General features: G+C 45.8%; 3 protein-coding genes and 1 pseudogene across 3 annotated transcripts; all 4 read left to right on the top strand.

Annotated features, from left to right (window-relative positions):
- The first annotated feature begins 25,214 nt into the window (after window positions 1-25,214).
- Window positions 25,215-26,670, top strand: LOC109750377 (uncharacterized). Its single transcript, XM_020309341.3, has 2 exons — window positions 25,215-25,551; window positions 25,782-26,670. Exons 1-2 carry the CDS (start codon window positions 25,290-25,292, stop codon window positions 26,501-26,503), a joined length of 984 nt encoding a protein of 327 aa, XP_020164930.1. The 5' UTR covers window positions 25,215-25,289; the 3' UTR covers window positions 26,504-26,670.
- A 16,134-nt stretch (window positions 26,671-42,804) lies between these two features.
- Window positions 42,805-50,823, top strand: LOC109750381 (uncharacterized). The gene is made up of 2 exons (XM_020309346.4): window positions 42,805-49,693; window positions 49,892-50,823. Exons 1-2 carry the CDS (start codon window positions 49,240-49,242, stop codon window positions 50,611-50,613), a joined length of 1,176 nt encoding a protein of 391 aa, XP_020164935.1. The 5' UTR covers window positions 42,805-49,239; the 3' UTR covers window positions 50,614-50,823.
- LOC109750382 (uncharacterized) lies at window positions 47,450-48,266 on the top strand (annotated as a pseudogene).
- A 7,854-nt stretch (window positions 50,824-58,677) lies between the features above and the next one.
- LOC109750343 (uncharacterized) lies at window positions 58,678-61,119 on the top strand. Its single transcript, XM_020309310.3, has 3 exons — window positions 58,678-58,947; window positions 60,017-60,097; window positions 60,657-61,119. Exons 1-3 carry the CDS (start codon window positions 58,678-58,680, stop codon window positions 60,915-60,917), a joined length of 612 nt encoding a protein of 203 aa, XP_020164899.1. The 3' UTR covers window positions 60,918-61,119.
- The last annotated feature ends 10,970 nt before the right edge of the window (window positions 61,120-72,089 follow it).

The raw sequence follows: 72,089 nt of genomic DNA, 5'->3' as shown, positions 1-72,089 counted from the left end.
TTTGGGAGGGGCTATTTGAAAACATGTACATGTGTTGTCGAAAGGGATGAGGATCGCCGTTCGATCAAGGAGAATCCAACGGTGCAGACGTACGATCCGTGGGGTTTGGGTTCTGGCCAATCAGAACGCACGACTCAGATCGCGCGCGTGGTAGAGGGGTGGGGGTGCATCAGTCACGGTTTAGTGGACACACGGCTTTCGTGAGTGAACCGTGTGCTCTTTGAAAACATTTACATTACCTAACATCATATTTTTGTTCGAATGAAAACATGAGTTCATCATTTTGCCTCCAATTTTTTTCCATGGTAAGAAATCATGAGTATAGTGGAGAGTGTCATATACTAGTATCATGAATATACAGTACATATGATACTACCTTTAATTAATTATAGCACATAGTATAATACATAGAGTATAGTATCATATATAATATAGATCCTATTTATTGCCATGCATGACACAAATTAGCATCGCATTTAACATGATACGGTATCTACCTACTATATGTTACTCTAACCCTCTTTATATATATTTAATTCTTTGCCACATCAGCATATATACTTGCTATTTCTGAGTGCATGACATCGTCGGCTATGATACCACCACTATGGCCAGCCTTATATAGGGAGTATCATATAGTACTATATATATAGTATCATACATATGATACTAGTGTATGATACTACGCACGTACCTTCATAGTGCATATATAGTATCATAGAGTAGTACTAGCTCCCTTTGTAAACTAATATAAGAGCGTTTAGATTACTAAATAGTGACCTAAACGCTCTTATATTAGTTTACGGAGGGAGTATATATCATAGATGACCTTATTTATGGCCATGCATGACAGAAAGTAGTATAGCATTTATTATATATATATATATATATATATATATATATATATGTTACGGTATCTACCTATGTTACTGCTTCTTTGCCACATCATCATATTTTCTATTCCCGTGTGCATGATACCGGCTATCATAACCCCACTATGGCCACCCTAATAAGTCTGGTCGTAATATGGGAGTATCAAGCGGTATGATGCATGCCAACTATAATTTTTGCATGATGTGGCACACAGTTAAATGATGAAAGAGAGGGTGTGTGGTATCATATCATGATACCGTATCATATTAAATGTTGTACTACTTTGTGTCATGTATGGTAATTAATAAGGAACCTAAGATACTAACTCATGATACTATGCATGCGCGCATTACAGAGGTATTGCCGATCATATACTAGTATCATGCATATATACTCCCTCCTTTCCGGTTTATAGGCATATCTCAAAATTCTAGTTTTTCTATTTTATAAGGCTCAATTTGGTTGTTCCCCATCACATGTCCAGATTCCAAGGTGCATTAAATCATTGCATGCAAGTATTAAGAGAAAGTTGACCAATGCATGTACTTTATATATGCATGCATGTATTGCAATTAATACATTGGAAAACATAAATTTTTGAGGAAAACAAAAGCATTAATTGGGTGTTCTTGCAAACTACAAAAGGTATTCCACCACTCACCATCTACCTTGGTTGGTGAGATTTTTGAATTGAGCCCTATAAGGCTGGTTGTAATGGGGAGTATCATATATATACTGGTAGTATCATGCATATATATGATAGTGTCGCTAAGATACTAGCTACTTCCGTAATGCATAGTATCATAGGTAGTAACATCACACATATCTAGATAAAATAGATGATGTGGCAAGCAATAAATTAAGAAATGGAGGAAAGTGGATATGTGTGATGTTACTACCTATGTTACTCCCACTGTGGGTATAGTCTTACTATAGTATGAGACTACCCACAATGGGAGTAACATATGTAGTAACATCACACATATCTAGATAAAGTAGATGATGTGGCAAGCAATAAATGAAGAAAGAGAGGAAACTAGTAACATAGCTAGTTGCTAGTAGTATGAGTAACATCACATGTACATATCAATGCAAGATGTGTCTATAGCCTAATAAATGAAGTGTTGCATGTTAGCACACATATATGTTACTCCCCACTATAGAGGTAGTAACATTGACTAGTGTAACACATGGGCATGTTACTAGTCTATGTTACTACCTATTGTGGCTAGTCTGAGTAACATCACACACCTCAAGGCATGATGAGTCTATAGCCTAATAAATGAAGTGTTGCATGTTACTACACATATGTTACTCCCCACTATAGAGGTAGTAACATAGACTAGTAACATTCTATGTTACTACCCATTGTGGCTAGTCTTATGTCACTCTATTGTGTACTTACTTTCTCTATTAATGCATAGTATCATAGAGTAGCTAGTATCATATGTAGCACTTTATTTATATTGTCATGCATGACACATAGTAGCATAAAATTAATTATGATACGGTTTCATGATATGATACTTAACCCTCTCTTTCTTCATTTAATTAATTCTATGACAGCTCATCAAAATTCCTTAGTTGGCATACATGATACTAGCTATGATACCCCCTGTGACGCCGGATATTTAAGCTACAGTAATACCCTGCTAATGATGCCACGTCACCACGATCACTGTTGCTAATCTCGCGTTAGTTCAGAACCGATCCAAATTCAAATTTAAATAACGTCAAATTATTACTTTTTCAAATAGTAAAATAAAATGTTCGCTGGGTTGCAAACATTTGCTAATAATTTTTCATGAGAGAATCAACATTTGTGAAGATAATAAAATGCCCCTAAGCTATTTTTAACTGACCCATAAAGCTTTTAATTGAACCATCTAGATTTGAGTAAATATCTGAACTATTAAAAAAATATTTAAAACTTATTGTACTAATTCTAAATATTGCCTAATATTTATGTGCTCAATTGCACTTTTAACTATACTCATTTTTTGCTCAAATTAACATAAAATGGTAACTAAATATGAAAACAGAAAAAGAAAAGGACAAAAGAGAAATAAAACTAAACTAATGTACTGGGCTCTGTGGCCCTAGCCGAAAGAGCCTAGCCCACCTCCTGCCATCCCATTCCCCTCGCTACAGGAACAGGAGGGGGGCCGTGGCAGCCATCCACGGCGCCATGGCCGCGGTGGCAGCCATCGGCCGACTCCCCCTCACCTACATAGCCTCGGCGCCCTCCCGGAACCCTAGTCCCCTTCTCCCTCGCGCCCCCATCTTCCCCCACGCACCACTTCTTCCTCCCTGTGACATCCAAGGACAGCCACCGCCGCGCCATCATCGTTCCCGTGGCCACCATCATCCCCTCGCTGCATCGCCATGTCCAGGAGGCCGCGCCATCCTCTTCTTCGTCAACTACGGGCATGGGTTCGAGTTTCCTCGTGCCATAACGTCGCCATCTGGCCATCTTCTTCAACCTCGGGACGCCGGCTTCCATCACCGATTCTCCATCCCTGGTGCTTCCCCGAGCCCGGTGGCTTTCCCTACTGCATCGCTGTGAGATCCTCTCCGTCTCCTCTCTCTCCGCTACTCGCAATTGATCTTTATAAATGGATTCCATGATGCACGCATGCTGTGGCCGCACGAGGCCATCGCCGGCGTCACGTTGGTGACCATTTGGTCACACACGTGCGTCCACTAGCTTCACTAGCCCCCGTAGATCAGTTCTATTGCGTTAGTTCGCTCGAGCTTGTGCTCCTTCACAACGGCGGCACCTACCCGAGCACCAGCGGCCGCGAAGCTCGCCACCGTCGCTGCTGCGTACCACTCTGACCATTCCACGCCCGCCCGCACTCACGACGTGCCCCGCTAGCCCTGCCGCCCGCAGCGCCCGTCCGCGCGCGCGTCCCGCTGCACGCGGCCGCGCTCGCCGCTGCCCGCGCATGCTATTGATTGCTGCTGCTGCCTACAGCCGCGCTCCACCCGCGCCCACCTGCGGCTCTATGATGCTCGCTACTGCTATTGTTCTTGCGCTCCTGCTGCCTACCGTGTACTGTTGCTTCCTTGCCGCTGCTACTACCTTCTGCTGCCACTACTTAGCTGCTGCTTGGCTTCTTTGCACTGCTGCTGCTTCGTACTCCTGCTAGCTATTGCGTATTGCTGCTGCTACCGCTGGTTGGGCATGGCCGCCAAGTCCCCTTGTACATGCATGTGTGACTAGGTGCTGCCATATGCGTGTGTATGCATAGCCAAGTGCACTTTTGTGTTCTGGCACATGGAGCTAATCCAATTAACTAGTGCTAATAAGCAATGACACATGGGTCCCATCACTATACAAACCTGTTTAGCACTTTAGTTAAATTATCAGTCAATGACGGCCCCACCTTCACTATTAACACTTTGACCCAGGTCAACTTTGACTGTTGACTGTTGACCTATTGACTGCTGAGTCAGCATCTCCCTGCCCCACCTGTCAGCCTCTGCTGACTGGGTGCTGACTGGGCAGTTGACTTAGTCAACCGTCCCCACCTGTCAGCCTCAGGTGCACACTTCTGGGCACACTTCCTGTGTACCCATAGCATTTAAATACTAACTTAATTTCGAATTAAATTAAATCCAGAAATTGGAAAATCTTTTAAAAACTTTGAAAAATAATATAAAATAATCTGTAGCTCGGATGAAAATATACATGAAAGTTGCTCAGAACGACGAGACGAATCCGAATACGCAGCCCGTTCGCCCTCCACACATCCCTAGCTTAGCGAACACACAACTTTCCCCTCCGGTTCATCTGTCCGAAAACGTCAAACACCGGGAATACTTTCCCGGATGTTTCTCCCCTTCGCCGGTATCACCTCCTATCATTTTAGGGCACACCTAGCACCGCTCATTGTCATGTCATGCATCGTCATGCTTATGTTTGCATTATATTTATTGTTTCTTCCCTCTCTTCTCTCGTTAGACACTGAGACCGACGCCGCTGCTACCCAGTATGACTACGGTGTTGACGACCTCTCCTTGCCAAAGCAACCAGGCAAGCCCCCCCCATTGATCACCAGATATCGCCTATTCCTTCTCTCTATTGCTTGCATTAGAGTAGTGTAGCATGTTACTGCTTTCCGTTAATCCTATTCTGCTGCATAGCCTGTCATTGTTGCTACAGTTGTTACCCTTACCTGCAATCCTAAATGCTTAGTATAGGATGCTAGTATCCATTAGTGGCCCTACATTCTTGTCCGTCTGCCATGCTATACTATCGGGTCGTGATCACTCGGGAGGTGGTCACGGGTATATATATATATATATATATATATATATATATATATATATATATATATATATATATATGTATATATATATATACATACATACTATACAGGTGGTGACTAAAGTCGGGTCGGCTCGTTGAGTACCCGCATGTGATTCCGATGTGGGGGCTGAAAGGACAGGTGGCTCCATCCAGGTAGTGGTGGGCATGAGTTTTCGACGGCCCCCGACTACTACTTTGTGGCGGAGCGACAGGGCAGGTTGAGACCACCTAGGAGAGAGGTGGGCCTAGCCCTGGTCGGCGTCCGCGGTTACTTCATAATAACACGCTTAACGAGATCTTGGTATTTGATCTATGTTGGGTCGTTGACCTTATACGCACTAACCGCCACGTGGGACAAGATATGGGCAACCGGCGTCGTGGTATCAGCCGAAGCCTTCGTGACGTCAGCGACTGAGCGGCGCGCGCCGGATTGGACTGGAACGCCTGCTCTTGTATTAGAGAGGCTAGGTCTACTTCCGGCCGCCCACGCAACGTGCAGGTGTGCAATGGGCGATGGGCCCAGACCCTTGCGTGCATAGGATTTAGACCGGCGTGCTGACCTCTCTGTTGTGCCTAGGTGGAGCTGCGACGTGTTGATCTTTCGAGGTCGGGCATGACCCAGGAAAGTGTGTCCGGCCAAAGGGGATCGAGCGTGTCGGGTAATGTGGTTGACCCCTGCAGGGAAGTTTATCTATTCGAATAGCCGTGATCTTCGGTAACAGGACGACTTGGAGTTGTACCTTGACCTTATGACAACTAGAATCGGATACTTAATAAAACACACCCTTCCAAGTGCCAGATATAACCCGGTGATCGCTCTCGCACAGGGCGACGAGGGGAGGATCACCAGGTAGGTTTATGCTATGCGATGATACTTCGTGAACTTACCATCTACTCTCTTCTACCTGCTGCAAGATGGAGGCTGCCAGAAGCGTAGTCTTCGTTAGTAGCTATCCCCCTCTTATTATGGCATTCTGCAGTTCAGTCCATCGATATTGCCCCTTTACACTGATACCCATGCATATGTAGTGTAGATCCTTGCTTGCGAGTACTTTCGATGAGTACTCACGGTTGCTTTGCTCCCCTTTTCCCCCTTTCCTTTCTTCTCGGTTGTCGCAACCAGATGCTGGAGCCCAGGAGGTAGATGCCACCGTCGACGACGACTCCTACTACACCGGAGGTGCCTACTACTACATGCAGGCCGCTGACAATGACCAGGAGTAGTTTAGGAGGATCCCAGGCAGGAGGCCTGCGCCTTTTTCGATCTGTATCCCAGTTTGTGCTAGCTATCTTATGGCACCGTGTTTAACTTTATGTCTGTACTTAGATATTGTTGCTTTCGCTAACTCGTCGATGATCAAGCACTTGTATTCGAGCCCTCGAGGACCCTGGCTTGTATTATGATGCTTGTATGACTTATTTTATTTTTAGGTTGTGTTGTGATATCTTCCCGTTAGTCCCTGATCTTGATCGTACATGTTTGCATGTATGATTAGTGTACGATTGAATTGGGGGCGTCACAAGTTGGTATCAGAGCCGACTGCTTCTAGGAATCCCCCTTCCACACTCCTTGGCCGAAGTCGAGTCTAGTCATTACTAAACTGTTTTACTAACATGGCTGTGCAGCCCATGGGCCCACGTCGCCATTGGGTGGTATTAGGATCTTTTATTCCTCGTCTATACTCTGGGACTCTGATCTCTCTTGTATTCGGGTTAAATGTATTTTGCTAAATCTAACATTAGGATCTCGTGATCACTTTCACCCGGAGAGCATCTTATTACCGATGATCGTCTACTGCACCAGAAGATTCTAAAGATACTCTATGATGTTCTCTCGAGACTTTGTGCCATCGCTTTTGCAATTCCCTTCCATCGATAAACACCTATGGATAACTATGCACACTTGCCATTCTTACATTCATTCCCCGTTGATCTTGTTATTACAAGATACCCCGGAATTCTTTTTATTGTTCCAAGAATACTTTGTGCCTCCTGTTAGCTCTTTTCAGCGTGAATACACCTGCAAATAATTTCTCGCGCTTACCGAGTATCCGCTCACCCCCAGTTGATTCATGTATTTCACAAAAGTCTTCGAAATACCATTTGATTTCCAAAAATCCTCAGCAGCCTATTGCCCTTGAAATTCTTGCTTGCTTACATTATCAATAATCCCATAAGTCTAGTAATCTTGTTGACATCATTTGTCATTATCATTTTGACTCCGTTGATTCAATATGTTGCGATTGCTTACAATCCTCAGATGAATCCTAGGATTCATCCTTCCGTCTGAGATGTCATTTGAACATGAGCTGGTTCTCGACCAATCAAATTGCCGTCGCTTGTGCCCCTAAGTCTAGTCCACTTATCCATCCTTGATCAGAGTGTCTACTTCCGATCCTTCGATTTGGAATCATAATTCCTTTCCATTTAAGCTCCGAATTATTCAGATGATTCCATAACCTGTTGCATTTGCATTCTTTCCTCTTCTGGTTGAGTACCGATACTCACATCAGATCCTTTGTCGACCATCAAGTCCTTTGTTGGATTGTTATCCGACAGTGTCCTTCAGATTTAATCACCTTGTGAGTTATTTCCCTGATACATAATACCATTGGTAAATCCTATACTCTGATTTGGCCAACCATGCTTTGCTTTCGAGCTGGTGATATTTACTATTGAATCTTGTGTTATATGTTTCCATGATGCCCCGATGGGTTGACCTAGGCCTTCTTTAATATGTGTGAACGTGAATGTTTTCACTAGTCATACTCTTCTGGTATTTTGCCAGATAAAATTTCAAGACTACAACTTCATCGAACGCGAGAAGTGAATGAAAGGTTATGCATTGGAGAAGTGGGAGTCGACCTTGAACTTTGTGTTCATGCCCATGGACACGATGTAGATCTTATCATTAAAGCCTCTCGTAAATCATTTTTTTTCTTGGTATAAGTTTATCTTATATCTGGGATCTAGCCTTTTACAATTGTGGATCCGACCATATGTTCTTCTTTGATCCCATTTCTCGGGCAAGTTTAAGCACTTGTCTTCTATGGATCAATACTCCATTCAAACCTTTACTTTGATCTTTCGTTGAGTATTACACCCTGGTATCTCGAGATTATCACGGAACTGCATAACTTCTTATGAGTTCTCCACCAAGTACTACATTCTCACTGATTCCAATTTTTTCATGGGCTCTGAGTCATTAAACACTCAAGGACACCGATAAGTGAATCGAGTCCGCATCACGATTAAACAACTATTAATAATCTTCTTTACTTACGAGTTTGAACTCGATCACGTCATTTCTAGCCTGATCGGCTATATCAGTATCGTGCTGATTTTAACTGTGCTACCTGGTCCTTATTCCCGGAGCACCACTTTCGGCGATGTGCTAAGCTTACATCGATTTTCCTCGTCGTATTATTTCGCCTTGAACAGCAAGCTTGATTTCGACTTTGTGTCGTACCCCTGGTTCCAATAACCTTTCCCTTCATCATTCCTTTGACTTGATGTCATCGCCGATCGATTACATCTTCATGAAATCTCGCGACAAATGTGTCGTGAACATCATCAACATTCTGAGCTCTTCCAAGATATCTATCGAATTCTGGATGAGAAATACCATCCTTTGCCCTTGATGATTTGGGTTATCATCGACAACATTATTGCATTCCCTCCAACACAAAACATGTTCATGTTATGGATGCAACTTGCTATCCAGCTCGTATTATGATCTACCTTGAAGTATTACTGCTTTTTGTCAAGGATGTTGTGAGAATTTCACCACCTCTTAAGCATTCTTTATACAGGTGATACTTCTTGCCATATCCGTTCATTCCTTGGTCCCCGTGTTGTTTCTAACTGGAAAACCGACAATTGAACTATGTTGTGCGACTTCAAAACTTCTAACAACCCAATTGTTTTGAAGTTAATGGTCGATATTTCATTCTTAGACCATTGGTTATCGAATCACCATTCTAACATTGATCATTCTACCTAAGCCCATATTTCGGGTGCACCTTTCAACCAATGTTTAACTGTGTATGTTTTCCTTGAGCATACCTCATTATATCATTTGATCTGATAAATGTTATCTCTTTGTTCACATAAGTGTGGAAATCCATCTTTTGGAAATCTCAATGAATTGTCGCTGAGTCAATCAGCCACCTCCTCACCTCTCCTTGATTTAATGATGAACTCTTGTTCCGGAACTCGCTTCCATAGTTCAATCCCGAGAATCTTACAATGTCATCTCGACAATTTGTGTTGCACCTTTCTTCTTTGGCATCCTGAGTCTGAGTTATCCTGACACCAATCAGATCTGAATCTCGGTCAGATATGATGGTTGGAACATATTTCCAAGAGTTATAACATTGGTCTTTATGTGACCCAGTAAGGTGATGTCATGCCTAGCACACCTGGCCGAAGGCCCTATTGTTATAGATTCCTTTTCAGCAAGGTTATCCATTCTTCCATGAGGAAATTGTAACACTTATTCTATGGGTTGTTCCTGATGGATCCTTTGTGTATCCAAAGTCTGACCTTTGCTTAAAGACCATGTCAACGCTATCTCGAAGCATGTATGTGGTACTCCGATTTTCAATAAGAACATTTGAAGCACAATGCCCAAACACCGTTGTATGGGTAATGTCATGATATTTCTCTCCCCTTTCCTAAAGGGTTTTCTACGTTATATTCTATCATGGATATCATGCTCTGCTTGTCCTTGTGAAGGATATACGCCTGAAATATGTGTTTAAACACATTTGTCCTTTCCATTGTTCTGTTTAACCTGATGATCACATTTTCCTTTCCATTGGTTTGTTTGACCTTTCTTGTGATCTATATAAACTAAGCAGTAATAATTCACTGCTTATGTAAACACCTCGGTGTACAAATCTGTCAGTGAGACCCTGTTTCTACTGTTGAGGACATTCCGGTAACCGCCGATGGACGAGAACTTCGCCTATTGGCCCGCCTCGTTCAACGAGCAGGAAAATGGTTCTCTTCGTCCCTCGCCCTAGGTACCAACGTTGTTGCCAACAAAACTGGGAAGCTATCCTCTGACATGCCTTGCTATCGTGACCGTGCAAGATGTCAGCCCCCCTTATCTACTTTTGACCCACATGGTGGGCCCATAACCCACAGTTCCACAGGATCGAAACCTGACTCTCCTGTACACCCCTATTTACAAAGTTGTTCCTCACGCTTGACTTTGTATGAAGATAACGAGCCACCTTTCTAGAAATGATCTACTCTAGTATCAAACACAAGATTTATTTTCGTCGCTCTAAACCCCCTTTCACCTTCTGTTTTGGCATGGAACGGTTGCCTGCCCGCTCGAAACTTCTCATGTTACCCTCTTACCTTGCTCTCGATATTTTCTTAAGTTTCAATTCGAGAGATAATGTCTGCCACCTTCCCCGAGTTATCTCCGAGATAAGCAACTTCGTAGAGGTTCGTTCTCCCAAAGTTACCCTTTATTCTTTCGTAAGTACGATGGAGTTCCTGAAGAATGGATGCCGACTTCATCATGATGACCTGAAGCAGAGAAATGAAGACCTCAACGTAATGGATCGACCCCTTCGAGAAGAGCAACCAAGACCGAGAACACTCGCTAGAATTTCTTAACCCAAACCTTCCCCATTTACCCCGCCTCTTAAATCTCGGGACGAGATTTCTTGTAGTGGAGGAGAATTGTGACGTCCGGATATTTAAGCTACAGTAATACCCTGCTAATGATGCCATGTCACCACGATCACTATTGCTAATCTCGCGTTAGTTCAGAACCGATCCAAATTCAAATTTAAATAACGTCAAATTATTAATTTTTCAAGCAGTAAAACAATGTTCGCTGGGTTGCAAACATTCGCTAATAATTTGTCATGAAAGAATCAACATTTGTCAGGATAATAAAATGCCCCTAAGCTATTTTTAACTGACCCATAAAGCTTTTAATGGAACCATCTCAATTTGAGTAAATATCTAAACTATTAAAAAAATATTTGAAACTTATTGTACAAACTCTAAATATTGCCTAATATTTATGTGCTAAATTGCACTTTTAACTATACTCATTTTTTGCTCAAATTAACATAAAATGGTAACTAAATATGAAAACAGAAAAAGAAAAGGACAAAAGAAAAATAAAACTAAACTAATTTACTGGGCTCTGTGGCCCTAGCCGAAAGAGCCTAGCCCACCTCCTGCCATCCCATTCCCCACGCTACAGGAACAGGAGGGGGGCCGTGGCAGCCATCCACGGCGCCATGGCCGCGGTGGCAGCCATCGGCCGACTCCCCCTCACCTACACAGCCTCGGCGCCCACCCGGAACCCTAGTCCCTTATCCCTCGCGCCCCCATCTTTCCCCACGCACCACTTCTTCCTCCCTGCGACATCCAAGGACAGCCACCGCCGCGCCATCATCGTTCCCGTGGCCACCGGCATCCCCTCGCTGCATTGCCATGTCCAGGAGGCCGCGCCATCCTCTTCTTCGTCAACTACGGGCATGGGTTGGAGCTTCCTCATGCCACAATGTCGCCATCTGGCCATCTTCTTCTACCTCGGGATTCCATCATCGATTCGCCATCCCCGGCGCTTCCCCGAGCCCGGTGGCTTTCCCTACTGCGTCGATCTGAGATCCTCTCCGTCTCCTCTCTCTCCGCTACTCGCAATTGATCTCTATCCATCGATTCCATGATGCACGCACACTGTGGCTACACAAGGCCATCGTCGGCGTCACGTTGGTGACCATTTGGTCACACACGTGCGTCCACTAGCTTCGCTAGCCCCCGTAGATCAGTTCTATTGCTTTAGTTCGCTTCTACTACCTCCTTGCCGCTGCCACTACATCCTGCTGCTGCTACTTAGCTGCTGCTCTGCTGCTTGGCTTCTTTGCACTGCTGCTGCTTCATATTGCTGCTAGCTATTGCGTATTGCTGCTGCTACCGCTGCTTGGGCATGGCCGCCAAGCCCCCAGTACATGGCTGTGTGACTAGGTGTTGCCATATGCGTGTGTATGCATAGCCAAGTGCACGCATGTGTTCTGGCACATGGAGCTAATCCAATTAACTAGTGCTAATAAGCAATGACACATGGGTCCCATCACTATACAAACCTGTTTAGCACTTTAGTTAAATATCAATCAATGACAAGTGGGCCCCACCTTCACTATTCACACTTTGACCCAGGTCAACTTTGACTGTTGACGGTTGATGTATTGACTGCTCAGTCAGCATCCCCCTGCCCCACGTGTCAGCCTCTGCTGACTGGGTGCTGACTGGGCAGTTGACTTAGTCAACCGTCCCCACCTGTCATCCTCAGGTGCACACTTCTGGGCACACTTCCTGTGTACCCATAGCATTTAAATACTAACTTAATTTCGAATTAAATTAAATCCAGAAATTGGAAAATCATTTAAAAACTTTGAAAAATAATATATAATAATCCGTAAACTACTCCTGGTCGTCGTCAGCGGCCTGCACGTAGTAGTAGGCACCTCCGGTGTAGTAGGAGTCGTCGTCGACGGTGGCATCTAGCTCCTGGGCTCCAGCATCTGGTTGTGACAACCGAGAAGAAATGAAAGGGGGAAAAGGGGGAGCAAAGCAACCGTGAGTACTCATCCAAAGTACTCGCAAGCAAGGATCTACACTACATATGCATGGGTATCAGTGTAAAGGCGCAATATCGATGAACTGAACTGCAGAATGCCAGAATAAGAGGGGGATAGCTAGTCCTGACGAAGACTACGCTTCTGGCAACCTCCATCTTGTAGCAGGTAGAAGAGAGTAGATGGTAAGTTCACCAAGTATCATCGCATAGCATAAAGCTCCTCGGCGGCCCTCCCCTCGTCGCCCTGTGTGAGAGCGATCACCGGGTTATATCTGGCACTTGGAAGGGTGTGTTTTATTAAGTATCCAGTTCTAGTTGTCATAAGGTCAAGGTACAACTCCAAGTCGTCCTGTTACCGATGATCATGGCTATTCGAATAGATAAACTTCCCTGCAGGGGTGCACTACATTACCCGACACGCTCGACCCCCTTTGGCCGGACACATTTTCCTGGGTCATGCCCGGCTTCGAAAGATCAACACGTCGCAGCCGCACCTAGGCACAACAGAGATGTCAGCACACCGGTCTAAATCCTATGCATGCAGGGGTCCGCGCCCAGCGCCCATTGCACACCTGCACGTTGCGTGGGCGACCGGAAGCAGACCTAGCCTCCCTAATACAAGAGCAGGCGTTCCAGTCCAATCCGGCGCGCGCCGCTCAGTCGCTGACGTCACGAAGGCTTCGGCTGATACCACGACGCCGGTTGCCCATATCTTGTCCCACGTGGTGGTTAGTGCGTATAAGGTCAACGACCCAACTCAGATCAAATACCAAGATTTCGTTAAGCGTGTTATTATGAAGTAACCGCGGACGCCGACCAGCGCCAGGCCCACCTCTCTCCTAGGTAGTCTCAACCTGCCATGTCGCTCCGCCACAAAGTAATAGTCGGGGGCCGTCGGGAACTCAGGCCCACCACTACCTGGATGGAGCCACCTGTCCTTTCAGCCCCCACATTGGAATCACATGCGGGTACTCAACGAGCCGACCCGACTTTAGTCACCACATGTATAGTATGTATGTATATATGTATATACCCGTGATTACCTCCCGAGTGATCACGGCCCGATAGAATAGCATGGCAGACGGACAAGAATGTAGGGCCACTGATGGATACTAGCATCCTATACCAAGCATTTAGGATTGCACTGCTGCTGCTACTACCTCCTGCTGCTGCTGCTACACGTGTGTCCTTGCCGCTGCTAAATGCTTAGTATAGGATGCTAGTATCCATCAGTAGCCCTACATTCTTGTCCGTCTACCATGCTATACTATCGGGCCGTGATCACTCGGGAGGTAATCACGGGTATATACATATATACATACATACTATACAGGTGGTGACTAAAGTCGGGTCGGCTCGTTGAGTACCCGCATGTGATTCCGATGTGGGGGCTGAAAGGACAGGTGGCTCCATCCAGGTAGTGGTGGGCCTGAGTTCCCGACGGCCCCCGACTGTTACTTTTTGGCGGAGCGACATGGCAGGTTGAGACCACCTAGGAGAGAGGTGGGCCTGGCCCTGGTCGGTGTCCACGGTTACTTCATAATAACACGCTTAACGAGATCTTGGTATTTGATCTGAGTTGGGTCGTTGACCTTATACGCACTAACCGCCACGTGGGACAAGATATGGGCAACCGGCGTCGTGGTATCAGCCAAAGCCTTCGTGACGTCAGCGACTGAGCGGCGCACGCCGGATTGGACTGGAACGCCTGCTCTTGTATTAGGGAGGCTAGGTCTGCTTTCGGCCGCCCACGCAACGTGCAGGTGTGCAATGGGCGATGGGCGCAGACCCCTGCGCGCATAGGATTTAGACCGGTGTGCTGACATCTCTGTTGTGCCTAGGTGCGGTTGCGACGTGTTGATCTTTCGAAGCCGGGCATGACCCAGGAAAGTGTGTCCGGCCAAAGGGGATCGAGCGTGTCGGGTAATGTGGTGCACCCCTGCAGGGAAGTTTATCTATTCGAATAGCCATGATCTTCGGTAACAGGACGACTTGGAGTTGTACCTTGACCTTATGACAACTAGAACTGGATACTTAATAAAACACACCCTTCCAAGTGCCAGATATAACCCGGTGATCGCTCTCACACAGGGCGACGAGGGGAGGACCGCCGAGTAGGTTTATGCTATGCGATGATACTTGGTGAACTTACCATCTACTCTCTTCTACCTGCTGCAAGATGGAGGTTGCCAGAAGCGTAGTCTTCGTCAGGACTAGCTATCCCCCTCTTATTCTGGCATTCTACAGTTCAGTCCATCGATATTGCCCCTTTACACTGATACCCATGCATATGTAGTGTAGATCCTTGCTTGCGAGTACTTTGGATGAGTACTCACGGTTGCTTTGCTCCCCCTTCCCCCCTTTCCTTTCTTCTCGGTTGTCACAACCAGATGCTGGAGCCCAGGAGCTAGATGCCACCATCGACGACGACTCCTACTACACCGGAGGTGCCTACTACTACGTGCAGGCCACTGACGACGACCAGGAGTAGTTTACGGATTATTCTATATTATTTTTCAAAGTTTTTAAAAGATTTTCCAATTTCTGGATTTAATTTAATTCGAAATTAAGTTAGTATTTAAATGCTATGGGTACACAGGAAGTGTGCCCAGAAGTGTGCACCTGAGGATGACAGGTGGGGATGGTTGACTAAGTCAACTGCCCAGTCAGCACCCAGTCAGCAGAGGCTGACACGTGGGGCAGGGGGATGCTGACTGAGCAGTCAATACATCAACCGTCAACAGTCAAAGTTGACCTGGGTCAAAGTGTGAATAGTGAAGGTGGGGCCCACTTGTCATTGATTGATATTTAACTAAAGTGCTAAACATGTTTGTATAGTGATGGGACCCATGTGTCATTGCTTATTAGCACTAGTTAATTGGATTAGCTCCATGTGCCAGAACACATGCGTGCACTTGGCTATGCATACACACGCATATGGCAACACCTAGTCACACAGCCATGTACAGGGGGCTTGGCGGCCATGCCCAAGCAGCGGTAGCAGCAGCAATACGCAATAGCGAGCAGGAGTACGAAGCAGCAGCAGTGCAAGGAAGCCAAGCAGCAGAGCAGCAGCTAAGTAGCGGCAGCAGGAGGTAGTAGCAGCGGCAAGGAAGCAGTAGCAGCAGTACACGGTAGGCAGCAGGAGCGCAAGAACAACAGCAGTAGCGAGCAGCACAGAGCCGCAGGCGGGCACGGGTGGAGCGCAGCTGTAGGCAGCAGCAGCAAGCAGTAGCGTGCGCGGGCAGCGGCGAGCGCGGCCGAGTGCGACGGGACGCGCGCGCGGACGGGCGCCGGGGGCGGCAGGGCTAGCGGGCCGCGTCGTGAGCGCAGGCGGGCGTCGGACGGCCAGAGTGGTATGCAGCAGCGACGGCGGCGAGCTTCGCGGCCGCTGGTGCTCGGGTAGGTGCCGCCGTTGTGAAGGAGCACGAGCTCGAGCGAACTAACGCAATAGAACTGATCTACGGAGGCTAGCGAAGCTAGTGGACGCACGTGTGTGACCAAATGGTCACCGACGTGATGCCGGCGATGGCCCCGTGTGGGCACAGTGTGTGTGTATCAATCGATGGATAGAGATCAATTGCGAGTAGCGGAGAGAGAGGAGACACAGAGGATCTCACAGCGACGCAGTAGGGAAAGCCACCGGGCTCGCGGAAGCGCCGGGGATGGCAAATCGGTGATGGAAGCCGGCGTCCCGAGGTTGAAGAAGATGGCCAGATGGCGACGTTGTGGCATGAGGAAGCTCGAACCCATGCCCGTAGTTGACGAAGAAGAGGATGGCGCGGCCTCCTGGACATGGCGATTCAGCGAGGGGATGCCGGTGGCCACGGGAACGATGATGGTGCGGCGGTGGCTGTCCTTGGATGTCGCAGGGAGGAAGAAGTGGTGCTTGGGGGAAGATGGGGGCGCGAGGGAGAAGGGGACTAGGGTTCCGGGAGGGCGCCGAGGCTATGTAGGTGAGGGGGAGTCGGCCGATGGCTGCCACCGCGGCCATGGCGCCGTGGATGGCTGCCACGGCCCCCCTCCTGTTCCTGTAGCGAGGGGAATGGGATGGCAGGAGGTGGGCTAGGCTCTTTCGGCTAGGGCCACAGAGCCCAGTAAATTAGTTTAGATTTATTTCTCTTTTGTCCTTTTCTTTTTCTGTTTTCATATTTAGTTACCATTTTATGTTAATTTGGGCAAAAAATGAGTATAGTTAAAAGTGCAATTTAGCACATAAATATTAGGCAATATTTAGAGTTTGTACAATAAGTTTCAAATATTTTTTTAATAGTTTAGATATTTGCTCAAATTGCGATGGTTCAATTAAAAGCTTTATGGGTCAGTTAAAAATAGCTTAGTGGCATTTTATTATCCTAACAAATGTTGATTCTCTCACGAAAAATTATTAGCGAATGTTTGCAACCCAGTGAACATTTTGTTTTACTGTTTGAAAAATTAATAATTTGACGTTATTTAAATTTGAATGTGGATCGGTTCTGAACTAACGCGAGATTAGCAATAGTGATCGTGGTGACGTGGCATCATTAGCAGGGTATTAGTGTAGCTTAAATATCCGGGCGTCACACCCCCTTACTAGCAAAGGTGTACAGATCATTTGTGCGTCACTTTGTGAGTTTTCATCTGTTTGTTCGAGAAGCGGGGAGAAGTTTCAAACATTTCGGCCGCGAGGTGCGGCCACTTGCGTCGGCCTAGTTGGTATTTTAATTACAGAAAATTCAGATGGAGTTGAGACATGATCAAAATCGATGTGTGCCTGTGGCGTGCTCTCACGACCCCGTGGAAAAAAATTGGTAAAGTTTGGCACAAGTTTTGATGACCGCTCCTTCCAAACCGGAGCATCTCACATGAAGGATCATGGTTTTCCAAAAGGAGACGTGTCAATTCAAACTCCTGTGGCCGGTGACTTCATTGTTTGGCCTCATAAAAATTTCCACGGTACGCAATCACCATTATACCATGGGTTTGATTTTCTGGCGCATTTCAGGTATCGTTGGCTATATTTAAGACATTTTTTGATATTAACGTGCCATTTGTGCATAAAAATAAAATTACAACCGGAACTGCATGTGTTGTCGAAAGGGATGAGGATCGTCGTTCGATCTGGGAGCATCCAACGGTGCAGACGTATGATCCTTGGGGTTTGGGTTCTGGCCAATCAGAAAGCACGACTCAGATCGTGTGCGGGGTGGTCGGCACACGGCTTTCATCAACGAACCGTGTGCTATTCGCAAACCAGATTGCATATTTTTGTTCACACATACTGTAGTGTGATCGATTGAGTGTGCTACCTCTATGATATAATAATAATAATAACAAAAAACAGTTCATATTCATTGCCTGAGCTAACAGCATATCAAGGTCAACATATTAACGGTTCTTACATCAACAGAAAACCGAGCATAACTCACAAATTCAGTACACGCGACGGTTCTAAATTGAACGAATTAAGTTGCAGGGTAGGCATAAGGACTAGTCTTACAGCTTAATTCCCATTTACATGGGGGAACTGGGATCATTAAGTTGACCCCGAATAAACTTGGGGTTTTTGATGATTTTAAACTTCTTCTCTATTGCACGGGTGCGTGATCCCTTGGCTGGCAACTCATCAAATTCATCGTACTCGTCCTGATCGGCAACATCATCGACACCCAGTACCCTTGTCTTCCCATGCATCGCTAAATGGCCGTTCTTATGCAAAGGGTCTTTCACAAAGAAAATCTGGGTAGCATCGCTGGCAAGAATGAATGGGTCCGCGTGATATGCCATCGTTGTCCTGTTAACACAGGTCTTCCTGTACTCATCAATCCTTACCTGACCAAGAGGGAACCATGCGCACCAGAATAATGCCACCTTAACTTTCACATAGTCAAGCTCCCAAATCTCTTTGATGGTTCCATAGTATACCCTTTTATCAGCTTCATTTACAGTCATGCATTCTATTCGAACAGAGTTGTTTTGATACGAGGTCTTCTTATCACGTTCCTCAGTGTAGAACGTGTATCCATTTATGTCATATGCTTGGTACGTCAGCACCGTAGGTGATGGCTTTTGTTCCAACAACGTAGCAATGTCATCGATGGATCCTTGTGCCAAATGATTCTTCAGCCATTCGGCGTAGTTCTTAGTGTGCTCCTTCATCTCCACCTCTCATTAAGGCACCATTGGTAAGAATCTTTGGCGTATCTCCGCCAAGTGTTTTTCGGCATAAGCGATGAGAACTGGGTTGTTAAGCAGTACCGTTAAATGGGCTTTCTCTGCCAATTCTCCGGGTGCAGCCAATTGCGTGCCAGGAAGGACTGGCTTACCTTTCAGCCTTCCCTCGTGGCGAGAGAGGGGCAAACCTATAGGTCTTTATTTCATGTATTCGGTGCAAAACTCAACCACCTCCTCCGCGGTATAACCTTGTAAGATGCTTGCCTCTGGATGGTTTCGGTTCCGACAAAAGCGCTTCAGGATTCCCATGAACCGCTCGAAGGGATACATGTTGCGAAGAAACACAGGACCACAATACTTTATCTCGTCGACAAGGTGCACAGTGAGATGGACCATGATATCAAACAATGACGGTGGGAAAAACATCTCTAGGTTGGACAATATTCTTGCAATATCATCTTGCATATGATCCAACTCTTCAGGATCTACAACTTTCTGCCATAGTTGGTTGAAGAAATCACAGAGGTCAATGAGTGTGTTTCTTATATCTTTGTCCATCAGATTCCTGATGGCCAGCGGGAGGATTTGTGTCAACATTACGTGGCAATCATGTGACTTCATGTGTCCCAACTTCATTTTACCTGAGCTCACATCCACGAAACTTCTGATGTTTGCGGAGTGGGAAGAGGGTGTCTTAACTGACAACAAATAGGTGAAGAACTATGTTGCTTCTTTTGTACTGAAATTGTAACTCTGGCGAGCTTTGATGAATTTGTCATCATCTTCTGCTTCACTCTTGCGTTGTGATTGATCAGCAAGCATATCGAGCCGTGAACCGTCACCATCCTTTCTTTTACCATTAATATTGACCAGAGTACCAAGGATGCTTTCGCATACGTTCTTCTCTACGTGCATGACATCGATGCAGTGACGTACACGTAGAATCTCCCAGTAAGGTAATTTCCAGAACACCGATTTCTTCTTAAACACTTGATCCTTGGGTGTTAGTTTCACCATCAAAGGGTGGTTCTTGCCAAGCACAACATTAATTTTTTAGCCATGTTGTGGACCACCACCCCTTCATAGGGTCTTGGGGCTGCAGCTGCCTCTGCCGTACCATCAAATTCAGCGTTCATCTTTCGGTATGGGTGATTTTTCCGTAAGAACCTACGATGACGCAAATACACTGTTTTGTGCGAGTTGGGAAGTCTTCTGCTAGCTGTCCTATCCATGCATGTGACACACCCTACTTCTCCCCTTGTTTTCTGCCCGATGTGTTGCCTAATGCCGGCATATCTTGAATGGTGTGCACCAGCATGGCATGTAGATCGAAAATCTCCTTTCTGTAAGCATCATAACATTTTATAGCAGGCGCATCTATCCACACTGTCAGCAGTTCTTCTACCAGTAGCTGAAAGTAAATGTCGATGTCATTTCCAGGTTGCTTCGGGCCTTGGATAATCATTGACATCATAATGTATTTTTTCTTCGTACACAACCAAGGAGCTAGGTTATATATGCACAGAAGCACTGGCCATGTGCTGTGATTGGTGCTCATATCGCCAAAAGGATTCATCCCGTCAGTACACTCCCCGAGCCTTATACTTCTAGGATCCTTGGCAAAATTTTCAAACTTTTTGTCGATTAATTCCCACTGAGCCCCATCTTTCGGGTGCCTCATATACCTATCCGCAATTCGCTCATCATGATGCCACCGCAACCTCTTTGCCTCTCTAGGGTTTGCAAACAAACGCCTCAACCTTGAAATTAAAGGCAAGTACCAAACAACCTTGAACGGGACTCCTGTCTTGATCTCGTCATCCAATTTGTACTTGTCCTTTGCTCTCCTGCGCTTGTATCGTGCATGCTTGCATGTGGGACATGCACGAAAATCTTTGTACTCACCACGGTACAATATACAATCATTCACACAAGCGTGTATCTTCTGTACTTTGAGTTCCAATGGGCAAACAATTTTCTTCGCTTCATTCGTGCATCTAGGGAGCACATTATCTTCCAGAAGAATTTCTTTTAAAAGACCTAACATCTCTGTGAAGCCCTTGTTTGATAGACCGTTTGCTGCTTCAAATCTGAGAAGCGCCAGGGTGGCACTCAACCTGGAATATTTCTTTTTGCAACCTGGATACAATTCTTTCTTGGAGTCCGCATCAATGGTTGGCAGATCCTTGTACCCAATCATATGCTTATCTGGGCCCTCGAAATCTGCATTCATAGCAGCAAAATCTAGCATATCAAGATCGTCGTCATCTGCGTCGACGTCTTGGTTTTCCAATGGGCGTTTCGGCTTTCCGGTGTTCCATTGGTAGCTTGACGCCTCTGCCCCGATGTTAGATTCAACATCCATGTGACACTGATCGGGGTTTGGCATCTTGCTGCCCTGGGTATCTTCATCCATGACCTCCTCTTCACCATGTCTGGTCCAACGTGTATATCCATCCATGAATCCCCTAGAGACTAAGTGCATCTGGACATCTGCAACTTCATGTGACTCTGTATTGGCACAATCAGTACATGGACACAGGATGTAATCCGCATCACCAATTCTCCTCTTTGTACTTTCAGCCAAATTCATGAACTCTATCATGCCACTGATAAAATCTGCGGTATTTGATTTTTCATCCATCGAGATCGTTCCATCTGCAGCACATGAATGGTAATTAAAAACAAAACAACAACATTAATACACGGATTAACTGCTGCCCAAAGATGCGTGCATAAATCACAAGGTTTTATTTTAATAATTACTGAGGGCGCTCCATGTTGTTATCCAGACGTGCTATGACAGAAATTAATGGCCAGTCAATTTACACGCAGAGTACTAGTACAACACTACACTTAGGAATTGAATACCTAAATTTAGCCACTCACGAAAAGAATATCTTAATGAATTAGCCACGCGGCGACCTCCACCCAGCAGACAGACAAGCGCGATGTGGCGGCACGCCGAAACAGAAGGGTCGAGGAGCAAAGCTTAGTGTGGCTGCCGCCTGAAGTTCGACCTCCACTATCCCGCCATCGACCGCGATGGATGTGCTCGAAGCACGCCGCCGCCGACCTCGATGGTTGAGCTCCTCCTATCTCCCGCCGCAGAACGAGGATTGACCTCCTATGACGCCGCCACCGCCCATCGACCGAGGGTTGACCTCTTCTCCGGTAGCCGCTGCCTAGGCCGCCGCCGCCATCTCTATATGCAGAGCGGCTGTTTTTTTACGGATATCCGCGGAGCGGCTGTTTACACGGTATCTCACCGTAACTAAATTATATGGATAGGGTAGTACATCACGTACGGTTATGTAACGGCAACCGTGTCTAACCTACATTTTCTTCTCACACGGTTTGGTGCGGAAATCGTGTGTGACATTGTAATACCTAACACAAACGACATGTACAAACAGTGTGCCGTTTACAACATATATATAGTGCCATTAGTAGTTCCCGACCGTTAGCTTATCTCCACAGTTTCCCCATTTCCCCCAAATCCCTACATAGCCTCCAAATTCCCTCGCACGGTGCTGACATTGGGGGAATGCTGACGAGTGGTGCTGATGGTTTCGGTGCGGCTGCTCCTGCTCGTATCGCCGCCACGACGGCGGTCGCCGCCGAGCACTTGCCTCAGGTCATCAGAAGGCAGGTGTACTACGGATCCGAATCGTCATGTCAGGTTCCAATCTATCCCGATCTTTTTTACCATGTCCAAAGTATGGCTCCTTGCTGAGTCCGTCTTCAATGACCCCCCTAGGAAAGCGATCTGCCGCCGGATCCGGAGCTTGACTCCAGACTCCCGCAACACGAGTTCGACTCCGAGTTTTGCGCCACCGAGAAGTACCAAAAGCTGAGTTGTGTGCACGGGCACACTCCCGCTCGACGTGTATGCACGGAGGGATTCGACATTGGCAGGCGGTTTCGCAGTTGCCCCTTATAGGTTAGTGCTAATTAAGTTCATCATTTTACTTCAGTTAATGCCATCGCTCATCCAGAATACTATTTAACATTGGCAGGGACATGAGGCTTTTGCCTTTGTTAACTGGCTGGATGAAGAATGGCATGGCAGGGCTCCGAGTGTTATCACCAAGCTCGCGGAAGATAACGTAAATCTGAAGAAGAAACTGGCTGATCTAGAGTACGATGAAGCAAGAAAGAATCAATCACAGGCAACAGATGAAAGCAAGGGACAAGAAGGAACTAGCATGTGTAGTTGTGGTTGTCGCATTAGCCATGTTCTATGTGTTGTTTGTAATGATGATTAGGGGTTTTGTTTGACAGTATTGCTAAAGCACATCTAGATGTGCTCTAAGTAATGCACATCTAGGTCCTATATATGCCATTGATGTTACGCGAAGATTCGTGCAGATATTTTTCTTTGTCTTTTCTCTTTTCCTTTCTAGTTTGATTATTACTGGCTTTATCAATAAGAAGAGCTCAATGTATTGCTTGCCAACTGTCCTACTCCGTTCGTACCGGTACCGGTGCATAATCCCAAAACTCGTTCCTTGTTTTTGTCCTGAAAAAGGAAACCAGCCAAATAGCCAATAGGAGTCCTGTGCAACCCCGGGAATTTGGAGCGACTGGGTACAAATAATTACGGTTGATTATATCAGCGGTTAGATAATACGTCAACCCCCGCTTCAATTGGCAGTTCCTCTTCTCTGCATACCTCGCTTAAGTGTCCACCATCTTCATTGTCCCCGGCAGGCTGCGCTACACATTGGCACACACTCTGCAGCCATGTCGAGCGATAGCGAGGACGACAGTTCGGCCAGCAGTCTGGCGCCCGATGATAGGTCAACATCGGAATCATCCCGCTCGTCTTCCATGAGTCCGGCGTCGAGCCCAGACCTCGATTATATCCGGTTCATGGAAGGGACGCCGCCTCCGGAGTCGTCAGACGACAACCAGACGGACGAGGAGCCGTCGGAGGACGAAGAAGAGGAAAACGATGATGATGAGGAGGAATGGTCGAACGAGGAGGAGGAGGACGACGACATCAACAACGATGACGACAGCGGTGGCGATGAAAAGCCAACGGTCAGCGGCAAGAAGCGTCCTCGCAGGGAGGATGTCGCGGGGCCATCCAACAAGAACAACAAGAAGAAGAAGGACTAAATTAAGCAGACCGTATATATCTCTGTTTATCCTATCAATCTCATCGCAGACGGTTAGTAATATGTATTCGATAGAGATCTTCTATATTATCGCCAACAGGTTGGTTTGTTGAACTGTGTGCCCTGATGAGCACACAACTCACAAAAAAAAGACCGTATGGGCTGTCTATAATGATCGCACACAATTCTGATTACCGACCTGTTTGCTGGGTATCAGACACATCTTGTGACGCCGAATCGTTTGTGTTCACCTCACTCATCGCAAACGGTTCATCGGAGTGAACCGTATGCCGTATATCACACACACCTTGATCTGACTGCCCGTTTCTGTTGTTCTGTTTCATCGCAAACAGTTCGTACAGATCAACCGTATGCCCCTCATCGCACACGCAACTATAATCTAAACCGTGTTTGATGTATCATTCATCGCAAACGTTTTGCATCATTTCTGACTGTTTTCATACAGCACCGTTTGCGATTATTGCATCGCACACAGTTTCTTAAAGGGTCTGTGATCGTAATGTCGCGTTAGCAGCATCCTGCAGTAGTGTGTTTGTTATAATACATGAACATTTTTTTATTTGCGTGCACATTTTTTCAAATGCACTAGCAAAGCTATGGACTGAGTTTTAAAATGACAACTTCTGACATGGTAAAAGCATCATCTTGTTTCAATATTATTAAACCGTTCAATTTATTGTATGAAGACATGCATCTTGCATCGATGTTGCAAAAAAAAATCACCGTCTTTGAATCCAGGTTTTATGTATAGCTAGCACGGATGCACGGTAAGAGAAGGAAGCACGGTGCACCTGCGGAAATCATAAACTACTAAATTTGTGGACGTATCTACTTGTTAAATGAGTTTCATAAACTACCCTACGCGGTCGATCTTCATACTTAGTTAATTTGTGAGATGCTAAGCAATGCCAGTCGGCAGTCGCTTTACGTCCAGGGTCGATCTCCCAGACGTACATATGTTGCCAATCACATGCATGCATCATGGGTTGCCGCAACAATGAGTCAATGACCATCTTTCGCAGCTTCGATCGGTCACCTCTTCCCACGCATCCTATAAATTCCCATGCAACACAGCCATACATCTTACCAAACTGACAGCGAGCTGCCCACATACATACTCGCCACACATACTGAACACACAGATCAGCGAATTAAGCTAGCATAGGCAGGCCTCAGGTACGTAGCAATGGCCAGGCCGGCGTCGTGCTTGGGAGCGGTCGCCATCGTGCTGGTGTTGCTTGGCGCCGCCGTGTCCTCTGCGGCTGCGCAGCCGCGCCGCCCGCTGCCCCCGAACTCCCGCGTGATCCACCCTGGTCGGTTCGGCAAGAGGACGCAGACACTCACCTGCGACAACACCAAGGACAAGAGGAACCCCTGCGTGGCCACCTGCGACAAGCGCTGTCCCAACGAGTGCCTCGTCCTCTGCCCCAGCTGCAAGACATACTGCTGTAAGCATATATATATACATCTCCAATCTTTCTCCAGCCTGAAGCCATGCATTCCATTCTTTTATAAGTGATGGAACATGGAAAATCCACACTCGGAGGATAATTTGATCTTGATGGACCTCTCTATCTATCTAAATATGCACAATATTTAATATTAATGCAATGGTAATTCTCTAGACCATCAGCGACGACCTTTCTGGTGATACTAACATAAAATCTTCTTCTTGAAGTGTGCGACTTCTACCCTGGCATGTCCTGCGGTGACCCCCGCTTCACCGGTGCCGATGGCAACAACTTCTACTTCCACGGCAAGAAGGACCAGGACTTCTGTGTCATCTCAGACGCTGACCTCCATATCAACGCTCATTTCATCGGCAAACGTAACCCCTCCATGAGCCGAGACTTCACATGGATCCAGGCCTTGGGGATCCGCTTCGCGGACCACCGCCTCTATTTGGGTGCCCAGAAGACCTCCAAGTGGAATAATGACATTGATCGCCTCGAGTTGTCCTTCAACGGAGCACCGGTCGACATCGCTACTGACATTGGCGCACAGTGGCAATCCATCGCTGTGCCTGCCCTGACCGTCACAAGGACCTCCATGACCAATGGCGTGAGGGTCGAGCTTAAGGGTGTGTTCGACATCATGACTAAAGTTGTGCCCATAACCGAGGAGGACTCCCGCATCCACAACTATGATGTGACAGAGGATGACAGCCTCGCGCATTTGGATATTGGCTTCAAGTTCTACGGCCTCACTGACAATGTACATGGCATTCTCGGCCAAACCTACCGCTTTGACTACGTTAACAAGCTCAACGTGAGTGCTAGCATGCCTGTGATGGGTGGTGTAGCAAGCTATGTCTCCTCCGACATCTTCGCCACCGACTGCAAGGTTGCTAGGTTCGGCCACAACGGCGGCATCTCCATGGTCACAGCCAGGGCCAACTAAGCTATTGCTCAAGGCAACATCGGTTAATGTAATTAACCTACTGATTGGCCAGTAATAATATGTGAGAACTGTGTTGTTACAATTATTTTGAATAAAAATACTGGCCTTGTGGGAAAAATGGAATTGACTTTCCGTAGCAAATTGTAAGGGCATCTTCAACGCTGGCCCGCAAATGGACACTGCAAATGTTTATTTTTATGTCCGGACATGATCCGCTGACATGACGTTGGAGAGAGTCATTCAAAACTATTCATAAATTAATCTAGTTGGGAGGAGAGAGAGAGTAGAGAGGGATCATGCATGTGGTGGGATATTATGGTGTGGTGTCCAGTTGGGAGGAGAGAGGAGAGGGAAACCATGCATGTGAAGAGAGAAAAAGAGGATCGGAGGACCACGTGGAGGCTTTGTGTTGGTCAAGTACATATCCGGACTCTCGCAAAGCCCCATGTTTGTTGCTAGGATACCGGAATCTGTGGGCGTGTTTGGTTTCCTGGGCACATCCGGCCTGCATCATATGAGGGAGCTTGGCTAGGGCTGGCCTGGTTCAGCTGATGCAAAATGGAGTTGAGACGTGTGTTTGGTGTACTTGCATGATATGGGCCAGGCTCACCTCAGATGTTGTTCGGTAGGTTGCATGAGCCCAAATAATATGATAGATGTGGAATTTGTTTCTATGTGCTTGTACATATATGCAAAATAATTAGAAGATTGTTTTGGTGACATGCACTCCAACTCAGATATCTTTGATGATTGAAGTAAAATAATATTACCAAATACAGATAAGAGATCATAATATCTGAAATTTCATACGAAATCCTTGGAATCAAAGAGGCACCTAAACAGGGAAAGAAAACAAATGAAAACCCATGTACTTGTATGTGTATTTTGCATACATAAACACAACAGCTAGCTCTGAAGGCACTTTTTACTGTCTATATATCTGCTCTAGCATTACTAGGAAAAGGGCTATAGATGGAATGGCCACTAATGACGCACCAGACATGTGGTGCGCCATTGCTATATAGCAGTGGCGCACCATGTGCTGGTGCGCCATTAGTATGAAAGACACTAATGGCGCACCAGACACACGGTGCGCCATTAGTAACAAAAAAATTTACTTTTATTTTTCCTAACATACTAATGGCGCACCAGGGCACAGTGCGCCATTACTAGTTCTAACTAGTAATTGCGCACCAGCCACATAGTGCGCCACTACTATATTTTCTTACTTTTTATTTTTTTACAAAACTACTAATGGCGCACCAAGGAACAGTGCGCCATTACTAGTTTAAACTAGTTTAAACTAGTAATGGCGCACTGTTCCTTGGTGCGCCATTAGTGTATATTTCATGGACACTTGATCTCGATCCCCCTCCATCTCGATCGCTATCCCACCTCGCCAGATCCGGTCCCCCTCGCCGCCGAGCACCCCCCGCACCCTCTACCCCGCTCCACCGGGCGCCGCCGCCGACCCCCCGCACCCTCCCCCGCTCCACCGCCACCGACGACCCACCGCATCCTTCCCTGCTCCACGCCGCCGACGACCCACCGCACCCTCTCCCCCGATCCATCGCCGACGACGACCCACCGCACCCTCCCCGGCCCGCTCCACCGCCGCCGACGACCCCCCGCACCCTCCCCCGCTCCACCGCCGCCGACGACCCACCGCACCCTAGCTCCCCTGCTCCACAGCCGCCGACAACCCACCGCACCCTCCCCGGCCCACTCCACCGCCGCAGACGACCCCCCGCACCCTCCCCGGCCCGCTCCACCGCCGCCGACGACCCCCCGCACCCTAGCTCCCCTGCTCCACCGCCTCCGACGACCCACCGCACCCTCCCCGGCCCGCTCCACCGCCGCCGACGACCCCCCGCACCCTCCCCGGCCCGCTCCACCGTCACAAATTATTACTGTTTTTGTAAAAAATTGTTACTGTTTCATATTCATATTCATTTTCTAAAAAATTATTAGATGCAACAAAAAATAATAATAATAATTACTTATGGCGCACCTATGGCTGGTGCGCCATTGCTACATAAAAAAATTTACTAATGGCGCACCCGTCGTCGGTGCGCCATTGCTATGTAAAAAAAACATTCTAATGGCGCACCGCTTCGGGGTGCGCCATTAGTAAGTTTCCCCCCTTAGCTAATTCCTCCCTCTCCCTCGCCAGTCCACCCGCGCGCTCACCTGACCCACGACGCCGCCGCCCCGACCCCGCCGGACTCCACCCCCGTCGCCCCCGCGCCCCTGTGCCCCCCACCACTGCAGCTCCCCCGCGCCGCCGCCCCCGCGCCCTCCACCACTGCAGCTCCCCCGCGCCGCCCCGCGAAGCACGTGGCCGCCGACCTCCCCACGACCAACCGAGGCACCCAGGAGGACCGCCGCCGTCTTCCTCTTCGACTACGAGGACCCGGACGAGCTCGGACACCCTCGAGCCATCCCTTCGACGCCGCCGCCGCCGCCGACCCCGACCCCAACCCCGACCCCGACCCCTCCGGCGACCGGCCGCGCCCGCCCAGGTACCTCTCCTCCTTCCTCCTTCTTGTCCAGCGCCCGCAGCCCCGACAACATCTCCAGCAGCACCTCTGAGCAATTTGCTCCACTTGTTCATGCAAGCTAGTAAAACGGTTGTTCTTCTTCTTGCTCCTGTGATGGATTTTTTGAACCTTACATTCGTTCCTGCACTAGTACTTCTTCTGCTCTGTTTAAAACTGCTCTTCTCTTTTTGTATTAGTCTCAGATAAGCAAGCATGATGCAATTATGATCTGGGCAACCGCAGATAAGTAGTTGGAGTAACTATGTTTGTAAATCAAAATTGCTTCACTCCTCGTGATAATCTGCAGATTCAAGTTGTGGAAAAAAATGTTCTGTCTATTTACAGTGTGGAGTATACAGTTATTACAGTGTCAATGTTGATGATTTACAGTGTGGAGTAGTCATATTTTTCTTTGAAATCTAAGTGCAATTTCTCTGTCTTGTTGCTAACTGAATTTACAGTACTAAGTGGTCTCTAAATTCTGCAGTATTTATGTTCATGACTGTACTGAACTATGTTGTCTTTTCTAACAGTGCCTTGATTTAAATAGTTATATTTTAGCTTCATGGTTTTGTGTAATTTGTGCCTTGATTTTCTGTCATCTCTGAATTTTGTTGTTCCTGTGCTTGCTACTCCTTAATTCACACATGTACAGGAGGTACAAGAGGCTAAATTGAATCTAACCCTCCAATGTTATATGTTTTGAACTCCTTTCTGAAATCCCTTCTATTATTTTTATCCCAAACAAGTACCCAGGTTTATAAAGATCTAGTGAGCATTGCCAGTGTTGGGGAGGGAGTGATCTGAATTGGTTTATGTGACTCATCCTCATTAACTTTTCTCTCTAACCTTTTTTACAGTACAAACAATTTACAGATTGTGGTACTAGTTGAGAGGATTTAGCACTCCTCATATGAGATGAGAGGATTTTTTTAAAATGGCTTCTTGTAGTTTTGAAAATTCAGTTTATTCGGTTACTGAAAATTCAGTTAATTCAGTTAGGCACACAAATTCCAGAACTTTTGTGTACCCTAGTACTTGGTGTTTGTAGAAAACCAGGAGTGTCAATGTGACTAGAATTGATTTATTCTGTCATCAGGCTAGTGCAGGGTGTTGCTTTATTCTGTCATCATTTGTAACTATGTCACAAATAAATTGTTCCTTCTTCTGTATTTGACCACTGTTTATTGTGGTTTTGATTTTTTTACAGTGTTCTCAAGTATAACAACATAGTGGGATCATTTGTCAACATAGTGGGATCATTTTGCAGATTCCAGCAAACAACATAGTGGGATCATTTGTCAAGGCCAGCATCGGAGTGCTAATTTACAGGTATAAATAGATAAAAGATTCAGAGAGTAGCTCTTTTCTTACCAGCATCATGAAGGTTGGGAATATCTTTGTAGAAAACAAAAATATTAGGAAACTGAATCTAAGGACCAGGGATACTTACTGGATGGTTTATTTATAGTTCTTAAAATATGAAAATGCTAGATGGATACTGATGTTGACTCTATAATCATACTGATACTGATGTTAAAGGTATTTCTAGCAAAACCTGAAATGCTAGATGGATTGATTTTTCTGAGCTGTTTGTGCTCCCTGCATCTTTTAGCTCTCATTTTCAGTGGAGTTGTTGAATTATATGCTCTTATTGGACATGTTTTACGTGTTGATCCATCAATTGCTAGTTTGCTGGGTTTTGTCTCCGACCATCGTGTCGTGATGATTTTGCAGGTACCCCGAGAGGCCCTTGAGTTTGCCGGAATGTCGATTAACTTCCGTTCCGGCAAATTCGGGTACTCCATATGTCCTATTTTCAGCAAAGGTCATGCTGAAATTTTCCGTGAATTTTAGCATGACTTTGCTAAAAATAGGACATATGGGGCACTTCCGACTAATGCATGGGCCGGGGTTTCTTAGTACTTAATTAAGTAGGATCAACTGCCTCTTGTGTTATTCATATAGAAGTGTGATATCTACTCATAGTTATTACTAATGTCAGTTGCTCGTCATCGATAAACCCTAATCTGGTAGGATGACCTACTAAAAAAGCCCATACCACATATTCTATTTGGATGGGCGTGTTTTCACCACACTGTGGATTATCTTATTGGACCCAACAGAGATGATGTAGTTTTGAATTATGAACATAGGAAATGTCGTCATCGGACGACGAAAGTCTCCCGGGGGAGTGCGACTGGTGCCACGACGGCCGAGGTCTGTGCGACAGGCCTCACCTGGACGATGATCGGCGCTTCAGCATTAAGCTCGAGGAGACCTTCGAAGTTGAAACGGTACGCAACGACGACAAGTGTTTTTTTTCATAATTAAGCATGACTTCAACTATTTCAACGTGTAATTTCATCTTTTACAATTGGAGTATAGTTTATCCCATGCCATGCAAGACGCTATGTCTTGGAGAGGATGGATTTTGAAGATCATGAAAATTTTGAAACGAAGAAAATTCACCTAAGGACACATCATGATGTGGATTTTGAAGTAAATCTGTATAATGCTGAGAGCGTAACCCATTTTGGTTGCAAAAATTGGGAAGCATTTTGCAAGATGTATGGTTTTGATGAGGGTATGCTTGTCACCATGGATCTTGGTGATCCTGGCATCGACCAAGACAATATGGACATTTGGGTCCTTGTTGATACGCCTCCAGTTCTACCGCTATGTGAGTTTCTCAAACATAGTTAATTATTAACTAATCTATATTGTTTATTTCAAAATATTTGACAACTTATTTCCATTGACAGCTTATTTTGATTGTTCAAAAACTGTGCGGAACATGGTAGACAAAACCCACTACACCGATGGCTCCGAGTTAACTTATCAGGAGAAAAATCATCTGGTTGGATTTTGTACTGATCTTGAGAATTAGAATATCTACAATCAAACTCCTCAACATTATGGTCAATACGTGCCACTAGTGCACGTGTTGAACTACGGTAACTACCATGGAGATACCCTGGTAAGATTTTTTTACTATTACGACATCCGTGCATCTTTTGCATACTTCTAAAACTAGTACATCATTGCTAACTATGAAGTTATTACTATGTTTTTCAACAGAGAATCCCTGAGGATTGTGTGCCTCATTTGATGTATCAGAATGGCAGCCTTCGTGTTTTCAACTTATATCCAGGTCATCCTACGAATCTCAACTGTCCATACCGGATTTCTAGAAGAAGTGGAGACATGCTAATCAGAGAATGGAAAAAATGTATGGACAGTCGTAAGGAGGTTCTTGGAAGCAAAAGGAAGCGCCGCGCAAGAATTGGAGACAGGATGATCTCCATTCTCCATAATGGAGAGTCAGGGTCTATATTGTTTTATGCTATTTTACCTTAAATAGGGTATTTAGGTCCTGCCTAATATTGATGATCATGTGCTAAGAACAATTAAGTAGGGTTGGTTGGATGACTATCAGGATGATGATCGTATGACTTGTTATTAATAACGAGTAGAAGTTGTATGATGATGATTAGTAGGACTTGTTAGGATTAGTATTACTTTCGACAAACTCGCTACTCGCGGTCTCGAGACTTGTAATGTTCTATCTTTGTTCGGTCTTTTGAATTCGGAGACTAATATGATGAATTGTATTCCGAGACTAATCTTCTATTGTATTCGATGAATCTGTTGTTGCTGTGTGGTGCTGCTTATATTCTGTCCAATAATATATTTTATAATCTGTGCAAAAATCAGAAAAGAAAAAAATTATCCCTAATATACATACTAATGGCGCATCACACCGCAGTGCGCCATTAGTATGCCAAAGGATACTAATGGCGCATCTCCACGCGGTGCGCCATTAGTATGGCTAGGCACATGGGTAAATATGGCCCCCTGGGAGGCATACTAATGGCGCACCGTGGCCTATACTAATGGCGCACTGCCTGGTGCGCCATTAGTATACCAGATACTAATGGTGCACCAGTGGTGCGCCATTAGTACAAAATACTAGTGGCGTGGTGCTAGTGGCGCACCAGTAGTGCGCCATTAGTGGGCAAAACTGGTGCGCCACTAGTAAGCCTTTTTCTAGTAGTGTAGCTAGCTGATCTCTTAATCCCAATAGCACAGATACAAAACAAACTAGCTTGTCTCTCTTGTTCTTCTTCCTCTAGCTAGCTGATCTCTTGTTCTTCTTTCTCCTGATCAAATCAAAAGAAACATATACACAAATTATATGTGAAGTTAACAAATTATTCATGAAGTTAACAAATACACAAACATCTCTAATCCATAGGATCTCACAACCAGATCAGGCCTCTACAAGGCCAGCGGCCGAATCAAACAGGAGATAGAGCTGCTCAACCAGCAAGGGCACATCGAGCAGGTCCCGTGCTTGCTCACATGCGTGGATCTGGTTGGCAGCAGGCAGATCAGGCGGGCGGCCGCGAGTGCCCGGCCGGTGCGCGTGCGCCCGTGGTCTACGTGCCGCCAGAGTCCCGTGCTTGCTCTCACGACCGACTGGGCGGCCGCGAGCGACGGCGAGCAGGTCGCCAGAAGCTGGGGACGGGAGGGAGGGACTAGAGCTTGGGACAGGAGGGAGGGGAAAGAGAGAAGAGAGCTTTACCTTGGCACCGGTGAGGAGATGCGGCGGCCAACAGTAGATGCAGTGAGGTTGGCGAGATCCAAACGCGTCGCATCAGAGAAGAGAGGGGCGGGGAGATGAAACATCTGACACCAAATCGTGCAAGATGACGAGAAACCCTAACCTCACTGCCCTAATAAGATGGCAGGAATCTATGCCAGAGCTCCGTCTACTATGTCCAGACGAACGAACTCAAGGAGGATCGAAGCCCGAAAGACAAACTCGAAGAAGAAGTGCCACATTTGAGTGGTGTTTATAAGGTTGAAAAGGAAAGGCTCCTTAACCTTATTAGTACCTTAGATTTAAAAGTCGAGTCCTCCATTTTAGATACCAGAGAGCTGGAAACTAAAGTGGAAGCGGAACTGAGACTGAAAGAATTGCTTCGAGAGGAAGAATTGAAGTGGGCGCTAAGAGCTAAAGTACAAAAAGTCATCCAAGGGGACGATAACACATAATTCTTTCATATGATTGCGAGTGGCAAGCATAGGAAAAAGAATATCTTTCAGCTCGAGCAAGATGAAGGGACGATTGTGGGACAGGAGAACCTAAAATTATAGATCACCAATTATTACAAGCAGCTGTTTGGGGCTCCTGAGGATAGTTTTGTGTCCTTAAACGAGTCTGGGGTTGAGGATATCCCTCAACTTGCGACGGATGAGAATGAAATCTTGACCGCCCCGTTTTCGGAGAAAGAGGTGTTTGAGGCAATTTCACAGATGAAGAATAATAAAGCTCCTGGGCCAGATGGATTTTCGGTTGAGTTTTATAAAAGGTGCTGGCATATTATTAAGGTGATTTGCTTCCAAAGTTCCATGATTTGTTTTCTGGGCATTTGCAGTTATTTCACTTAAATTTCGGAACGATAAATCTACTCCCTAAGAAAACAGAGGCGGTGCAGATTGAACATTTCCGACCGATATGTCTTCTTAATGTCAGCTTTAAAATCTTCACCAAGGTGGGGACTAATAATAGGCTAATGCAGATTGCACACACTGTGGTGCAGCCATCTCAAACAGCATTCATGCCGGACCGAAACATCCTAGAAGGGGTTGTCGTCCTACATGAAATGCTCCATGAAATCCGCACGAAAAAACTAGATGGAGTGGTTTTTAAGGTGGATTTTGAGAAAGCGTACGATAAGGTTAAATGGCCATTACGACAGTAGGCCTTGCGGATGAAAGGATTCGATCAGTCCTGAAGAAAGCAGGTAGATTCTTTCACGCAAAAAGGCAGTGTCAGAATCAAAGTGAATGATGACATAGGTCATTATTTTCAGACACACAAGGGTCTAAGGCAGGGAGACCCGATGTCACCTATCTTATTCAACATAGTAGTGGACATGTTGACAATTCTAATAGGAAGAGCTAAAAAACTGGCCAAGTAGGTGGACTCGTCCTGCATCTAGTGGATGGAGGAGTGTTCATTCTACAGTACGCTGATGATACTATCATCTTCATGGAGCATGATCTGGCAAAAGCAAGAAACATGAAGCTTGTGTTATGCCTATTCGAGCAGTTATCGGGGTTAAAGATTAACTTCCATAAAAGTGAATTGTTTTGCCTCGGGAGAGCCAAAGACGAACAAGAAGCTTATAGACAACTGTTTGGATGTGAATTAGGGTCGTTGCCGTTTACATATTTGGGCATACCGATTCACCATCGCAAGCTTTCCAACTAAGAATGGAAGTGCATTGAGGATCGATTTGAAAAGAAACTAAGCTGCTGGAAGGGCAAACTTATGTCATATGGAGGCCGACTAATTCTCATTAATTCGGTGCTCACAAGTATGCCAATGTTTCTCTTGTCCTTCTTCGAGGTACCAGTTGGGGTTCGGAAAAGACTGGACTTCTATCGATCGCGTTTTTTCTGGCAGAGAGATGAGTTAAAACAAAAATACAGACTTGCTAAATGGGATATTATTTGTAGGCCAAAAGACCAAGGTGGTCTTGGCATTGAAAATTTAGAGGTGAAGAACAGATGTCTTCTAAGCAAGTGGCTGTACAAGCTATCTGTAGAGACCGATGCCACATGGGCCCAGATTCTGCGTAATAAGTACCTTCATTCTAGAACCTTATCTCAGGTGATGGTTAGACCAACCGGTTCGCCCTTTTGGAAAGGACTGATGAGAGTGGTATCAGCCTTCTTCCAAAGAACAAAATTTATTGTTGGTAATGGTACTTCCACGAGATTCTGGGAGGATATGTGGTTAGGGAAGACGCTTCTAGCTATCCAATATCCTTCTCTCTATAATATTGTTCAGCTTACAGATGCTTACGTTGCAACAGTATTACAGTCCAACCCTCTCAATATTCAATTCAGGAGGACTTTAACGGGAAACCGTTGGGAAGCTTGGCTCCATCTTGTGAGAAGATTGGTGGATGTTCACCTTTCTCAACAGCCAGACCAGTTACACTGGAAACTAACAAAGAATGGAGTGTTTTCGGTAAAATTCATGTATTTGGATATTATCAACTCTGGCTCTATCCCTCGATCTATGCATATTTGGAACGTCAAAGTGCCCTTAAAAATTAAAGTGTTTGGTTTATCCACAAACAAGTCATTCTAACTAAGGACAATTTGACAAAAAGTAACTGGACAGGATCTCGAAGATGTAGCTTCTGCGATCATGATGAACCTATCAAACACCTCCTTCTTGATTGCCCAATGGCCAAAATTTTATGGCGGTCTATTCACATAGCGTTTAACATTTCTCCTCCGAATACCATCCACACGTTATTTGGGACATGGCTAGATGGAGTTGAGTCAGAAACAGCGAAACTTATCCGTGTAGGAGTATGTGCTTTATTATGGGCTATATGAAACTGCAGGAACGATTTGGTTTTTAACATAATAATACATATTCATTTCTTGCAGGTTATATTTCGGGCCACTACACTGATCCGTATGTGGTCGCTACTCATTCCAACGGATGCCAGGGAGCGTATGGTTACTGGGTCTATCCGTTGGGAGACGGTAGCACGGGCTATCTTCAACCGGTTTGGATGGCGGTCATGTAATGGGATAGGTGTTTAGTTTCCTATCTATCTTTATTCCGCCGGTTGTGGCTACCCCGTTTTCATGTTTTTAGCTCTTTGTGAGCCCTTTTGTTTTTTAAGACTTGGAGACTTTGTTGAACTGTTTGCTTATAATAAGATGGCCGCATGCATCATTCAGATGCAGAGGCTGGGGGATAACCTCCTTTTCGAGAAAAAAACATCCCTGTGAGCGCCGCGCCTATGAGGACTAAAAAACACTAACCTAAATTACTACCCGGAGCAATGCCACCGGGATTCCCCTCCCCGCCACCGCCAGAGCGGCAGGTAGAGCGGAGGCGAATGCACGAGCTCACCGGTGAAGCCTGGAGAGAAGAGTTTGCCCTATGGTTAGGGGAGGAAACAAAAGGAAGCCTTCACGTTTGGTCCAACTGATTTTTGTAAACATACACATGATTGATTGGTATACTTGCATATTAAGTTTCATAAAGAAATGACATATTTGGTACTCTGTGTAAAAGTAACAAAATCAAAGTCATATTCAAAAACATTGTTTGAAGGAATAGTAAGGTCAATTGTATTTTTGGTACTATGAAATACCCCGTGGTGTCATCTCTTCACGAAACTTTATACGTGAGTGCAATGGTAGATCTACTTTGATATCCCAAATTTTCATTTCAATTTTTTCTAGTATTTCTTAAGATTATTATTCATATATGTGTGTGTGTGGGCGCGGGGGGGGGGGGGGGGGGGGGGGGGGGGGGGACCATGTTCATGCGTGTATTTTTTGCTACAAAACTCAGCTACTATATTGTGTGCGACGATGCCGGCTTTATGTAAGATTGTCGTAGGTCAACGCGTCTCTCTTGCGTGAGCGCAGGGTCAGATCTCTATAGCAAGTAACCAGGACAATGATGCGTACGTAGAGCTGAATGCACCGGCCAAACTAGCGTACCTATGCAAGTTTTTCTAAGAAAGCATACATAGCTCCGGAAATCCCTTGATGCCCTCGGAAGTGCGCACTCCTGCACGCGAAAAATATATTTCAAAGTGCGAAAAAATTCCAAATAAAAATTTGACGCATACATGTCGACATTATATGTGCGCATGTCAAGTTTTTGAAGAAAACCGATATTTTTTGTGACTTGTGTAAAAAAACAAAAGCATGTCTTGTGAAAAGCATTTTTTAACACCGGATTTTGTCTTTTTCACACGCGACACACAAGTTGTCGGTTTTTCGCGAATCGACTTTGTGAGCATGTACAATATCGAGATGTACACGCCAAATTTTTGTTTGGAAATTTTTGACATTTCAAACTATGTTTAAAAGACATTTTGAAAACCAGGAGGGCACACTCCCATGTGCCAAAACCAGTAGCTAAGTTCGGTCACCTTTTTTTCCTTTTTTGAGCGAAGTATGTTCGGTCACCTTTGTCTACCCCTACGCCACTTATTCTCCACTTCACTTCCGGCTCCAGCCATCCAGGCCTCGGAGTCGCACCTATCTATCCCATGAGTCTCCCATAAGTACCCATGCATCCCACACGAACCATTTTTTCCGGGTGAAGTAAGAGTTTTATTCCAGTATAATAGGGTTATAGTTAAGAGGTAAAAGCTACTCAATACATGGGATCATTTATGTAGCTACACAACAACAGTGTTACAGTTAGTACGACTGTATAATGCCAGTCGATGTGCTATTCTGTTTTGTTCACATCTAAAAAAATTTAGAATAAAATCACGGTCTTCCATGAACGATTTAATCTCAGCGACTAGGTGCCCGTATGCTGATCGAGCCAGCTTGCCAATGCCTCAGATATAAGAGCCCGATTGAACAATAGTGTGGCCTTGTGAGTATTGAGAGGCCAACGCCATACCCTGCACCAATGTATGGATATCTGCCACAAGCGCATCATTACAATTCAATAAGAACCGATAGGCTGCAAAGATCACACTCTCGTCATGCCGTGGAAGAATAATGTCGTTTGCAGCCGTCACATCCTAATCAAGGAAGGATACATCAACCAAAAGGGCGACCCGATGTCGTCGGCCAAGGGCACGCAGGGGTCGGTGAGCTCACCATCGGCCTCGGTAGTCATCCAACATTGGCATCTTACCCTTCAGAATTTCATCCATACTATAATACCTTGCATGTATAAGCAATTTCATGTAGCAAGTCCGAGCGCTGTCAAATGCGCAGGTAAGTATGATAAATCTATATTGTTCCGCATCAATACACCCCGCAAACATATTCAGCAAATCCTTGCCCGTATCTATTAGCACACTTCTATCAGGGTGCGGCCAAATAACCCTGATCAACTCCCACAGTTTTGTAGCATGATCACGGGAAATCAGGGTGAAAGGTACTTTTAACTTTAATACCGCAGAAAGAACAAGTGTCATGCGTTGACAGATGCCTATACAACTTACATTGATACGTAAAGGGCACCCAGCCTCTACAACCTCCCACATCATAACCTTCTTCTGCTTCTGCGGGACCGAGGCATTCCAAATGCAGTGCGACATAGGCCGGGCTCCATCAGGGTTTGTTACTGGATGCCCCACCTGCAACTCATCATTATGGTTGTATGTAGCTAGCCGGTAGGCACTCTTCACCGAGAAACGTCCATTCTTTTTAGGGAACCAAGCAAAAAAAAATTGATCCTGCCAGTTGCGCGGAGAGATACGGATCTTGAAAATCTCCAGAACATCCCTCGACCAAAAGATATCATGTAACCGTTGCATGTTCCAAGCACCATGTTCATCCAAAGAGCCGGAGACCCGGTTAAACCTACATTTACGCTCGGGGTTGTTACTGGACACCCCATCTGCAACTCATCATCATGATTGTATGTAGCTAGCAGGTAGGCATTCTTCACCGCTAAACTTCCATTCTTTTCAGGGAACCATGCAAAATAATGTTGCCGGTTGTGCGGAGTGGTATGGATCTTGCCAATTTCCTGAACATCCCTCGACAAAGTGATCATATAACTGTTGCATGTTCGAAGCACCGTCTTCGTCCAAAAAGTTCGACACTCAGTTAAACCGACATTTACGCTTGGGTGTTATAGGGCGAAAATCCATGGATCTTGCCTGTTCTCTGAGATCCGCCCCCACTGTCCAAACTAGCCATTGTTCTATGGTCCAAACCATGCTCAATACCCCTCCAAACAGCCGATGCATTTTCTGATAAAATCGTGTCGAATAGATTCAGATAGTACTTTAGCACATAACAATCTTGCACATCTTTCTAGCGCATCAATTAGCTACCAAGCTTGCTTGGCCAATAAATCATGGTTAAAGGCTCTCATATCTCTTAAGGCCATGCCACCCTTCGACTTTGGTAGCATCACTTTATCCCAATTGAGCCATGCCATTTTTCTTTTCCCCTTCTCCACCCCCATCAATAATGCCGCATCAAATGTGTTAAATCGTCTCATAGCAATGCCAACAAACGGACCACTCATAAAATAGGTGGGGATGGCTTGGGACATGATTTAATAGGAGGTTATTTGCCCCCCGATGATGCTGGCTCCAATCCACTCATCCGCAATCTCTCTTATAGGGTCTCAAACCTACCGTTATGCATTATGCCTTCTGGCACTCGCAACTCCAGACATTTGGGTCAAAAACTTGTTGCAAAATTTCCAAAACCCTCTTCACTTCCTCCACAACAGCCTCCAGGCAATTATCGGATGGAATATTTCTCAGGGTTAATAAGTTGACATGTCGATGACGCATACGTGTTTAACAAACCTTTGACCTATCTTGCATGTTGGCTACATGAAAAAAAATAGCATGGAATCATCGCAAACAAGAGGTGAGAAATAACATATGCCCACAATAAGTCTTGACACCTCCCAAACCATCATCCGCCACTGACTTGTTGATGAGAGCAGAAAGCGTGTAATCCGAAAAATCTCAGTCCACATGGTCATAGGCTTTAGAAAAGTCCAACTTGTAGGCACACGAAGTTGTTCTTTCACATTTTCCTTGTTTTAAAATGTATCAATATTTTTGACAAAAACATGAACATTTTATAATTCAGTAATACTTACTGGAATGAAACAAAGCATCTTGTGTAAAGGCTGGAAAAGCTTTTAATATTACATGAATGTTGGTTATAATACACAAACATTTTTTTTATTTAGGTGCACATTTTTTTGATATCCACTAGTAAAGCTGTGCACTGAGTTTTGAAATGACATTTTCCGACATGGTAAAAGCATCTACTTTTTTTGAAGACAGTACAATCGAAGTTGCTCATATATGCGAGCATACATCCACCTCTATTAACCACACACGCACATCATACCCCTATTAGTACCGCCTCCTCCCACTGAACGAACAGCGCGGGAAGCCTTGTCCTAACCATCCAACCATAGGTTGGTTCGCAAAAACATCTAGTTTCGCTACTATTAAAACCGATCAGCTTTGCTGCAAAAAGAAAACTGCTCAGATATTTTAATCTAGGTTGCCAAAATAAAAATATTCGTCGTCTTTTAATCCAGGTTCTATGTATAGCTAGCACGGATGCACGGTAAGAGAAAGGAAGCACTGGGCATCTTGGTTAAAACATGTAGTATTAAATTTGTGGACGTATCTACTTCCCTAGGCGTTCGATCTTCAAGGACTTAGTTAATTTGTAAGATGTTAAGCAATGCCAGTCGGCAGTCGCTTTACGTCCAGGGTCGATCTCCCAGACGTACATATGTTGTCAATCACATGCGGTTGCGCGCAACAATGAGTCAATGACCACCTTTCGGATATGGAAAACGCTTGTAATCGGCGCGCCGGCCGAAACTTCGGCCGGTCACGCCGCTCGCTCGCATAGCCGCACCTTTTTCTTTTGACCTTTTCCACACTGGGCCTACGCACCGCCTGCCTCCATGCCTTATCTTCTTCCCCAGTGAGCTCCACCACTCATTTGCCCCCATCTCCACCAACACATCCTCCTCTACCCGTGTAATCCCGTTCCTCCGCTGATCACCAAAACGGGGCACGGGGTACGGGGTACTGCTACGGGAGTCGGGGGCGGACGTCGACCGTGGGGATGGTAGAGATGGCGGCCAGCGAGATGCAACAGGCCAACCGGCGAGGCTGATGGTGGTCCACGGCGGCGCTGTCCGCCATGATTTTGCTGTAAATTGAGGGACAGTGGTGCCGCCGCCCATGGTATTTTGCTACGTCAAATTTTTGGCTGGAAACACTTTTGATTTTTGCTGGAACTAACCTTTGATTTTGCTGCATAGGCATGATTTTTTGCTACATCAAATTTTTTGGCCGGAAGCACTTTTGATTTGTGCTGGAACCAACCTTTGATTTTGCTGCATAGGCAGGATTTTTTGCTACATCAAAATTTTGGCTGGAAGCACTTATGATTTTTGCTGGGAATCAATATTTGATTTTGCTGCATACACATGATCTTTTGGTACATCAAATTTTTGGCTGGGAGCACTTCTGATTTTTGCTGGAACTAGTATTTGATTTTGCTGCATAGGCTAGAAATGGTGCTGGGGCGGTGATAGACAATAGAGCTGGAACCAACAAGTTTTTTTGCTACAACCAGCCAAAGCAGAGCTGGAACCGGTGAGATTTTTAGTTTGCGGGCATCGGCGGCAGTGCATTTTTTGCTGGAACCGTGATACTATTTTGCTGGAACAGTTTTTGGTTTTTGCTACCACTAGGGAAATCCCCTTTCCTGTTCGTTGAGCTTTTTGTGCTGAAATACGATGGTGGAAGCCGATGTCGGCGGCGAGTAGAGACGGTGGCGGTGGGAGGTGCTGCAACCACGACACGAGTTGTTGGAACCAGACGATAAAGAGCTCCAAACGACAAAATCTTGAATCTTCCTAGGTAGCCCTGCAATCCCAGCGGCATGCGGCGAGAGGCGGCAAGCGGCAGCGCGGCGGTGCACGCGACGGCGTTACAATGGGAACACGAGGAGATGAGGCGGGGCCGTCGGTGCGAGCGGGTTGGCGAAGGGAAGGACAGAGGACAGATCTGACGGCTGCGCAAGCGCAGATCGGACGCTTGCGATGCGACCGGCCGAAACTTTCAGCCGGCGCACCGGCGCCCAGTACCGCCCTTCGGATATTCGATCAGTCACCTATTCCCGCGCATCCTATAAATTCCCATGCAACACAGCCATACATCTTACCAAACTCACAGCGAGCTGCCCACATACATACTCGCCACACATACTGAACACACAGATCAGCGAATTAAACTAGGTACGCAGGTCTCAGGTACATAGCAATGGCCAGGCCAGCGTGCTTGGGAGCGGTCGCCGTCGTACTGGTGGTGCTGTGCGCCGCCGTGTCCTCTGCGGCCGCGCAGCCGCGCCGCCCGCTGCCGCCGAACACCCGGGTAATCCACCCTGGACGGTTCGGCAAGAGGACGCAGACTCTCACCTGCGACAACACCAAGGACAAGAGGAACCCCTGCGTGGCCACCTGCGATAAGCGCTGCCCCAACGAGTGCCTCGTCCTCTGCCCCAGCTGCAAGACATACTGCTGTAAGCATATATATACATCTCCAACCTCCCCCCAGTCTCAAGCCATGCATGCCCTTCTTTTTTAACTTTTAAGTGACACGAGATCGAAGACAATTTGATCTTGGACCTCCCTATATTTCTGAAGATGCACAAAGTTTAATGAATACAGCGGTAATGCTTTAGATCAGCTACCTCTGTTGGAGTTAAACACGTCTCCGTCTCCTAGCCGGCTCGGACTAAGACTCAGTCACCTGATTGGTTTACGTATAGGCTAGCTATACTAGTATATATATGTAACCACCCCTTGTAATCTTTGTACCGTGAGTTGAAATAAAACACAAGGCTCGATACGAGCCTTTGGCAATACTTGGCCAGCCTCCTCGTGTGCGTACGTGTGTGTAGTGCAGGCCGGCCGGATCAATCAGCCGGTTGTTGTTTACGTGCGTGTTCGGCGTAGGAGTTCGTGTACGAGTGCAACTCACCGGGCTACGTAGCTAGCTGTGCTAGTTTCGATCGATCCGGACGGATCGAGCCAGCTTGGGGCAGAAACCAAGACTGTGGGCAAGTTCTTCGTCGTCGGTCGTTTGCGTGTCGTCGGAAAGTACTCGACGTGCACGGTCTGGGCCAACAATTGGTATCAGAGTAAGGTTGGTCTTCTAGTAACGGAGGATCATGGCGAACGACGAGAAGACCAAGCAGCTGGCGGAGTACTCCGGTGCGGCTAAAGTAATTGCTGCTCCGGCGAGTTCGTCGTATCCACGGTTTGATCGCGAGAACTTCGGGGTCTGGAAGGCCCTCATGGAGTGTGGTCTCCGCGCCAACGAGCTATGGGACGCGGTGGATCCCGGAGGCAACGCGTTCAAGAAGGAGGGAGCCGAGCACCGGAAGGATCGGCAGGCGGCGTCGGCGATTTACTCGGTGATGCTGATGGATGTCCTCCAGCACCTGATCGCCAAAGCAACGGCGAAGGAGGTGTGGGATACGCTGAAACTCATGTTCGAGGGACATACTCGCGTCAAGCAAGCCAATCTCCAAACTCTCCTAAGGAACTATAAGACTTTGGTAATGGGCGACAATGAGTCCGTGGATGCGTTCGCTTCACGGGTGGCTACTCTTGTCAATCGGATTCGCGCGCTTGGAGAGAACCTCACGGAGGCCTCGGTTGTCCGGCGGTTCTTGCGTGCGGCCCCTCCCTGGTACCTGCAAATTGTCACGGGGATCGAGCAGTGCGTCGATCTCGCGACTCTCTCCATCGACGATCTCGTCGGACGGTACAAGGCTCACGATGAGCGTATGCGGTACAGTCTTGGGGACGGAAGGAACGACGAACTTGTGATGCTCACGAAGGCACAGTGGATCGCCCTAGAAAAGAGAGGCAGATCCATGAGCAGCAGCAAGAAGAAGGGGAAGCAGCGTTCGGCGAGAAAGAACTTCGCCGACTCCGACGACGACTCACACGATGAGGCTGCACCACCACCGAGGAGAAAGTTTGACATCAGGAAAGTGAGGTGTTATAACTGTGGTCTCCTCGGCCACTTCAAGGCTGACTGCGAGGAAGCACCGAAGCAGAAGGCGCTCATTGTCCAGCAAGAAGATGATGGTGACATGATGTTGATGTGTAAACTGGTGGACGAGGAGGATCCAGACTCTTAAGCGTTGACTAAAGAAATTGTCGAACTTGCAGAAGAAAAAGTTTGCCATCATGATCGTGGTTCGGAAACCTGTGTCGAAGCTACAGATACGGGGAGTGATTCCGAAACTTATGTCAGTGCTATGAATGTAAGTGCCAACTTTGCTGGAGCGGAAGCAACGATTGCCGCGTGCGCTCGGCCATGGAGAAGCAGCCTTGTTGTGTGCTGCATCCTGAAAGAACAAAGACGTCCGTGATGTCGGAAGTCCACCAGAAGAGAAGCACCGGCGTCGTGTCGCGATGTAGAACAAATGCGCTAGCAAGCTGTGTACCCCGCGCGGGTGCAGCGGGCGCTGCGTGCGATCGTCCCGGAGATGTAGTGCCAGCTGCACATGCAAGCAAGGAGTGCCCTGGTGCTGGAGGCGCACCAGGCATGTACACGACGGCAAACAGCGCCATAAAAAGCACAGGCGTCACATCAGAGGATGGCAAAGTGGGGCAAAAAGGTCCCGCTGTCATTGTGGATGGTCCAGGCTTTCGTCGGAGAACCTACGTGCGACCGGCGGTCCAGTCTGCTGCGTCATGCGAGCCAAGGAGCAGCATGCAATGCGCTGACTGCTGTAGCAGGAGCCTACTAGCAAGCAAGCAGGAGTGCTCTCATACTAGAAGCCTACCAAGTAGTGCACAAGGCAGCAGCAGCAACGTCTCAGCATGCAAAGCAAAAGATATAGGCACATGTGACGCATCAGAAGAGGAGCCGGACCACGAGACAGGCCAATCCGCGGGTGGTAATGGGCAAGGCACATTGCCTGGTGGCCTGCGTGGGGTTTGGTCTGGTGGCCTGTGTGTGGACGTGAGCTCAGCTACAACTGCGGTGCTGCCGACCAGTCTAGGAGGGACGTCGACAGCGCATGTGGAGGAAAGGACACCACCTACACTGGAACATCTACAACCGGAGTTACACCCATATCCGGAGAAATTTCTTCGGATGATTAACCCGGTAATGGTGAACGGGAGTGGGCGACGGTGTCTAGCAAGCGCCGAGGAACCGGCGGAATTTGTGGACGCAAATACGAAGGAGTGTTGGCGTCATGCTATGATAGAAGAGTTGGGGTCGATCATGACAATAATTCATGGGAGCTTGTGGATCTTCCCAACAATGAAAAGGATATGGAGCTCAAGCGGGAATTCAAGGTCAAGAAAGATGTTGAAGGGTGCATGAAGCACAAAGCGAGGCTACTAACCAAAGAGTACGTGCAAGAGGAAAGTGTGGACCTCGAAGAAGTGTTCGTTCCCATTGCAAAGATGGAGTCGGTGAGATTACTCATCGCGCTCGCGGCTCAGGAATCATGGAAAGTACATCACATGGATGTAAACTCCGTGTTCTTGAAGGGCGAGATAAAAGATGTGTATGTGAATCAACCACCGGGTTTCATCAAAGAGGGAGAGGAACACAGGGTACTGAAGCTACACAAAGTCTTGTATGGGCTACGGCAAGGCTCTCGGGCATGGAACATCAAACTTGATCAAACGATGATTTCTCTTGGATTTGAGAAAGCCCCACTAGAACATGCGATGTACAAGAGAGGTGAAGGAAGGGATCGTCTACTAGTTGGCATCTACGTCGACGACCTGTTGATAACGGGAGCAGATGAAGAGTTGATTGCAAAGTTCAAGCTACAGATGGATGATCTTGGTCTTTTGAGCTACTACTCCGGGATAGAGGTACATCAAAAGACGGTGGAGACCACACTATGCCGGGAGGCATACGCAAGGAAGGTACTTGAAAGTCGTGGCATGAAATATTGCAATCCAATTGACGCTCCAATGGAACCTCGTCTTGAGCTGAGCAAGAAGAGTAAAGCAACTGCGGCATGTCACGGTGTGTCGCTAGCGAGGCTACACAGTGATCTCATAGATCGAGATCCGGAACAAATTGTGCTCAATGTTGATAGTGAGACCTTTCTACCCGAGGATCCAGTGCGGCGTGAAAGGAGCAAGCGCGTTGATACGATGTATCATTACACAAAGGATTGCGTGAAAGAAGGTAGGATGAAGGTCAACTACGTTCGCACCGATGATCAATTGGCGGATATGCTAACCAAGACTTTAGACCGAGAGAAGTTCTTGAAGATGCGAAGAAGGATCGGCGTCGGAGCTGTGACGTGACAACGTCGTGTTTAGGGAGGTGATTGTTGGAGTTAAACACGTCTCCGTCTCCTAGCCGGCTCGGACTAAGACTCAGTCACCTGATTGGTTTACGTATAGGCTAGCTATACTAGTATATATATATGTAACCATCCCTTGTAATCTTTGTACCGTGAGTTGAAATAAAACACAAGGCTCGATACGAGCCTTTGGCAATACTTGGCCAGCCTCCTCGTGTGCGTACGTGTGTGTAGTGCAGGCCGGCCGGATCAATCAGCCGGTTGCTGTTTATGTGCGTGTTCGGCGTAGGAGTTCGTGTACGAGTGCAACTCACCGGGCTACGTAGCTAGCTGTGCTAGTTTCGATCGATCCGGACGGATCGAGCCAGCTTGGGGCAGAAACCAAGACTGTGGGCAAGTTCTTCGTTGTCGGTCGTTTGCGTATGGTCGGAAAGTACTCGACGTGCACGGTCTGGGCCAACAACCTCAATACTAATTACTTAAACTTCTTAAAGTGTGTGATTTCTACCCTGGGATGTCATGCGGTGACCCCCGCTTCACTGGCGCCGATGGCAACAACTTCTACTTCCATGGCAAGAAGGACCAGGACTTCTGTGTCGTCTCTGACGCTGACCTCCATATCAACGCCCACTTCATCGGCAAACGCAAATGAGCCGAGATTTCACATGGATCCAGGCCTTGGGCATCCGCTTCGTGGACCACCGCCTCTACATGGGTGCCCAGAAGACCTCCAAGTGGAATAATGACATCGATCGCCTCGAGTTGGCCTTCGATGGAGCACTGATCGACATCGCTACTGACATTGGCGCACAATGGCAATCCACCGTCGTGCCTGCCCTGACCATCACGAGGACCTCCATGGCCAACGGTGTGAGGGTCGAGCTTAAGGGTGTGTTCGACATCATGACTAAAGTAGTGCCCATCACGGAGGAGGACTCCCGCATCTACAACTACGATGTGACAGAGGATGACAGCCTTGCGCATTTGGACATTGGTTTCAAGTTCTATGGCCTCACCGACAATGTTCATGGCATTCTAGGCCAGACCTACCGCTCCGACTACATCAACAAGCTCAACGTTAGTTCAAGCATGCCGGTGATGGGTGGTGTAGCAAGCTATGTCACTTCCGACATTTTTGCCACCGACTGTAAGGTCGCTAGGTTCGGCCATAATGGCGACATCTCCATGATCACGGCCAGGGCCAACTAAACTATTGCTCAAGACAAAACCGGTTAATGTAATCGGCCTACTGATTGGCCAGTACTACTATGTGAGAATGTAACGTTTAACATTATCTTGAATAAAATTTACCGGCCTTCTAGAAAAAAAAAGGAATTGACTTTCATGCTGACATAATGGTGCTTCCCTTATGTCAGCATGATGTCCTCCTACTCTAGTTCTAGCACTTCCTACATATCACAAATACATGTTGTTTTTATATTGAGTTGGTCTTCTAGATTTACACTTAGGGCTTAGGAACAACCTAGGTGGTTGTACCGTTTTGACCATCATTGGTTTATTTTATGGATTATTATATGCGTATAGACATCAGTGTAGGACATGAAAAGGGGTAAACTACGAGTGTGGATTTGTGGCCGTCAAGCTCCACATGGCTCGGTATTTAAAATATATATTAAAAACCACATTCAAAAGTTAAAAAAATGGATTTTTTTGCTAAAACTTGTAATTGTTCAGGACGGATTTGTAAAATTTGTTTGAAAATATTATGATTTGTAAGCTACACAGAAAAAACAAAAATCCAGCCCAACAAAAAAAAATCGGCGCAAATACCAATTTGTCTTTTTTCGTACGCCACGTGTGAAAGAATATTGCTATAGAATTTCACACATACGCAGTATACATGTGCATGTGTATTCACCTTTTTTAAAATTTCTTGGGATATACAAATACATCATTTTAATACCGGGCTACCTGGAGCCGGCCTCCATTAACTTTTTTCAAGGTAACCTACCCGCTATTGTTGGAATATGGCATCTTTTATGAGAAGAAAAATATGGCATATTGACCAAATTGGACCGTTTTGATATGGAATGATTTCTTGCAGGAGTGAACAATTTTGCGCTTGCCTCGACTAGACTTCTTTTATGCTCTAGGCGAGGCATTTGGCTGTGGCCGCACCTAAGTGTGCTTAAGCGCAACCTAATTGTTTCCTTTCGAACAGAGAAATTAGTAGACAAATCTGCTTACGTAGGCGTTCGATCGTCTGGTTGGTGCGATGCTAAGCGATGCCAGTCGCTTTGCGTCCAGGATCAATCTCCCAAACGTGCATACGTTGTCAATTACATGGATGCATCATGGGTTGCACGCAGCAATAAGTCAATGACCATCTTTCGCAGCTTCGATCAGTCACCTCCTCCCGCGCATCCTATAAATTCCCGTGTGCAACGCAGGCATCCATCTTATCAAACTCACAACGAGCTCCCCACATGCATACTAGCGAACAGAGATAAGCCAATTAAGCTAGCACACGCAGGCCCCAGGTACGTAGCTATGGCCAGGCCAGCGTCGTGCATGGGAGCAGTCGCCACCGTGCTGGTGGTGCTGTGCGCCGCCGTGTCCTCTGCGGCCGCGCAGCCGCGCCGCCCGCTGCCGCCGAACTCCCGCGTGATCCACCCTGGACGGTTCGGCAAGAGGGCGCAGACTCTCACCTGCGACTTCACCCCCTGCGTGGCCACCTGCCCCAAGCGCTGTCCCGAGGAGTGCCTTGTCGTCTGCTCCTCCTGCAAGACATACTGCTGTAAGACATCCCAATCTTTCCCTACTCTCAAGCTATGCATGCCCTTTTCTTTAAATGTGGTAGATCGAGGACAATTCGGTCTTAGACCTCAACATCCATCTGAAGATGCACGACGTTTTAATTATTGCAATGGTAATGCTCTAGACAGGTAGTGACGTTCTTTTTGATGATGATACTAACGACAAAACCTTCTTGAAGTGTGTGACTTCTACCCTGGGTTTATCTGCGGCGACCCCTGCTTCACCGGCGCTGACGGCAATAACTTCTACTTCCACGGCAAGAAGGACAAGGATTTCTGCGTCGTCTCTGATGCCAACCTCCATATCAACGCTCACTTCATCGGCAAACACGACCCGTCCATGAGCCGCGACTTCACATGGATCCAGGCCGTAGGTGTCCGCTTCGCCGACCACCGCCTCTACGTGGGTGCCAAGAAGACCGCCAAGTGGAACAATGACGTTGATCGCCTCGAGTTGGCCTTCGATGGAGCACCCATTGACGTCGCTGGTGACATCGGTGCACAGTGGCAGTCCACCGACGTGCATGGCCTGACCGTCACGAGGATCTCCATGACCAACAACGTGAGGGTTGAGCTTAAGGGTGTGTTCGACATCATGACTAAAGCGGTGCCCATCACGAAGGAAGACTCACGTGTTCACAACTACGGTGTGACAGAGGATGATAGTCTCGCGCATCTGGATATTGGGTTCAAGTTCTACGACCTGACAGGTGATGTTCACGGTGTTCTCGGCCAAACCTACCGCCCCGACTATGTAAACAAGTTCAACGTGAGTTCTAGCATGCCAGTGATGGGGGGTGTAGCAAGCTTTGTCTCATCCGACATCTTCGCCACCGACTGCAAGGTCGCTAGGTTCGGTCGTAAAGCCGACATCTCCATGGTCACTGCCAGGGCCAACTAAACTGTTCCTCAAGACTATATCGATAGGTTAATGTAATCAGCATAATGATTGGCCTAGAAATAATATGTGAAAATTGTAATGTTTATCATCATTTTGTTTCCAAAGCTGCTGGCCTTCTGGAAAAACAATGGAATGACGTAATAGACTGTAATGGTGCTACGGTGTTATCTAGGTTTTATGTTAATGTGATGCCATGTGCAAATTAATCTTTAGTTTTTCGTTTGTCCTCCTACTCTAATCTAGCACTTCCTCCGTATCACAATACACGTCTCTTTTATACTGACCCAGTCTTCTAAACTTACCCTTGACCATGAATTTTCACTATAGTAGACTTCTTGTCTAAAAGAGGCGGAGTGGATACCTATTTGTTGTTCTGGTGGATTAGAAGCTGCGACAATTGCTTCATCCGGAGCAGCTGCCCGTATTGGAAGTTCCCACAGTTCCTCAACGTATTCTCGGGTGATATATAGTCTTTGGTTCGGGACACAAGCATTATAGTTTTGCAGCCTAGAAGACCAAAAAAAGATATGAATAAAGAAAACCATATATCTCAGGAGCTAGATCACTTCATGGTGAACAAGTCAGAAATTGACTCGACAAAAAGCACATGAAATGGACCAATAAATCCATTCAGCATCATTGCTGATTAGGTATCAATGGGGGCATCAAGATGGATGAATTAACTAAGTATCAGATCGATCAAGTTAGAACAAATGATAGCTCAAGATCACGTTGTTCAGACTTGAGAACTGTCGAAAATGACATGTATAGTAACGGGCCACTGCCCACTGAGTCTAGAATGCTAAAACTGTCTGAGCGTAATTAACTCCGTAAGTACCATGGATTACAAGTACTAGTTGTAGTTAATATATACTGTAGCCGACTAGCAGTAGAGATCAAGTTCGGGTATTTGTTTTTTTCACGAATAAGCAAAAGCTTTGCGTATCTTTTCATTGATAGGAAGAGCGAAACTAGCACAGGTATATGTTGCAAAGGATCAAACAAGGGGCTGCGTCACCCCTGATCAGCAGGGCCTAAGTCTCTGGAAGTATAGTTGGTACTCCTTTCGCGCCAACGCGCGCCCACAGGCGGGCCTTCTTCCTGAATCGTGTGCTTGTGACAGACGGGTGTAAGAAGACTTCATGAATGCAAAAGATTGATTCAAAAGATTAGTAAAATACTATGGTGACGGAGAGACCGATCTATATATATGGTGTTTAAGATGATGAAGAAGATCGAACGGCCGATCCCAGTCCCCATCTCGACAGCCCGGAAGCACAGCTAATTAGCTACGTATGTACGTTTGTTCCTCGATGAAATCCACGTGCATGCATGCGTATTGCAGCTGGAAGGCTTAGTCACGTTATGTTGCGTGAGACGACACCGACTTTAACGTAGGGTTTGATGTAGGTCAACGCATCTTTCTCGCGCGCGGGGCGGGTCAGACCTCTATATTAAGTACCCTAGGACGAATGGTCAATGCTGAATGCACCGTAACATGCATGCAGCCATGCATGCTGGATCCTGGCTTAGTTCCAGCAAATCAACACACCTGCGCATCTTTTTAATTATAATAGGAAAACATACAAGAGGTAGCTATGTGTATGTTCCGCCACCTTTGTCTCTCCCCCTACGATACTTCACCTCCGGCTCCAGCCATCCCAGCCTCAAAGTCGTACCCATCCATCCTCCCATAAACCTCTCATAAAGAATCGATGCATCGGTGCAGAGTGGCGCCCGACCTGGCCGCATCCTATTCAAATAGATGAAACTTGGCCGTAGCTGGAGAGTAGTGAACTAGTTCAATTTCTGAAATTCTACACGAGCCCCACGCGCACACCAGCAGCTTAAAGTTGAGCACAATTTATTCGTATATCGTTATCGTACGTGTAGTCGTGCTCATCATGATATCGTTACTGTACAACGACTTTATATTCTGGCACGTAACTTTATAATTTGACATGTATGAACACTTTTTTCCAAAGGTATGTATTTTTTTTTTGGAAACACATGGATATTTTCTCTGTATATTAAAACATTTTTTGTATATGCGATAAACATTTTATTTCAAACTATAATCATGTATATTTAAGTATAGGAACATTTTGTCGTATATTTTTTGAAAAGAGACACCCAAAGGGCATCTCATATGTAATATTTATCAAGAAAAACAGTAGACAGTACAATCAAGGACAACAAGACACAAAACGACCTACAAAAAATAAAATTACATTGAAATCATACTGTCCATCATCTTTCTTCACTAGCTCGTCGTCTGTCAAAGCTTGAAAAATACACTAAACAGATAATAAGGGATAAGAACACCTGCAAATGTCCTCACCATATAAAGCTCAGAAGACCACAATAGTCACTCCCCTTGAAAAACAAGATCCAGTAGCCATTTAAAACATCGGTTGGGGCAGCTCCCCACGCAACGCATGCATGCAATCCTTCACCACCAATCCAAAGCGTTGTAGAAATAGGATCTTGCCACAGGACAAAACGATTGAAGACGTCGAAGTTGCCGCACCACCATTCAACTGCTTCCCATGATGGACAAGCAAACAACCAAGATTTGAAGAGAACCAATAGATCTTGCAAAACCTACCTTCACAGGCCCTTCGTTAATGTCAAATTAAACACCATAGAAGTAGGGAGAGGTCGGATAGACCTCATTTCAACGTGTCTTCACCGCCGCCACCTCGCCGATGCCGCTAGGAAAACAAAAACCAAAATACAATAAGACTATAAGACTATAAAAAGAAATGAAGAAATATTTTTAATTTATAAACCAAAAAATATTCATGTACATAAAAATAAATATCCATAATTCCATATATTTCAAAAGACGTCCATCTCATATTTTTTCGCAATGTACAAAAGATATACAAAAATACTTCATACATTTCAGAAAAGGTTATTCATGTGTGCTTAAATGTATGTTAATCTAGTTTATAAAAAATTATTCACATATTTCCCAAAAGGAGAAGAAAAACAGAACAGAAATAACAAAAAGAAAAGAAAAAGGAATAGATGTTTGCACCAATTGGGCCGGCGCGTAGGGGAAATCATAGTCAGATGCAATCTCTCTCGAGGCCCATAAACGCTACTGGGCTGAATCAGTAAATATGCTGCTAGGTGTTCTCCAAAAAAACAAAACCTGGGTTTGCGGGTGAGCAACTAGTTAACGACCACTCCTTCGGGAGCCTCGCAATGATCAGCGCAACTTAGCGCGCTCTCAGTCATTCGCCACGTGTCACGCTCCGGGCGCTCCCTCCGGATTTTGTGTTTTTATTTTTTCACACGCGTTTTCGGCTTTTTTAACGTTTTTTTGGTTTTGTTCGATGTTTTGGTTTTCCACCGGTCTTCCTTAGCTTTTCAATAAAAAAATTCCGAGAAAAAAAAATTTTTGCGCGAAAAAACGCGTTTTCTTTTTTTTTCCTTTCGCGAGAGTCACGATTTTGCTTCCGCAAGAGGCACGGTTTTGCTTTCGCAAGAGTCACGGCCGTGCCTCTCAAAAAGGAAAAAAACGCGTCTTCTGTTTTTTTCTTTCGCGAGTGTCACGGTTTTCCTTCCGCGAGAGGCACGGGTGTGCTTTCACGAGAGTCACGGCCGTGCCTCTCGGAAACGAAAAAAAAACGTGTTTTTTGTTTTTTTTTCTTTCGCGAGAGTCACGGTTTTGCTTCCGCGAGAAGCACGGTTGTGTTCTTTTTTTTTCGCAAGAGTCACGATTTTGCTTGCGCGAGAGGCATGGTTGTGCTTTCGCGAGAGTCACGGCCGTGCCTACTCGGAAACGGGAAAAAACGCGTTTTCTCTTTTTTTTTTCCTTCCGCAAGAGGCACGGTTCTGATTTCGTGAGTGGCACGGGCGTGCCCCTTTCGGAAAGGGAAAAAACCCGTGCTCCCGGTTTGGTTTTTTCGTCTGATTTTTTTCGTGAAAAAAAGTTCGTTAAAGCCTATCAATATGAGATCTAGTTTTGAAGATCTCGACGCGAGGAATCCAACGGTGAAAGCAGTTCGAGATTTGGATGCACGGTTTGAGAGTAAAACATTTTGAATAAACGGATATACGAAAAAAGGAAAACTCCCAGGTTGCGACAAGTGACGCGCTGCATGTACGCCACTTGTTGCAACTTGGAAAGTTGAAGTGATCTTTGCAACGAGTACTCCTTAACTAGTGATTTCGGGTTCGCGGCCTGAGTTCATATGGACGAGCTCTGACTGAAGCCCGCTTGCCCTTGCTCGTGCAGGCCATGAAATGAAATCACTAGTGGTCACTCTCATTTTTTACGGTGGTGAAAAATGTTGTACTGCATATGTGCCATTTGTTTTTCTTAGGGAAATATGTGCCATTTCTTATGTCTAGAAGTTTTGGTTTTTCCTGTGCTGGAGGCATTGATAGGTTTATTTGTGCTTTTTTATGGATCTTTTTTCAAAGAAAATATCTCTTGAACCGTGCATTCAAATTACTAAATGTTTTTATCTTTGTGTTCTTCCCATCGAAATTTTTAAAACTAGATCATATGTTGATAAGTTACGACAAAAATAAAATCCAGCAAATCTATGCTCTCAGCTAGTACTAACATGTGCTTTCAATGTGAACTAACATGTGTTTCCCAACGTGTTATTTCAACTAGCACTAACATGTGTACTTCCACCCAACTCTAACCTATCTCCTTAAGTGCAGTGCTCCCAAGAGAAGTGACCGAAAAAGGGTTTTCCCCTCGTTGTATTACAAAGCAACCAATCGATACAACCAACCATAGGTCTTGGGGCGGAAGTAGCACAGTCACACCCGAAAAGAAACCAAAGAGAAAATACAAAAGGAACAAATGCCGACAACGGCGGATCGACAAAAACAAAGAAGCCTCGCGACTACTGCGCCCACCGAAGATCTCCCATCAAGCTCCTAGACTCTGAAACGCCGGTACCAATCAACACCTCCAAGAAGGGACGCGGCGATGACGACGCTGCTGCCAAGGGTTTCCCCCGGTACGTGGCGAGGAGAGAGGAAGGGTAGCCCCCGACGCCCTCCAGGAAGGTCCAGTGGCGCCCTCAGGCGCCACCGCGTCAGTGTGGACCAGGCCGACAGGGATTTCTCCCAATAACACCCTTGACCTCGGTCGCTCTGGAGCTCGCCACCAAACCGACCACCACCCTGCGCCGACACGGTCTTGAAGCTTCCCACGCCGTCTCACCACGGCACCGCGAAGTGGGGCCTGCACAAACAAGAAGAGGAACCGGGACTAGGGCAACAGCACCGTCAGCACGCGGGAGGCATCAACCTCCGTCGTGAACGATGGTAGCCGACCGGACGCAATAGCAGGAGCATACCAGGCCCGTGGGCCCATAGGTCCGCCCGGGCCCTCATAAGCCCGTAAAGCTCCCGCCTTCGCGCTGCAGCAGGCACGCCGTCGACGTCGCCGCCCCCTCTTCAAGCCGCTCACCTGCGTCCCCGCACAGTGGGCATCATGGCCGCGCCGGAGCCGGCCCTCTAGGACCCAGATGGGGTCCTACAGGCCCAGATCGCACCCCCGGCGGCCCAGCACCACCGGTCCGCCCCGCCGCCAAGTGGAAGCACCACCACCGCGCTCGCCACCGGCCACCGCCACCATGTCGCCGGACCGCCACCGGCCTATCATCACCGCCGCTGCCCCCTGCCACGGGAAGGAGGAACGCGTGCAGGTACAGGAAGACCCGCCACCGCCGACACCACCCGGGCCAGATCCTGGGGCGCCCGCCGGCGGCAGCGTGGGGGGGAGAGGGTGAGGGAGTGTGGGTGAAGCAGAAATGTGCTTCACAAGGAATCACACTCATATACTCCCCACGGGAGCACACATGTGATGTCAAGTGAAGCACACCCACGGTCCACGGGAGAGTGCACCTTGCACAGAAGAAGAAAACTATACAAGAAAACCGAGGAACAGGAAAAAACAGAAAAGTAAAAGAAAAACTAGGAAAAAAACTCTTGTGCGGGGCACATCAAACATGCGACACATGGCGACACTGAGACGCGGCACCTGATACATTGAAAAGGGTTTGAACATGTAATGTTGACTAGTTGCTCATGTGGGGTACCCATTAACTAGTTGCTCCCGTGTACATGGCAACACCTAGAATCATCTGATCATGCATGTATTCTCACAACAGAAAATCGATACTTCTACATAAAAAATATCACTCAATCAAGAATGAACATCGAGAACCTAAAACCATCGTGAGGTCACACGTGTCACCATAGCAATGGTTTGAGCAGCATGGAAACTTCAAAAAGGGAAATGCTATACACTTTTCGAACCTGCATTTTCGTTTCTTCTGAATAATCGTGAGTACTCTGTTGACGGTGCTGTTCCCCGTGTAGTTATATATTCTTGCTCTCCTTCTAGGTTCGTTTGTTAAATGTTCGCAACAAAAGAAAAAGGTTTATTTGTTAAAAACAGTAGCCACCAACTTATTGTTCTTGGAAGAATAGTGACTCGCGGGGCGTCCTTCAAAAAGAGACATCACCGCTCTTCCTTTCTTCTATATATATCAAGCATCAATCCCCTCAATAGTCTAACTAATACAGTAACATTGTTATCATACCCTTACGTCATTTAGCATCTTGCAAAACTTGTGCCTGAATACTACAACCACGTCGGCAGGCACACTAAACTATGTAAAGATTGCCTGTGCGTTTGTGACTCGTCTGCCACACAAAATTGAACCAAAAAGATCTTGGAACTATGTTACTGTCTTACTAACTCTTTTTAGTAGTACAAATTATCTGATTTCTGCTACTAACCGTGACGAAAAAAAAAGATCAGCTAATATTGGCCATGCACTAAGATAGTACTATTGGAACTCACGATTCCACATTAGCATGAGCGTTGGGTTTAGGGTTGGTCACCAAGAGGGAGCTCACGTCTCTCGAATAAATCAACTCATGATAGAGGCCGATGGATGGATGGTACTTAACGGATAAGAGGCAGGGAGATCTGCACATATAATACTCATGACTCTGACCCTAAGCATATCTGCTTATCTAAAACAGAATCAGGGGCATTGATCAGCAATGCAGTTGGGTCCATTGAACCAGACTGGTGGTTCCATCGATCTTCTCAAATGTTTGAAACCATGGAGGATAAGGCATCGGTCACAATGTCGAAAAGGAAGGGAGAGATAGGTTCACCTTGACGCAGGCACGCAGCCCTCTTTTGTTACTGAAGAGCTGTCCGATTTCACCGTTAATGTATGTTCAAAGATTTCGCTCCCACCTGGACTTTGTTTTTATGGCTCTTCTTGTATTAGTAGTAGAAACGGAAAGCCACTGAGCTAACTTAGCATATTATTATGTGATTTCCGTATCTTTTCAGGTGAGCTCTTGCATATCTCTTGTTTCAGCCGGGTTCTTCTACTTCATCTAAAGCCCGTTAGCAGTCTGGGTTGTAGTTGCTTCCAAATAAAGGACGCAAACGCCCTTATCTTCGAAAAAAAATTGTTTTTATTGGGCTGTCTCCACTCCTTGAGTGAGTTTAGTGGGTCAATATCTCATACAGGAATTCACATTGGCACTTACACATAAGACTAACAACTATTAGTTCGAACGTTTCTGCTCCGGTGCTCCCCCCCTGGGCTGAACGCGAGGGGGAGAAACACAAGGACGGCTGAGATCTGTCAAAAACGATTCGTGAAGAGGGGCACGATCGTCTTTTTATGTCCGTGTAGAGCGCGCGTAGAGCCCGCTACGAGCCCACACCGGCCCGATTACTTTTGTACGCTGAGGGTATACACGTATTATACGTGGGCGTTTCGGTTTCCCTTATCACGTGCCCGTTGTCACGTGCGGCGGTCGTGGGCTAGCCACGCGCCACGCCACGCACGAAAAATTCCAAAAACGTCCCATCCTATAAGAAGGGAGGGGAACCACCACCGGCCGCATCCGCCCACCATTTCCCCCCAAATCGGCTCACTCCCTCCTCCCTCCTTGGCGCATCGTCTCCCCCTCGTCTCCATCGCCCCGCCACCTCACCTACTCGCTCAACCCCACCGCCTCCCTCTCTCCAGCGGGTTCTCTCAGGCTTCGATGGAGCAAGGTCGGGGCGTTGCCATCGCTGCACACGGAGATGTGGTCGAGGGCGCGGAGACCGCGGCAGATGCCGTCCAAGAAGTGGCCGCCGTCGGCGGTGCGGGAGATGCTGCATCCGCAGTCGCTGGATCGGTCCCTGCGGCGGCGGATCTGGTGGCGCAGGGGGTGGTGGGCTCGGACTCCGTCGTGGCAGACCTGGTGGTGACGGCGTCTGGCGGCGCACTGGATGTAGGTGCGGAGGCGAGCGACAAGCAGGTGGTGGATGTGGTAATGCTTCTCGTTCCCCTTCTTTCATACTTGTAGTAGATTAGCAGAAGATTTAGTAGATGGGGTTTTTTATAGTAGATTTGTGATTGATTGCGGCACCCCCTTCTGCTTGTTAGGGTTATTTGATTGAATGGCGAACCCCATTTCAGAGTTAGGGTTTTTTCTAGTTGATTCGTGCTTGAATGCTAGAGACATCATAATGAGAGTTAGGTTATTTATATTAGAATCTGGATTGCCGCATGTGCTCATATTCTGTTCTGTGCTGTATATTTTGTTAGATTTGTTGTGCATATTCCCTCAGTGGGCCACGGCAGGGGCTGAGCAGCCACCCAGTGTGTCTATTAAAGTTGATATTGTAGAAATGAGGTTTAAATCCTACTTTGTGTGACAGAAGTGTATCAGTTAATTGTTGAAATGAACACAGTATGTTTAACTAGTGCGCAATTTCAAAATAGTTAGGAGCTTCACTTCATTATCCATAAACTAAAATTGTAGGTAGGTTTTATTTTTGATCTGTAGGATTGCTGTACTTATAAAGTAAACCATAAGTAGATTTGCTAGACATGCAACTATGCCAGATGACCAGGTCATATTAAATTTATGTTGCATAACTCCATGAATGAATGTCATATGAAATAGTTTCACACCTAGCACCAAAAATTGCACTAAGATTTCCTTTCCTGAAGCTCATGGCATTACAATATACTATCCAATATAAGGTTCAGATTATAGGGCAGCTGGTGCACCACTATGTACATTACATGAGCCAGATGAAGTAAATGCAATTACTTGTTGTCAACCAATGTACTACTTCCATTAATTGGCAGACCTGAGCACTCACAAAATTATTGTTGGTGCCCAGTCTGGCATTATAGTTTGAAGGACCACAGTCAGCATGATCTAAAATTTTAGTTTGACCAAGTTATCATTGTAGAATGCTTGACCTTTGGATAATTTGAGGTCAAAGTAACATTTTAGGTTATTAGAAGCACATTGCAGATTGCTTGACCTTTGCATACTATGTTATATGTAGTTAGTAGTATAATTGAATTAATTACTTCTATTGCAGAATGAGGAAGCTGCTGGCAACAAGAGGAAGCTGGACATCGCTGGGTTCGACGACCCGTCTGATTCTGACGACGACGAGGAGGTAACCCCAAGTTGTTTTTGGTCTGTTTATTAATCTGTCTGAGATGTTGTTTGTTGATGATGCCCTATATGAATGCCTCTAAATTGGAATGTTATATAGTTTATTCATTCATATCATAAAGTTGTGTTGTTTGGTCATTAATTAGCTCTAAATGGCATATCTGTGGTCTTTGATCATGAAACCATATCTGGATGCACATAAATGGAAATATTGTGTTGTTTGTCCATTGAATTATTCTAAAATGGAAAGTTTTGTTGTACTTTCAATTAATTCCTCTCAAAGTTGTGTTGTTTGTGCATTAATTAGCTGTAAATGGGATATGTGTGATGTTTTTTCATGAAACCATATATGAATGCATATAAATGGAACTATTCTGTTGTTTGTCCATTAAATTCTTCTAAATGGAACTATTCTATTGTTTGTGCATTAATTAGCTGAAAATGGGCTATTATGTTTGTTTGTTCATTAACGGGCAAGTAAATGGCAATTATTTGATGTTTGTTAATTACATTACTCTAAATGGTAAGTATGTATTTATGCAAATCATTCGTATGTGCAGTACAACTCTGGAGATGAGGTGGAAGAGTGGAACCACAAGTCCTTCATTGAGCATGAAGCCAACAAGATCAGGGAGAAGGGGAAGGCGGCGTACTACAAGTGGGGCAAGTTCAGGTGCCCATACTGCACCACTAAGCCAATTCCCAAGGATGGGCTGTATGAGCACCTTATGTCCCATGCACGCGGTGTAGCGACGAGTGGGAACGACGTGAAGATCAGGGCAGAGCATGCAGCCCTCCTAAAGGCTATGGGTCCCATCTAGTCACCCTCTGTGAAGCTGGTAGTGCTACTCATCATCAATATAGTTGATGATGTTTAACTTTTGCGCTAGTATGGTTGTGAACTGTGAATCTGGAAGGTGGAAGTGTTTGTGAACTGTTAAGTAGTATGGCAGACTCTTAAGTAGTATGGCAGACTCTTAAGTATGGCAGAGACTTAATTAATCTAGTATGTCTCTGAAGTATATCAACTGTCTAGATGCAGGTCAGCTATGCTTTGCTGCAGTGTTTATATTCTGATGCTGCAATGACCACAGTAGGTGCTTCAATGTTGCTTGACTGATGAGACATGCTGGATACAGTGGGCATGTGCTTGGTAATGATGTGTGCAAAGAACAAGCCTTATCTACATCGGATAGACAGTAAAAAACATTGACTTGAGGTTTTCATAAGTTAGCATGATCAAATCTTCCATTACAAATATATTATTAAATTTAGAAAATGTTGAAAATCATTTTTGTCAATGTTCTTAAGTTAGCATGATTGAATATTCCATTTCAAATATATTATAAAAATTGGAAAATGTTGAAAATCCTTTTTTGTCAATGTTCATAAGTGAGCATGATTGAATATTCCATTTCAAATATATTTTTAAAATGAGAAAATGTTGAAAATCCTTTTTTGTCAATGTTCATAAGTGAGCATGATTGAATATTCCATTTCAAATATGTTTTTAAAATTAGAAAATGTTGAAAATCTTTTTTGTCAATGTTCATAAGTTAGCGTGATTGAAACTTCCATTTGAAATATATTATAAGAATTAGAAAATTTTGAAAATCTTTTTTTGTCAATGTTCATAAGTTAGCAAGATTGAATCTTCCATTTCTAATATATTTTAAAAAGTGGAAATTTTGGAGGTGGTCGATAAAATCACCGCCTTCTGGAGGGACCATTTCATCAAACTTACATGGTGATTTTTTGCAGTTAGTCTATAGGGCAATATAAATTCAAAAAAATTAAAAACTAATATAAAAACTTGGAAACCAAGCTTTGTTTGTGCAAGAGATCATGTGTGCCCAAATTTAGGTGATTTGGAGGTGGTCGAAAAAATCACCGCATTCCGGAGGGGCCATTTGGTCTAACTTAAGCCAGTTTTTGAGCATAGGTGATTTGTTCCACCACCTCCAAATCACGCAAATTTTCTTGTACTTGGTGACCCACATGTGCCAAACATGGCTATGAAAGAAAAATTTGAAAATATATATTTTACAATGCCCCCTTGAGGTATAGACCGATGTTTTGACCATTCAGTCTATAGGGCATTATAAAATTAAAAAAATTCAAAAAAATATAAAACCTTGGAAACCAAGCTTTGTTTGTGCAAGAGATCATGTGTGCCCAAATTTAGGTGATTTGGAGGTGGTCGAAAAAATCATCGCATTCCGGAGGGGCCATTTGGTAACTTAAGCCAGTTTTTGAACATACGTGATTTTTTCCACCACCTCCAAATCACCCAAATTTTCTTGTACATGGTGACCCACATGTGCCAGACATGGCTATGAAAGAAATTTTGGAAAAATAATACTTTACAATGCCCCCTTGAGGTATAGACCGATGTTTTGACCAGTCAGTCTAGAGGGCATTATAAATTCAAAAAAATTCAAAAAAATGTAAAACCTTGGAAACCTAGCTTTGTTTGTGCAAGAGATCATGTGTGCCAAAACTGAGGTGATTTGGAGGTGGTCGAAAAAATCATCGCATTCCGGAGGGGCCATTTGGTCTAACTTAAGCCAGTTTTTGAACATACGTGATTTTTTCCACCACCTCCAAATCACCCAAATTTTCTTGTACATGGTGACCCACATGTGCCAAACATGGCTATGAAAGAAATTTTGGAAAAATAATACTTTACAATGCCCCCTTGAGGTATAGACCGATGTTTTAACCAGTCAGTCTAGAGGGCATTATAAATTCAAAAAAAATTCAAAAAAATGTAAAACCTTGGAAACCTAGCTTTGTTTGTGCAAGAGATCATGTGTGCCAAAACTGAGGTGATTTGGAGGTGGTCGAAAAAATCATCGCATTCCGGAGGGGCCATTTGGTTTAACTTAAGCCAGTTTTTGAACATACGTGATTTTTTCCACCACCTCCAAATCACCCAAATTTTCTTGTACATGGTGACCCACATGTGCCAAACATGGCTATGAAAGAAATTTTGGAAAAATAATACTTTACAATGCCCCCTTGAGGTATAGACCGATGTTTTGACTAGTCAGTCTAGAGGGCATTATAAATTAAAAAAAATTCAAAAAAAGTAAAACCTTGGAAAACTAGCTTTGTTTGTGCAAGAGATCATGTGTGCCAAAACTGAGGTGATTTAGAGGTGGTCGAAAAAATCATCGCATTCCGGAGGGGCCATTTGGTACTTAAGCCAGTTTTTGAACATACGTGATTTTTTCCACCACCTCCAAATCACCCAAATTTTCTTGTACATGGTGACCCACATGTGCCAAACATGGCTATGAAAGAAATTTTGGAAAAATAATACTTTACAATGCCCCCTTGAGGTATAGACCGATGTTTTGACCAGTCAGTCTAGAGGGCATTATAAATTAAAAAAAAATAAAAAAAATGTAAAACCTTGGAAAACTAGCTTTGTTTGTGCAAGAGATCATGTGTGCCAAAACTGAGGTGATTTGGAGGTGGTCGAAAAAATGCCCCCATTCCGGAGGGGCCATTTGGTCTAACTTAAGCCAGTTTTTGAGCATACGTGATTTTTTCCACCACCTCCAAATCACCCAAATTTTCTTGTACATGGTGACCCACATGTGCCAAACATGGCTATGAAAGAAATTTTGGAAAAATAATACTTTACAATGCCCCCTTGAGGCATAGACCGATGTTTTCAGCACTCAGTCTAGAGGGCATTATAAATTCAAAAAAAATCAAAAAAATACAAAAACTTGGAAACCATATGGGCAATGAAGAACTTTGGAATACGAACATTTTTTCGCAATTTGCAACTTTGTAGAAATCCTGAATTACTTTCAAAAGGAAAAATAGAAAACAGAAAAAATAAAAAGGAAAAACGAAAGGGGCTTCCCGCCCCTCACATGGGCTGGCCTTAAGGGCACACGAGGGAGGGCGGGTGCACGCTTCCTTGGTTTCGGGCGTGTTGGTCGTCATATAGGATCGTATGCCCGGCCGTATACGTATTTGTTTGTATACGGCGGCCTTTCGTGCACGCGTGAAGCCGCCCGCGCGTGGGGCAGCACGTGTCACGGGTAGCTGCCAAAACTGTCCCGTCATATAAATGTGGACGGCAACCACCTATGGCCGCATCGCCCACCATTTCCCCCCGCCGCATCGTCTCCCTCTCTCCACTCCCCACTCCCCAAAACCCTCTCCTCTCCAACCTCCTCGTCTCCCTCACCGCATCCTCTCCATCGCCATGGCGGACGCAGGAGGCGAGCGCCCCGATTGGGGCGCAGATCTGGTGGAGCAGGCGCGGCAGGTCGCTGCGGGCACCTTTGTGAGGGGGCGTGCCGGCGTCCAGCGCGGTGCTCCCTCCGCTGGAGATGTGGAGAAGGCGGGGCCGGGCCGCAGCAGCGCGGTCCAGCCAGATGCGCCCGCTCTGGCGATCTCCGGCGAGGCGCAGAAGGTGGAGGCGGGCTCTGGCGAGGCGCAGAAGGTGGGGGCGGGCTGTGGCGAGGCGCACGAGGTGGAGAAGGTGGAGGCCGGCTCCGGCGAGGAGGAGGCGGAGCAGAAGGTATCTGCTTATCACTTTTAGTTGGTAGTTTTTAGATTGTAGTGTTTGTGGCCAGAACTTTGTTTGGTTAGATTTGTGCATGGCCTTGTGATTTGGAAATTGTCTACCTGAGGTGATTAGATGGTGCATTAGTTTGGATGTGCTCATGTACTGGGTGTTGTCATGTTAATCAAAAAGAGCTTCTCAAGGGCTGGATTTTTTTGTGCTGGATTGGGGCTTCTGAAGGAGAGGGGAAGCGTGGTCGAGGGGAAGGGGCAGTCTATGCTTATTTAGTTTGGGTTAGTTGTGGAATTTTGTTGTTGCTTCAGAGATATTGACAGCATTGAACATCCTCTGCAATGCCGTTGCTTCAGAGATAAAAGCATCTTGGGGTTTTTTTCAGATGCTTATTAGATTAGTAGTTGAATTTTTGCTTGTTAGATTTTAATTAGTATGAGGTTGAATACCTTATTTAAGGGGGAATTTAAGGTCAGATAGATGTCATATGATTATTAGATCTGTAGTTCAATGCTGCTGACATTTATGATTATTTGATTTGATCTGTGGTTCAATGATACTGGATGGAAACATATTTGATTTGGAATGCATTAATTTTGATGTGCCAATGAATTGATTTAGATGATACAAGATTCATCTATAGTATAATTTGTTGTTGTTTTGGTAAGTAATGAAATTTTAGAAGTTTGTTGGAGATGTATGCATTTATAGTTGAAGTTGTACCTAATTAACTACTGCATTATGTTAATATGTGTAGGAGCTTTGCTGCATTATCCCAAAAACAGTAATCTGTGCATAGTGAAATTTGTAGTTGGCTTCTGTAATTAGTATATACTATATGTAAAGTGTGAAGTAAACATTCCAAGGCAGGATCCTAGCAACAAAATATACTATATGTTTCCATTAAGTAGTGTGGGGGGGAATTCCCTCAAAAGAAAAGTGTTGGGTAAATTCAGGGAATGTCAAGAATCCAGCTTGCATTTTCATTAGCATTTATGAAGGAAATCATTTGTCTTTTGATTGATTGCTTAGATTCTTTATTTATAAGGAAAGCATTTGGTCACTTGCAACATACCAATGTGGTTCACATTCACAATTTTGTTTGTAATGACATTCTGTTAACTGCAATTCAATTCATTGTAATTGATGTGCTTGTTTGACAATATAGCAGGAGGAGGAGGATCTTGTGGGCAACAAGAGGAAGTGGGAAAAGACTGGGTTCTACCCATATGACTCTGATGAAGATGAGCCGTACGAGGTAAGGCCTAGTTGAAATGTTATTTGTGCATTGAGTTAGTATTACGTGTTTATAGTTTTTTGAATGCATAATGTATTAATGTCAGTCATTAATGTGTGCAGTATGAATCTGGAGATGATGTGGATGAGGGGAACGTCGAGTCCTTTGAAGAGAAGGAGGTGCAGAAGATCAGGGCCCAAGGATCTGCCATGTACTACAACTGGAGGAAGGACAAGTACAGGTGCCCCTACTGCAGCAAGCCCAAGCCCAGGTCTGGGTTGCAGGAGCATCTGATGGAGCATTGTCGGGCTACATCCATCAGCAGTCATGACTACAAGATCAGTGCTCAGCATTCTGCCCTCCACAAGGTCCTGAAAAACCCTAACCTCTAGTCGTACATCATGCTGATCATCAGAAGCTGGAAGCCGTACTCATCATCACTATATTTGATGATGTTTTACTTTTGGAAACTGTGGTGAACTTCTATTAACGTAATGTAATGTAATGTATTGTGTGTGTGAACTGGATCTGTGGTGAACTTCCTGGAGTTAACTTTATTGGTGGTGAATGCTTCCTTCATGTTTAGTTGTTGTTTCAGTGTTGCTTCAGACATGCTAACTGTTCTATATGGTAGTGGCGCTTCAGTGTTGCGCCAGGTTGTAGTATGAAATGCTAACTGTTCTATATGGTAGTGGCTGGTCTCTAATTGGACCGACATGTTGAACTAGTATCAATGGTAGAGGCGTTTAGTTGTGCGCCACATCCAACAGTTCACATAATTAATTATCCAAAGATTAAGGTATCAAACCCTTGGTCATACAAAGCAACATTTCGTTCCTAAAAATTAAGGTACTTCCACATTCAAACTAACTAATACTACAAATTCGAAGGGACTACTTAATACATTAACAGCACATAGGGAAGTAGCCCTGGTCCAACGGCTTGAGAAAGGACGAACAAAAGCTGAAAGAAGAAGGATCAGCCAGTAGCAGCACCGTCAGCCTCCCAGCCTCACAACTGCAGCCAGCCTGGTGAACTCCAGGTTTTTTCCTACAAAACACACCTGGGATGTTGGAGGCAAGAAAATAAATTTGCCAGGGGTCTTGTCATGGCAGCTAATCGCACGGAATGCTAGTACAAATGATGGAGAACAAAACAGCCAACATGAGCAAATTCATAGGAGTTCTAGATCCATGGATACCATCAAGAAAAAATGCTCAGTTCTAATTCAGACACAACACTTGGTGAAAACATGCATATTCATATCAGCAACATTGATATGGCATCGGAGTACTACCCAGTACTTCGTATTTGTCTGCCGTTAGATCGACATTAACGAACGGTTCTAAAAAAGCCCAACCACTCTAAAACATGAGTAAGCCAACGTCCCTACAAAAATTATTTCAGTGCTTATGTCTATTTTTTGCTGAATCATTAGGAAGCCCTAAATATTTGGATGCAAGATCACCGACATGGCACTACTGAAATATTTCAGTGTCTACATCTCTGTACTGAAAGTGCATTACTGAAATATTTCAGTGGCTACGTGTGTGTGTACTGAAACAGCACCACTGAAATATTTCAGTTGCTACATGCGTGTACTGAAACAGCACCACTGAAATATTTCATTTCGTACGTGCGTGTACTGAAAGTGAACCACTGAAATATTTCAGTGGGTACGTGCATGTACTGAAAGTGCACCACCGAAATATTTCAGAGGCTACGTGCTTGTACTGAAACAGCACCACCAAAATATTTCAGTGGATACGCGCGTGTACTGAAACTGCTACACCGAAATATTTCTGGGGTTGCGTGCGTGTACTGAAACTGCAGTACTGAAATATTCAGTGTCTACCCGTGTGTACTGAAATTGCATTGCACTACTGAAATTTTTCAGTGTGTACCCGTGTGTACTGCAATTGCACTACTCAAATATTTCAGTGTGAACCTGTCAGTACTGAAATATTTCAATGCCTACAACTATCTACTAAACTTGCAGTATTGAAATATTTCACTGTCAACCCAGAGTCTATCACTCTAAACTGTGTACTGAACTTTTCTGGAGGCACTGCTTGCAGCCAAAATATTGCAAGTTCAATTTACACAGATTGCATCATGTAATTTGAACACAACTCTTGAGGTGACAGACAAAATTTCCTATCATGGATACAACTCCAGCACATCAAAACGTAGCAAGTAAACATAGCAATGCTATATGCCTAGACTCATTACAACCTCGTCGATCAAACTAAGCTGCCATCCAGAGGCTACGGATTCAAGTATACAGGTAGCAAGAACATATTGCAGAGACTCAAATTAAGCAAGTGGCAAGTAATGATGAATGAAATTCAGCAATCTTACCCTAAACATAGCTACGGCCGCCGTTCAGACGAGGAGAGCGGTGAGGGAAGCGTGGAGAACGGCGGGGAAGCGATGTCGCGACCACTGTCCTCCTCCTCTTGCGCTTCGGGGTCATCTCCGACTCGGTTGGAGGCTCCACAATCTGCAACGGCACCTCGTGCACCGTGGGTTCCTGATCCAGTGGATGCTCTACCCTGGATCTGAACGCCCACCACCTACGCCTGGTCCACGGGCTGGACGAATCGGCCTGCTCCATCGCACAGAGGAGGATCTCGACCTTGTGCATCGGTTGTGCGGGTGGGGGGGGAAAGCTTTGCCCTCTCCCTCCTCGTCATTTGCTTCAAAGTGGCCATTGCCGTCCAGTTCATCTGCAATATGTTGTGAAACCAAGAACGGATCTCCGTCAACCTGGCCATCTTGACCTGGTCGCCGCCGGCGATCTCCATGAAGTCGGTGTTCTCGCCGCCGGCGATCTCCACGAAGTCGGCGTTCTCGCCGCCGCCGATGTGCTCGATCTGCTGCTCCATCGAGGATCTTGCGTGGATGGAAGAGGGGGGTGGATGTGGAAGATGAGAAGAGCAAAGTTGCGGCCGCGAGAAGGAGGAGAAGGCTAGGAGATGGCCGCGGTTGCAATGGTGATGCAAGAGGGGAAGGAGCACGGCGGCGGCTTTGCATTGGACGAGAGGGGCGGCGGTTTTGCATTGGAGGAGAGGGTTGTGCCCGGCGCGAAGCTCGCTTGGGCCTAATTCGGGTGGGCCGTCCCATGCCAGCCTCACCCGCTGGGTCGCTGGATGGACCGTTGGGCCATCTCGTTGTCTGCGCCTGAGGCCTGCATGCATGGGAAGGGCGGCGACGTGGGTTTGCGTGCGCGGGTGGCGGACTTGCATGCATGCGAGCGAGGCGATTAAAACCTTGTTTTCACACTTTTCGATTCAACGTGGCAATTAAAACCTTGGTTTCACACTTTTTTGATCCACCCGCATGTATTCAACGTGGCAATTAAAGCCTTGGTTTCACACTTTTTTGATCCACCCGCATCTATTCAACGTGGCAATTAAAGTGGCATATGGATCGTTCGACGCGGCTAGTTTGAACGTAAGCGCGGTAGGTTCCCTTCCCTTCCCCTTTCCCTATTTAAACCACCAGCCCTCACCTTCTGCACACATCCATTTGCGCCGCCCTTCTCTTCTTCCCCAAACCCAGAGCACTCTCTGAGCGAGCCGCGAGGATGCAGTACAACGGCCCCACCTACCGGCTCCCACCGACCGTGCCGGAGAGACAGTATCCGGCCGGCGTCGTCGTGGAGAGCACGCTTCGCGTGTGGGCGTTCTCACGCTGGAGGGGTGCAAGGGGCTTTGCCCAGTGGTTCCTCCGTGCGGGCTTCGCCCACCTCCCGGCGGGCTCGCCGGTGATGTTCCGACTGGATGAAGTGCGTCCAAACTCCTGGTCTCCGCCGATAGGGCTCACCGTGACCTTCACCAACAGATTTGATGCGTACTACCTCCTCGGCAAGGTGTTTTGGTGTGGATGCGAATTCATCGCATTCACAACCCACAACATCTTCACAAACTTCGACTGCGTCTTCCCCACCCGCGACGGTATGCACACCCTCCCCTACTACATCGGCGAGGACGGGATGGAGAGGAGCACTGGAGAGGAGGCGCAGTGAAGATGGTGGTGAAGGCCCGGTCTCGTCAGCTTGACTTGTTCTAGCATGTTAGGGCAAGTTTTTTATCTTTTAAATATTTCTATTAAATCATGTTGTTGGTTCTACCGTGAACTTTATCTATCCGAACTATGTTATGATTTCTACCCGTCTATTTGATATGTTGTTGGTTATCTATGTTTTGCTTGCTATTTCTATCTTCTTCCCTTGATATTTCTATCTTATTTGACGTCAAAACCAGCAAGTTTTGGGGTTAGCTCAGATTTCACGCGGCCCACGGGGGTGTGCTTGCGCGCTTGATGGAAAAAATTGGTGTCATTCAACTTAGCCGTTCGGGTAGCAGGGGATGTTCCGTCTGGGAAGATGGATTTTTTCGGCATGCTTGAAATGGACCCAAAAAAATTTTGAAACCCTTGTACCAACATGACAAGCATCCATGCCAACTGGAAATTGTTTTGCGACGTTCTGTGGTTTTGTAGGCTATAATGATTACACGTGTAGATGAAAGGCACGAAAAAACAGTTTTAACAAAGACAACATAAATGATTTTTTACAAGTTTTATAGATGGAAACTTCTTTAGATGCAATGCCTTCTCACAAACAACTCAGAAACAACTGTATGATTGATCATAAAACACATGCATTGTTGTTCAAAGAACTGTCTCATGAATAAATTGTACCATAATTGCAAACATAGTGTGAAACAGAAAAAATGTTTGTTTGCAACAAAATAATCCTGGTTTGAAGCTTAAACTGGTTGAAAAACATTTGAGCCTACTCCGTATGGTCTTCTGCACTGCCAAAATCCAGTGACCTCTTGCGTTGCGACGTTGGAGATTGCGTCGGGCTTGGCGACGACCCATGTGCTTCAATCTTTTTCTCTTTAACATCAATGTAACCATACAACTGAAGTTGTTCTTGTTCTTTCTCCGCCAACTCTCTAGCAAGACCCTCCATTTCTTGGATTCTCACTTCCTGTAGAAAACCATAGGAATTGTATTAGGAAGAACTTAAAAATGACGTAGCCATAAACTAGATGCATGTAATATGTAAAATTTGAACCTCTGGATCAAAGTCATGCTCGGGATGACGACCCGTAGTTCTATTGTACACAATGTACAGGTGACATGTCTTGCTGCCATTCAGATCAGAAAGCATTTTTTCTACATCATGTGGTCCTGCAATCAAGAACATTCCTTCTGGCAGCTTCCACGCAGACCCGGGTGAGAAGTAGTACAGTTCTGCTCCCAGTTTGCAACCAAAAGTATCTCTCATTTCACTCATAATGAGATCGTAGGTCACTTTGTTGGGTTCAAAAATTCTGACTTCTGCCGGGTGTTCATCAAAGTATGCTCTCGGGACATGTGACATCTCATCATCCCTACTAACAAAAAATTCCATGACCAGCACCTAGTATCTCACATCAGAGTTAATACATTAAATGAGTAAAGGGGCAAACATAATTTTTTATGTGCATAGCAAAATTGCGGTGTTGTTACCTGCTTTTGTGGAATGTATCCTTCATGTGGAGTGACTGGGGATTGTGCCATCTCAAACCTTCTCACCTTGTTATGTGCCTCTGAGACCATGGTCCCTACAACAACACATATACCCATAGTATGAAAACTGTATCCACAACCTCATCCAACTAATTCCTAACAATACCACCGAGAAAATATATTCATAACTAGTTCGTACGAACAACTACTACAAACTATCAATCAAAAAGCTCTTGCAAGACATCATGTACTCCAATTACACCAGAACTACTGAACTATGGCAAAGGCTGTATTTTCTAATCTCTTCGGAAATGACTTCTTGGTCGAATCAATGGAAAAAATAATCAACACTGCAATCGAAGATGGGAGGAGCCATGGAGGAGACCTTTTTAATCCGGCGTCGGCGTGGTCACTTGAGAAGCGATGGCGCGATCCCGGCGATGGCTATGTGAGGAGAAACAAGGTAGATGGGGGTGGTGAGGATAGGGTTGATATGCGGTAGAATGGGAAGGTATATATCCGTGATTGTAGGGTTAATTAGTTATTTTGAAGTAATGCGCTTCGATGCAAGTTTTTTTTAACGAGCACGATCTTTTGGGGGCTTCCAAAACATGTGCACTGACCGCGGGTCCAACCACATATCACAGAAGCCCGAGCCAGAAACTTATTGTTCTCTAAAAAAGGAAG

This window comes from Aegilops tauschii, chromosome 4 (genome assembly GCF_002575655.3).
Source record: "Aegilops tauschii subsp. strangulata cultivar AL8/78 chromosome 4, Aet v6.0, whole genome shotgun sequence".
NCBI classification, from domain to species: domain Eukaryota; kingdom Viridiplantae; phylum Streptophyta; class Magnoliopsida; order Poales; family Poaceae; genus Aegilops; species Aegilops tauschii.
The sequence above is the reverse complement of the archived record's forward strand: the minus strand, read 5'-3'. Positions and strand labels throughout refer to the sequence as shown.

Excerpts from the sequence above, each read along its gene's own strand:
- LOC109750343 (XM_020309310.3), top strand. The coding sequence starts at position 58,678 with ATGGAGCAAGGTCGGGGCGTTGCCATCGCTGCACACGGAGATGTGGTC. Across the intron at positions 58,948-60,016 it reads ACAAGCAGGTGGTGGATGTG|AATGAGGAAGCTGCTGGCAA; the intron begins GTAATGCTTCTC and ends CTTCTATTGCAG. Across the intron at positions 60,098-60,656 it reads ATTCTGACGACGACGAGGAG|TACAACTCTGGAGATGAGGT; the intron begins GTAACCCCAAGT and ends TCGTATGTGCAG.
- LOC109750381 (XM_020309346.4), top strand. The coding sequence starts at position 49,240 with ATGGATGCATCATGGGTTGCACGCAGCAATAAGTCAATGACCATCTTT. Across the intron at positions 49,694-49,891 it reads CTCCTGCAAGACATACTGCT|TGTGTGACTTCTACCCTGGG; the intron begins GTAAGACATCCC and ends ACCTTCTTGAAG.
- LOC109750377 (XM_020309341.3), top strand. The coding sequence starts at position 25,290 with ATGGCCAGGCCGGCGTCGTGCTTGGGAGCGGTCGCCATCGTGCTGGTG. Across the intron at positions 25,552-25,781 it reads CAGCTGCAAGACATACTGCT|TGTGCGACTTCTACCCTGGC; the intron begins GTAAGCATATAT and ends TTCTTCTTGAAG.